Here is a 72,089-nt window from a genome sequence, read left to right on the forward strand (position 1 = left end):
GCAAGAGAACATAGTCTAAAGACTACAAAAGGCGAGAGAAAACCGCTCTCAACCGATGCCCACTGGCTGGCTGTGATCGTGTGCATTCGGCTGTCCTGCTCCCGTGTAAGTCCATACACCACCAGACGTACCGCACACGTACTGCAAGTATGTACACAATACCTGCATATCTCCCTCGTGCACTATGCCATCATCAGTCAACAAACGACTGACAACCCCAACTGCAAATGCTCCCACTGCAGCTGCGATATCCGGTCTCAAGATCAACATCTCATACATGAGACCACCGAATGCCGATGCAATGCTAGCGGGCCCTGCTAGCTCTACGGAGCATGCATCAACATATATATCCCTGGCAATAGGCATCTCTGACTGACAAGGCGTGTCAGCCACATGCATCTCCTGACTGTCCGCAAAAGACGCATCAACCTGTCGTGCAACCTCAGAGCAAACCAGCTGCTCTAGGTGTCTGCTGGAAGACATATCCTGCACAACTATATCCCCATGCTCACTGTTGAGCATAGAAAGGAATGATTGCATAATCACTGACGTCTCAGCCTCCTCTGCAATCATCCACTGCAAACATGACCACTCAATCTGCTGTGACTCACTAGAGCTCTCATGCTCTAACTCCGTATGCATAGACTCTTGCACAACGTCCTCCTGTCGTGACTCACTAGAGCAAGACCGCTCTACCTGTCTATCCTGCATAGAAGTATCTCGCACAACTGACTCTCTGCTTTGCTCAGTCACTAGCAAAGCATGCATGTCTGACTCTGTCACCTCTCTATGTGACTGCTCAAGTTGTGCCCCAACTGTGTGCACAACGAGCTCACTACTCTGCACTCCATGCAAAGTACCCTGCAACCCACAAGCAAAAGAGACTTGCCTGCTCTCTCGCTGTCTACCTGGCTGTATGATCACAGAGACAACACCGTCTCTCGCGTGATCCACATGCAATGGGTAACCTGTACCACTCCTGGCCCCTCTCGCAATCACTAGCGAACCCAAATGCATCACAAAATCTCGCTCTCGTAGCGAAATCTGACATCCACAATCTCTAAGCTGACCAATCGAGATCAAACTCACTGTCAAATCTGGTACATAGCGCACATGTCGTAACAAGTAAGATGCACCACTCGGTAATGACAGTCTCACATCTCCTGCACCTGCTATCGCATGCACCGATCCATCGGTCAAACGTACACTGCCAAGCATCCCGCTAGAATAGCTACAAAACCATGCACGATGCGGCGTGACATGAAACATAGCATCTGCGTCTAGCAACCACTGCGAAGGGAGTGCACTATCCACATGTATAGCATCTCGTGCATAGCTCGAGGTAAAAGTGACATCTCCGTCACTAGTATACTCCGACACTACATGTGCCTCAACTGTCAAAGCAATTGAGTCCATGGCATCACTACATACATCTCTGAGACTGCCATGTCTCCTACGATGTCGCATACGACGAAAACAGCGCCGTCTAACGTGTCCAGAATGACCACAATACCAACATGTCATCTGTCGGCGTGCTCGTGAATGTACATGTCTCACACGAGTCCGTGATGACTCAGATCTATCATACATATCATGTAATCTGCGCCAAAGTGCTCTCGAAGTAGTCTCATACATAACAAGAGCATATACAGATTCCGCAAGGTGCAAAGAGAGCGTAGATAGTGCCATCTCCTCTAGCTCCTGCCACTGATCGTCAGACATGTTTGAAGGTCTACCTACATCACCACTCAATGGTCGATGCAACCCTCGCTGTGTCAATGCATCAAGCATACACTCTCTCCATGCCGCAAAGTCTGACCCATCAAACACGCGCATCTGTGAGAGGTCACAATCTGATCGATCACCTGTCTTTGCCATGAGCACAATGTAGCAAACTAGAAAGCAAAACCACCTCACCAACAACACCTGGAAACTGTCTACCAATATGGCCAGAAACACAATGTAAAACCTGTGAGACACACTCCAAAATAGAGGTCCCGCAATGTCAATACAAGCCTCGCCTGCTCTAGTATCACACTGCAATCTGTGAGCTAATCACCAAGCCCACATTGTGCGGTATCGATGCATACACACGCACAAATCTCCCACCTGCAGAGAACACCGCACGCAAATGTTGAGTGCAACCCGCAATCTCTACCTAGATCGCATAAATGATGCGCATAAAACTCCTGGGAAAATTTCGCCAGAGTTTCGTCAGTAAAACGGCCGAAACCAGTAACCAAACTGACTGCACGCTCAAAACCATGAGCAACCAAAGCGCATCAAACCGCACTCCAAATGCATGCACCAATCTCCACACTTTGCATACATCATTGCAAACACCTGCAAATCTAGTACACAAATATCTGCTCTACCTGTGACTGCCAAAAAACATGCTCGAGGCATACATTGCCGAGCTCAAAATGCAATCACTAGTCTCCCTGAGCATCAAACCACATAAGGCATACATCGTATCCTCCCACCTGTGAGGAAACTTGCAGCAAATATCACTCTCACATCTGAGAGCAAACCATGTGTGGAATCCTCGACACACAATAAACAACTACTGCTGCAGAAAATTCAGCGTTCAGGCTTTTAAAATTCTGATATGACGAGCGCGTCCGGAGAGTGCCAAAACCCCAAGGTAGACTCCTGGATCATATGTATCCGAGTCCGGGTGTGAAAGCTATGTCAAAAACAGTGTTTTTGGGACCCGAAAGTGCACAAATAAACTTGCTGCTGTACCTGCTGTAATTCAAAGCATAATTTCAGCAAATAGACATCACCATCGTGTCCGGAGCGTGCCAAAACCCTGACCTAGACTCTTGGATCATGTAGATCTGACTCTGTATGACGGAGCTATGCAAAAAACTGCGTTTTAGAGCCCGAAAATGGCAAAAACGAGCTGCACACAGTCTTGAACCTACTCCTGCTCCACTCTGCGTGATGCAATGTCCTCTCAATGCAAGCTCCAACACAAGAGCTCTGCCACAACAGCATCCAAACACTCGAATGTCAAGCTCTCCTCCGCCGAGCACTTCTCTAACGAGCTCCACTGAGCTCAAAAGCTCCTCTCACCAAGGAAGCCGCAACCGCCTCCTCGACCAAGCTTGACCACACCAAGCTCCTAAGCTCCAAAGACAATGCTCCTCAAGCTAAAATCTCTCTCCGTGAAACTCCGCGATCGAACTCCACCGTCGAGAGCGAGCGAGCTATCGCCTCGAAGCTCTCAAAGCCGTCGTGCTCTCCGCGGTCACCATAGCTCTGATACCAATTGAAGGGGATCGGGGAGCACCACAGACGGAGAGTGAGAGAGAGAGAGAAGGAGACAGACACGATGTGGGTGGGGAGACTCCAAGAGTGAGCAGCCCCCTATACACTTATGCTATGTATAAGGTATACAAGTCAGTGGGCGCCCAGACTCTGGGCGGCCGGGCAAGGCACAGACGCCTATACCCCAACAAGGCAAAGATGGCAAACAACGCAAAAGTAAAGTGTGTGGGTGTGGTAAGTGCCGTGAAAATCAAAGCTTTCAACACTGAGGTAGAGGTAGATGTTTTTGTAATGCCTACTAAGGGGGAGGGCTATCCACTAATTTTGGGAAGGCCATGGTTGATGGCCATGAAGGCAAAACAGGACTGGGGTACTGGCCTTCTACGCATGACCGGTAAGAAGGGGGAGACAATCTACTACGACATGAGGATTGGCAAGCAGAAGCAAATGAATCTGGAAACATCGGCAGATGAAACCATTAGCAAATCTTCCAGTTCTGAGGAGGAGACCACATCCACCGATGAAAGTGACAGTTCCATTGATGTGATGGGTATCATTATGAAGGATCCACAAAGGGTAAGCACAACTGGTGATCCATCACCAAAAGGGCAACCCAATGAAGAGGAGAGCAAATCACCTGGCCTAGGAGGAAGTAGGTTGAAGGGTATGTTGTCTACGGAATTAACACTTGAGGAGAAAGATAGTTTTTTGCAAATGTTGATGGGATTTCCTAACTTGTTCATTGACAACTATGAAAGAATCACAGGCATTGCAGTGGTGGAACATCATATTAAGCTGAAGGAAGGGGTAAAACCAGTTGTGCAAAAGCTACGACGACTGGGGGTCATACAAGAAAAGGCACTCTTGGCCGAGGTAAGGAAACTGCTGGAGGGGGGATTCATCTATCCTGTAGAAAACTCAGAATGGGTGTCACCCGTAGGGGTGACGCCTAAAAAGAATGGTAAGTGGAGGGTCTATGTTGAATACAAACCACTAAATGCAACTACAAAGAGAGACCACTTTCCTCTCCCTTTCTTGGATGAAATTCTGAATGAAGTAGCGGGTTTTGAATGCTATACCGTCTGTGATGGTTATTCTGGATACTTTCAAATACGCATAGCCTTGGAAGATCAGCTAAAAACCACTTTTATCACGCCATGGGGTTGTTTTGCATACAGGGTTATGCCATTTGGTCTCACAAATGCACCTGCCACATTCCAAAGATATGTCACATATGTTTTTCAACCGTTCTTTGGAACATCCATAAGAGTGTTCATTGATGATTTTTGTATATATAGCTCCCGTATTTCACATTTAGAAAAGGTAACTGAAGGTTTGGCCAGGTTGCAGAGCCTAGGTGGGCAATTAAATGTGGACAAATGCCACATTGGGGAGAGTAAAGTCATTCTACTAGGCCATGAAATTTCAGCAAAAGGTATCAACGCCGACCCAAGTAAGGTGTCCGCACTCATAGCCCTACCTTCACCAACGACCGCACGTCAACTGGTCTCTTTTCTATAGAAGGTGAGGTACTTAAGTAGATTCATACATCTACTATCACAACTTGTTCTACCACTGCAACAACTCACTCAAAGATCAACTTTCACTTGGGACGAGGAAAGCGAACATCACTACAACAAGGTAAAGGAGGTCTTAGCCACTCTGCCAACTATCTCACCACCTAAGTGGGATGAAAATTTCTATGTCACCTCAAGTGTTGGTGATGACTCATTGGGGGCTGTGCTACTCCAAAAGGATACGACGACATCTTTCATGAGGCCAATCTACTTCTCTAGTCGAATGATGACAGCAGGAGAGAAAGGTTTCACCCATGTGGAACACTTAGTCCTAGCTCTTAGATTTTCAACTACAAAGTTTAGATCATATTTGCTGCCTAAGCAATTTGTGATTCTAACCAGGGATGAAATATTTCCCTATGTTGTACAACACATGGATGTGTCTGCTAGAATTACTAAATGGCTAGTTCGTCTGCAAGAGTTTGACTACACGGTACAGGTAGAAAGCACGACAAGGGCAAGTTTGGGGGGACTCATGACCTACCAAGTCTTTGAAAGGAAGGAGAAGCAATCTAAGGAAGGAGAAGTCCGATTACCTCCAGTACCACCGATGGTAGAAGGAGCATACTCTCTCTACTTTGATGGAGCCTACAAGCGAGCGTCCGACAAAGCAGCTGCAGGCATAGTGGTCTTTGATGACAAAGGGACAAAGGTATTTTCGTTGGGCCAATTGTTAGATTCACATTCAAACAATGAAGCTGAGTATGCAGCACTAACCAAGGGTCTACAATGGTGCGTCTCGCAAGGTGTACAACGCCTTAATGTATTTGGGGATGCTCTACTTCTGTGGTAAGGCAAGTAAATGGAGCATGGACATGCAAGAATCCTAGTTTAAGGACTCACTTAAGTGGTGTAAAACCCTTGTTGGGTAAGTTTGAAGAAGTTCAAATACACCATATCCCAAGGGCTCAAAACCAAGAAGCAGATGCCCTAGCAAGTGAAAGACTACAGGAAGTGGTGGTTGGAGCAATAAAACTAAAGCTCCCTCTATTTCAAGGAAGTGATGCCTTGCCTGACATCATGCATTTTTTGGAAACAGGGGAATGCCCATCAGATTTAACAAAGGGACAGAAGCAATGGCTGACGCGGAAGGCCACAAGGTATCGACTCATCAATGACGGTTTGTACTGTAAGGGTAAGGACCAAATACTCAGGAAGGTCCCTCTCTCTCAGGAAATCACGGGAGTAATTGCTAGCTGCCACGACGGGGTTTGTGGTGGTCACTTTGCCCTAGACATAACAAGTAGGAAAATCTTGCAGGCAGGCTTCATATGGCCTAGCCTCAACCGTGATGTACACCACTGGTGCAAAACATGTAAGTTGTGTCAAAAGGCCGGCACTAGGTCACTTATGCCTGAACCACAGACACCTATTCTCTCATATGGCCCATTTGAAAAATGGGGTATCGATGCCATTGGGCCATTACCTAGGGCCAACTCAGGAAAATTCTACATTATCATGGGGGTCGACTACATGTCTAGATGGGCAGAGGCTACAGCCACCACTAGAATCACAGCGGTAGAGGTAGCTAAATTTATCTACGAGCACATATGCTGTAGGTTTGGCACACCTTTAGAGATCATCTCTGATAGAGGGCCAGGTTTCATAGCAGACTTGGTAGGAGAATTAATGCAGAAACTTGGCATTACAAGGAGGCACTCTTCACCATATTACCCTCAATGTAATGGCCTAGTTGAAAAGGTAAATGGAATGGTTTCTAAAATTATTACCAAGCAGGTAAACAATCATCCTGGAGACTGGGATAAGTATCTACTACCAGCTTTATGGGCCTACAGAACTTCATTTCGTACATCCTTGGGATTCACACTGTATCATCTAGTATTTGGTAAGGAAGCAATCTTGCCCATTGAAGTGCAACTACAAAGTCTCAAAGTAATGGCAAGCCAGCTTCAACAGCCCAACATGCATTTGAGAGATCACATCATCAACTTGGAAAGACTGCAGTTGGACAGAGAAGAAGCAATAAATTATTATGCAGCACAAGCAGAGCATAGACGGCTTAGCTTTAACGAGCATCTCCGGAAAAAAGAATTGAAGAAAGGAATGTTGGTGCTCCGCTACCACAATCGCTTCGACACGCGCAAGGATAAGAAACTCCTACTCCGATGGGAAGGTCCTTTCATCGTCAGGAAAAAGTATGCCAATGGAAGCTACCAGCTTATGGAGGCTGATGGAAAACATCATAAAACCAGGGTAAATGGTTGGCGGCTTAAACCTTATTTTCTTCGATTTGACCAGGCTCCACCAATTGACATTCCAGATGAGGACACACCATCAGCCGCCACCTCCGACGATAATGATCAAACAGATGAGCTAAAGACATGAATGCCTCTAGCCAAAAGGGGAGGGCTAATGATGGGGGCTTTTCACAAGCCAAGCTCCCATACCCCTCTTCTCTCGTCACCCCATGAAAACCCCCTCTTATGGAGGGAGTGATAAAAGGCATTGGAAAAAAGTAAGAAAAAAATAAAGTATGATTATGTAAATATATAAGAAAGGTAAAATAGGCCACCTCATGCCTGCGGGGTAGCCCATCCCCACCTTGCCTCCTTTTTCTTCACTGTTGCCCCGTCGGGGTCCCTTTTTCTCTCCTCCACTCAAAAGGTCAACCCCCTCTCTCTTCCCTTTGTCCTTTCTCCTTTCTCTCTCCCCTCAAGCTACCCCACCTCTCACCAATAATGCATTATAACTCACCAATAATGCACCAACTCACATGCAACTTACCCTATCTTCCAAAATAGTATACCCCACCCCCTCTTTCTCTCTCCTATCATATCCCATGACCCAAATACCCCCCTCTCTCTCTAAAAGGCACCATGTCTCTTGTCTTGTAGTTAAATAACCTCCCCCACACTCACACACAATCAGTTTCACTGAAAAAGGTGCCCACAGACCCATCCCCACCCGGTGGTTACCTGATTTTTCTTGTGTTCACACACATCTGCACACAGATTCACCTCTGAACACACTCCCCTCTCTCCCCTCTTGTAATTACTTTATTCTCCATGTCACCTCTCACTTTTTTTCATCAACCCATCTCTCTCTCTTAGTCTCTCTCTCATGAGACTGCTATTCTGGCACATATACACACAGCCAGACAAGTGGGGCCCACAGTCACATGGCCTATGTAGATAATGATTTCTTCATTTCTAAATTCTAGAGTTTCTCCCCCCTCCTCCCCTATATAAAGAGGAGTCACCATCACACAAAAACACACAACATCACCAAAGAACACACTATGCACTGTGTGTGCCTAGCGCACACACACACACCCACACCATCACCATCACCGCAATCACCATGCTTGTCTTGAGCATGACCTCTACACCCTTGGCTATGGAAGATGAAGGGAAACTAAATGAAGGATGATGGCCATAATCCTCGTGCGAGTCTTCGCCATCAACTCCCACCTATCCGCCATGTGCTCTACCACTCTCTCCCTTCTCATTACCCTACCCTATGCTCCCCATTTCATCGCCTAATTCTCTAAATAAATCTTGAGGTTTTGTGAGTATGTTTTCTTGCAATGTTTTTCCCATGTGAGGTGTGCGGAATCGCCACCTAGTCTTGTGTTTTGGAGTGAGCTTGTGTATATGTGAAGGGTGTGCGGATTCGCCATCCTTTTGTGATGCCTAAGTACTAAGCCGCTATACCCCCTCCCTCACACTCTCTCTCTCTCTCTCTCACTTGATCTCATTCCCTTTCCTTTTCATCATTACTCCCAAGCATCCATCTCTCTTGGATGAAAACTTTGTTATGGTGGTGTGTTGTTTGCGTCCTAGCAGATGAAGCTAGGTGGTGCCCCCTGTTTGCTTTACCATGACAGGCTCGAGGCGCGCCATTCGGTCCCCGGTGTTTTAGAGGCCGTTGGGGTTCGGGGTTCGCTTTGCTCCCATCAGCATAAGTGATAGTCTTGTGACATGTGTCCCCCTTTACTCTTTTGTGAGAGCTTTAGGTAATTAAATAATGCAACTAAACTCTCATTGCACCCCTTTGTCTTCTGGCCAATAGGAATCAGGCAAGCCATTGGGCTATTGAATGCTCATTGGACCCCTTGAAAGACTATCCAATAGTCTTCTAGAGAGCTTAATTCTTATTGGTTCTTTTATTAAGTGTTTTAAAACGAATTTACCTAGATTTAATCTAGCCTAATTCTCATTGGTCCACCTCCATGGCCATCCTATAGGATTTGAGTGTACCTTGTAGGCATCTGGGCTGCTAGGGAGCTGACATGTGTCCCTCATTCCCTTTGTGTAAAGGAAGCTTGTGAGTGTGTGTGTGTGTGTGTGTGTGTGTGTGTGTGTGTGTGTGTGTGTGTGTTTCTCTCTCATTCCCTACTTGCAAGGCTCGCCCCGTCCTTTGTAGGAGTTTTGAAGACTTTTTGGTACACACCCAAAGCATCCAATTTTCCTAGTGTTTGATCTTTGGACACAACCTTTGAATTTTGGAATCTTAGCATTTTGGAAGTCTTTATGGGTTGAACCTTAGGGTCTTTAAAGACCATTGTTGCACATTGCTCTTTTGCAGATGGCCCCCCCTTTGGATCCCTATTTTCCCTCCTTTGGATCCCTACTGTGAATGGTCTACCAGCCTAACCAATATTCTAGCTTTTTCTCCCCTGGTACTTCCCCATATTAAATGATCAGTTTAACATGAGAAAATCATTTCGGAGAATTAGATATTAGTTATTATGACATTACCTCTCTCTTGAAATCATAGTCGTCCTCGACTATGGGGTAGAGAAGATAAAGCCTATTCATTAGTCCTTTTTCTAGCGGGTAGAGGATCCCTATCTTACCCTACGACATCATTCTAGAATAGATGACTACTCTATTTGGCGCTTGAGAGTCTAAGCTGTCGCAAGCATGTCTGCACATTAGTCCTATCAATCTTCCATAGTAGAGTGACAAGCTCTACTTGGTGTTTGGGAGACGTCGTCTCCGCAAACTTGACCTAGGCATGCATACTACTTAACATTTGTGCACAATATAGAAAAAGAGAGTCTTATAAGAAAAAAACTTTGTTCATTTTAAACATTTGTACATTTACTTACTCAGGGAAGCATTGTAAGCATTGACAAGGTTTAGTTTATCCTTTAACTGTATACCTTGCATCCATCTAGCATCTTCAAAAGGATAATTCTTAAACTTAATAAGATATCGTTGGATAGTCTTACCACCTCTTAATATCTTGTCTTCATATCGGAGAATGGACTCGGGATGTAGCACCTCTTCTTGGTCCTCGATCTCCAGTGGGTCTTCAATAGTTGGTTCTTGAGGTGGCTCTCCTTTGTAAGGCTTTAGTAGGCTCACATGGAAAGCATTGTGTATGAGCCAATGGCTGGGAAACTTGAGTTGATAGGTCATCTCATTGATTGGTCTAAGAATCTGGAAGGGACCGTAGCACCTTTTTGCTAACTTAGCATAGTACTTTTGGTGTCCCGTAGGATTCTTGCCCGTGGTGTGCCTTAATCAAGCCTTGAGAAATTTTAGTAAGACCCAATCATTTTCTTTAAAGGCTTGGGCTCTTCTGTGCTTATCAGCAGCAGCCTTTTGCCTTTGCTGTGAGATAGAGATATCATCCTTAATCTTTTGGAAAGATTCTTGTAGCTCTTAAAGTTTTTCCATATTTGTGGAGCTTCATCGTTGGCCTGTAGGCTAGACCACCATTGCCTGGCGGACGTTTGAAAGTGCATGGCTACATGGCATAGCTTAGAGGACTCCGTGAAGCCCTCATCTCAAAACGCCGCATCAAATTGTTGGATAAAGGCCAAGACTTTGTCCGTAGCACCAAAGGTGCCATTGTAGGTAAGGAAAGATATGCTCTTTCCTCCCTCTTTGAAATTCTTGAGCTTGGACGACCTCTTCCACGCGGCATAGGATTTCCTATGGCCTCTTCTTTTTTATGGTTCAAAAGTTGCACCATCGCTTTCATCAGAAGATGAAGAATTTGAGGAAGATGGAGAAGAGGGTGACCTCTTTCTCGCCTTTTTCTTGCCTTGGTTCTCTTTGTCCGCGCCATCACTTTCTTCATAAGAGGAAGAGGATGAAGAAGATCGAGAAGAGGGTGACCTATTTCTCGCCTTTTTCTTGCCTTGGTTCTCTTTGTCCGCACCATCACTTTCTTCATAAGAGGAAGAGGATGAAGAAGATGGAGAAGAGGGTGACCTATTTCTCGCCTTTTTGTTCTCTTCTTTTTTGTCATCCCTCTTTGAATTATGGTGTGGAGAAGTGTGTGATGGTCTTCTCCATTTAGGAGGAGATGGAGAGCGTTTTTCCCGCCATCTTTGTGGAGCCATCTCTGTTGAGGTGGCAGGAGACTCACTTCTTTCTCGTTCCTTCGGTGCGGGCTCTTGAGTTCTCCTTTGAGAAGGAGATGCATCATGAAGAACAAATTTTTGAGCCCTTTGTATGGATCCTCTTCTTCTTCTTGAATCGGAGAGAGGCTCTTTTGGAAGTCTCGCAAGGAGGTCCTAGGTACTCTCTCGTCATGGTGGGGAGCTTGGAGAATCCCATGAGCACGAAGTTGCCTTTGCACTTCACTTTGGAGGGATGGACTACCCATGGCTTGTTGAAGCCTAGAAACAAGGTAGTTAACAAGCATAGGGGCATCATTAGTAGCCTGCTCATTAGCAAAATCAAAGCTATCAACATTAAATTCACTATCTTTACTATTGTCAGCCATTCTAATAACTTTTAGGTGTACTTTGGCACTTCAAGCCCTCGTTGATACTCCTCTTTACCCCTTTAGAAAAGCACTCAAGCTAATGTACCCATGGCTCGAATACCATTAATTGCAAGGAATAGAAGAGAGGGTCTTTCAACACCAAAACAACACCGGCTCCTATCAAGCTTCTAATAGCTCAATAGTGGTTAAGCCGTAGGCAAGCCCTGTAGGACTCCACTATTAAGACCATAGCTCTCGATGGTGATTCCCCGTTATCTGCACGAAGGCAGGCGCACTGCAAGGCTAAAAAATCCCTATTCTACTTACTCAATTGCAATTAATAATACCAACCATTTATAGCTAGCTTGAGGACCTCCTTTCTTGAGCAAGAAAAGAGAAACCTTGTGCTCTGATACCAATGTAACATTTAATGGCCTAATAACTTGTGTGTAGCGGAAAATAGCATGAACATAGTGAGCATTTCATTAGAATATATTCCTAGTGAGCATAACAAGAGTGCTTGGGTGGAGAGAGCAACAAAAAGCATAACACCTAGTTAGATAGGCATGAACAATACTTCAAAAGAGAGAGAAATTAAGCTATTGACAACAGTTGAGGACCGGATTTACATGGAGCCGGTCCCCCCTCCAAAAGGCTTTGTATTATAGGTATCCCCCATCAAGGGAGACATTTTACAATACAATTCTTTGTGTTCCTTCAATAACTAGCTAGTGCAATGAAGATGGAAGCTTCTTATTAAGTGTTTTTAAATGAATTAAACTAGATTTACTCTAGCCTAATTCTCATTGGTCCACCTCCATGGCCATCCAATAGGATTTGAGTGCACCTTGTGGGCATCTGGGCTAGGGAGCTGACATGTGTCCCTCATTCCCTTTGTGTAAAGGAAGCTTGTGAGTGTGTGTGTGTGTGTGTGTGTGTGTGTGTGTGTGTGTGTGTGTGTGTGTGTGTGTGTGTGTGTGTGTGTGTGTGTGTGTGTGTGTGTGTGTGTGTTTGTGTGTGTCTCATTCCCTACTTGCAAGGCTCGCCCCCTCCTTTGTAGGAGTTTTGAAGACTTTTTGGTACACGCACAAAGCATCCAATTTCCCTAGTGTTTGACCTTTGGACACAACCTTTGAATTTTGGAACCTTAGCATTTTGGAAAATGGGCTGAACCTTAGGGTTTTTAAATCCCATTTTTGCACATTTCTCTTTTGCAGATGGCCCCCCCTTTGGATCCCTACTGTGGCCGGTTTGCCAGCTTAACCAATATTCTAGCTTTTTCTCCCCTGATACTTCCCCATATTAAATGATCAGTTTAACATGAGAAAATCATTTAGGAGAATTAGATATTATTTATGATGTCATTTCCTCTCCTTTGAAGCCTCTAATTTCCTCATAAGAATTGATGAATAAATTAGAAAATTGTTGTATCATTTACAGGTACTCATCCTTCTCATGACTAGTCAAGTCGGGAGACAACATACCTTGTATCAACTCCTGATTGACATTAGGTTGAACTTTGGGTTGCATCAGCTCTTCAATTTGCTCATAAGGACCATAGATATCCTCATTCTCCATAAGACAAAGAAGACTTTGTTTTTCATCATGCTCTTCTTCAAGAAACAAGGAGGAAACATCTAGATCTCCATCACTGCTGTCTTCCACCTCACTGCCATCATCCCCATTGTCTTCTTCTTCACTTGAGTACTCTTCTTCATCACTTTTCTCATCAAAATAAACATACAAAGATTTATTGCTAGCCATGCAAACCTCTTCTATTGGAGAGAGTGATGGTAACATGTCCCCAATTCTGTAAAGCTTTGGTTGCAGGTAACCATAGTCTTCCAAGGATGAGAGGGAAAGCACCAATATTCGCGAGCATAACATGACAATTGACCAAAACTTTAACATCAAATACATCACTTTAACATCAAATACATCCACCTACAAGTCCTTTATAATTGGCAAGATTTATACAAAAACCTGAATTCTTCACCATGTTGAGTCCCAATTTTGCTACACAAGCTTGAATAATAACGCATACCTATGCACCTCCATCAATATACGCCTCTTCAATGAACTTCCTCTTATGCCATGTATCCATAGTAGGGTATATATCAGGTAGCTCATTCAAAGATATGACTCTCATAGACCCCCTTTGGAGGCTCCTTCTTCATGGGGTTGAGTACATACTTCCATTGCCTCTTTAACTTAGGACACATTTCCATGAGTTGGCCAAAGGTAACATCAGCCTTTCTACTCACCAAATCAACCCTTAAACTATAATCTGGTTGCCCTTACCCCAAAGGAGAGTCGGATGCATTGTAATGTTGCTTGGGTTTTCTCTTCTTCTTTTCTTTACCTGCACTTGTTTCAACCTCTGTTTCCCTCTTTTATGGTTGGGACTTGCATCACTCATGGCATGATCTCTTGTAACCCTCTTACCTACATGCATGACCATAGCTCCCAAATCATCCTTTCTCTTCTCCAAATGGATTACACTTACAATCTTTGTTTTTCCCTTCTCTTCAACTATCAAACCACTTGGTCTTGTTCTCCTTTCATGTCAATACCATTATCTTGAGCTCAAGAGGAATTTGTGAAGGAAGAGGAAACATATCATTACCCATTCTCTTTGGGTTGTCACATTGAGGGATTTTATGACCCCATTCACCACGATTGTAGCATTGAAACATATCCCCTCTTCCAGCCATGGCTCTTCCTCTACCACCTATGAACCCCTCGTTGCTTTCATATCCACATCCATATCCATAGATTTGACCTCTTCCACCTCCCATCATATGCACACTAAGATTCTTCATAAGACCTACAACCTCTTGCATCTCCTTGCAACAAGCATTCACATCATGAGAAGCTTGTTGATCATAACATAGCTCCCTGATGAGGACCCTTGGTTTCCCTACAGCTTTCACTTCAACCTTTGACATCGACATTGATTCCAAGTTGATGAAGACGCTCCGCTTTCCACTCTTTATTCTTTGCAATTTCAACTACCTCCTCAAAGGTCCTTGGTTGCTTAAGCTCCAACTTCAAGTGCAAACTACTCCTCAAACTTGCAAGAAACCTATCCTTCTTCTACATGCCGTCATGTGCAAAATTGACATGAACGGAGAGTTGTCTTGGTACGACTACACGTAGAGAAGGCAAGGCGAGGGCAAAAAACTGCATCCCAAAGCATCAAAGAGGCACAATGAGCTAAAACCTGCAAATTTCTAAACTTTGGTTGAACGTTTTTAAGTTTTTACATAATTTTTTAGTTATATACAAGTCTCACTTAAAAACTCACTAACGAGCACATACAATAACCTGACAGTTGGTGCTACCCTAGTGACCTTCCCTGCATGTACATGTGCTTGCTAAAGCAAGCTAAAAACCCCACAAAAAGAAATCCCACACACACTTTTGACATCGGGTGTCATGTCCATATGTACAAATTTACAAAAAACGGGGTGTCAAAAATGCGTCCAACATTTTATGGCTGAATCTGCAAATATAGAAGCACGAGCTAAATTGCACTTAAACATTGACTATGTGATTGATTCCTACAATGGTATGGCCAATTATATGTTCTAAAACAACAAGTATTTTTAAGTATTTTTTATGTGGGGGAAAAATATGAAATAATTGCATAATGCTCTAAAGAATATCCTTGACCTTACGGGCCACATCCTTCAATTAGCAAAGAACAATTGCTACAAGTAGTGCCTCATAAACAAGTAACACAGAAAATTTAGAGATATGAGTGTGTGATTTTCTCTCAATATATCATAATATGTGTGTGTGTGTGTGTGTGTGTGTGTGTGTGTATGTATATATATATATATATATATATATATATATATATATATATATATATATATATATATATATATATATATATATATATATATATATATATATATATATAGAGAGAGAGAGAGAGAGAGAGAGAGAGAGAGAGAGAGAGCACAAAGGTCATGTATGTATAGTCCAAGAGAACACACCTAGAGTCCACAACCATTGCTCTGCAAACTCATTATGAGTATATTTGCCCATGTCAACTACTCATAGAATGCCACATGCCTTCAAGATGCAAGGAAAGATTATTTCATTTTTGGTCATAAAAAATCCTCTCTGCTTTAGTGAAAGAGGATGCTATCTTCCCAAATGCGGTCTCTTGGAGTGCCCAATAGGACACATGTCCACTAGGGAAAAGAGAGTAGTCTCTCCTTGTTTTTAGCAAATGTAGAATGAGGACTTCTCTACAAATGCTATCCTTTGGAATGTACTTCCAGGAGGAAATTCCTAGGAAGCTTTTGACTATTTTGAATAGATGTAAGAGGATAAAAATCTCCAAATGTGGCCTCTTAAAATGCATTTATTGGACTATTTTTGCATCAAGGATTGGCCAATGAAGCTTTGAATTTCAAATGGATGAAAGAGTAGGGCATCTCTTAGAATGGGGGATCTTAAAATTTTGCTAACACAATTGAATAGGAATTTTTTAGAGGGACTGATAGATGCCAGCTTAAAAAAGGCATGAGCAAGCCTATTACTTAATCAATTTGTCGTTCCCTCTTGAAATAGTTGCACCTTTTACTATGATGGATGTATCCTATAAGATCATTGCTAAGATTATTGCATTGAGTTTAGCTCCAATCTTGGACAAAGTCGTCACCTCTTGAGTCAGCATGGATTCATCAAAGAACAATATATTTATAAAAACATTCTAGGAGTGATCGTCAACATTGAGTATCCTAACTTTACCAAGCAAGACTATAGTCTTACTACATAATATTGTGATCATACATTGTTGATGTCATGAGGAAGTTGGGGTAAGGACCCATAATATGCACGATGGTTCACACACTTGGGATAGAAGCTACTCTAAGCTCCTCTTTGACAGCAAGACTGTAGGAATGTTTAAAGTCAAGCAATCCATAAAGCAAGGTTTTCCCCTTGCCACATTGCTCTTGCAATTGGCTCACACCCCTTGGTTACTTGCATGTGGAAAAAGAAAAAATTCAAGGTTTGTCTCTACCAGGGGGAAAACAATTGCTTCCAACACAATTTGCAAATTGTCACCATATACATGTGGTAGTGATGTGTGTGAACACATTTAGGACCGTTGGGGCATTTTTTCCCTCACTAGGAGGTTTTTGTGCTATATAGCATGTGTTTTTCCCGCTTTTGTTCTCCTCTTTTTGGGAAATTTTCACATCAAGTGCAGCATATACCATGGCTGACAACAACACAGACGTGTTCAAGATGTTTGCTCCTAAGGACAGATTGGATGGGGACAATGACCCTATGTGGGCTTATATGATACAACATGTTCTTGTGTCAAAGGGCATTTGGAACATTGTGCAGGGTATTGATGTGCGTCCTGGTTCTCAGGGTACAGGCGATGTTGAGGATGTTGCAGGTCTTGCTGCAAGGATTGCTGTTGTTTTGCCTACAGCAGAACAAGCTCACTGGGATGTAAAAGATGCACAGACTCATGCATTGATTGTGTTGTCTTTGAAGCACGCTATTACTCCTTACATTTTTTCAGTGAAATCTACAAAACAACAAGCTTGGGATATTCTGGTTGGTCTTTATGCAAGTCGCAATTAGGCAAAAATTGCATTGTTGCGTAAAGAGGTAGAATTGAAATAATGCATGAGGAAGATGACATGGACACTTTCCTTGATGGTGTCAAGGATATCAATGAGAAACTTATTTTTTTAGGAGAAGTCATTTCAGACAGCTCCCTTGTGCAGATTGTTCTTGATACCTTGTCAGATTCTTACCAAACTTTTGCTAGTACTTGGAGACTTATGACCCAAGGAAATCTTGAAGTTGTCAAGTTTGATGCATTATGCACATTGTTGTTGCAAAAGTCGCTTTCAAGAAAAAACAGGACTAGATAGCATGTAGTTGAGTAGGCCTTTATTGCTACTCAAAGAAAAGGTGGTACCACCAATGCCGCCACTTCATATGGTTCTTCTGCGAGTGGAAAATCACAAGCTCCTAATGCTTCTGCTGACAGCAATTCATCTGTAAATTCTAGTGATAAGACAAAAAAGAAGATGCGTTGCCATTATTGTAAATCTAATGATCACTTGATCAAGCAGTGTCCTAAGTTGAAGGCCAAAGAGGCTAATAAGAAAGAGGTTGGTTCCACTACTAATGTTGGTTCCACTACAAATGCAGCTATTGTTGAGTCTTCTATGAAAGGAGACTGTGATGTTGATGTTAATGCAGAATGGGATTTTAGTGCAGAGTGTACCTATAATCCTGCTATCCATTATGCATGCATGTCATTTGCTGCAGATTCACATGTGTGGTATTTTGATAGTGGTTCTACAAAGCACATTACCTCACATTGTGTTTTGTTCACCTCTCTTAAATCTGTCCCTCATGGGAATTTAGTTACTTGTGCCAACAATGCCTCTTATCTAGTTTAGGGAGTTGGAAAGATTGTGCTTATTGTTGCAAATGGCAATTCTTTCACACTTGTTGATGCACTTCATGTAACTGGGATCAAGAAGATTCTTTTGTATGTATATGCACTTGCTAGACTTGGACTTGTAGTCAAATTTGTGGGATGACAGATGTACAGTACATGATCTCAGTTTCGGTGATGAAATTATTGCATCTGGCATTGTATAAGCTCACTTTGTATGACAAGTGTAGGCAAAATTTTGCAAATGCAGTTGTGGATCCTAAGTCTATTTTAGATGCAAAACTTTGGCATGCATGTTTTGGGCATCTGAATCTTACCAGTTTGCTACGTTTGCAAAAATATGAAATGGTTGCTTCTTTGCCACCTCTTGAATCACCTGTCAAACATGTTTGTGAAGGCTGTATTTTGGGTAAGATGCAGCATTCTAAGCTTTCAAAGGATGGTTCAGTTAGGGCCACATGCAAGTTGCATCTTGTGCATAGTGATGTTTGTGGGCCCATGCAAACTCCGTCCTTGGAAAATTACCTGTACTTCGTGACTTTCATTGATGATTACTCTAGGAATGCGTGGATATATATGCTTAATGCAAAGTACAAAGTTTCTATGTGATGCAAACAATTTCTGACTATGGATGAAAATGTCTTGAAATGTACTATGGGCACCCTCCGTTCCGATCGAGGAGGGGAGTATATGTCTCACGAATTTAATCCATTTCTAGCTAGTCGTGGGATAAAACACCAATGTACAGTGCCTTATATGACTCAAAAAAATGGTGTTGCTGAGAGGGAAAACTGGTCACCTACAGAAATGGCATGATGTATGGTCAAAAGTCAAGCTTTGCCGTATTTGTTTTGGCTTGAGTCTTTCATGTGTGCCACTTATGTATTAAATAGGTGTCCTACAAAAGCTTTGCATTCTACTGCTCCATATGAAGCATGGCATGATAGAAAGCCTTATATATTGAACACATGCGTGTTTTTTGGTTGTTTGGCGTATGCTTTGGTGCCACAAACACAGTGTAGGAAATTGGATGAAAAGATTTTCAAATGTATTTTTGTTGGTTATAGTGATGAAAGCAAAGGTTACAGGTTGTATCATCCGTAAACAAAGCATAACTTGGTCGCACGGGATGTTGTATTTGTGGAATATTTTGTTCAGCCCTTGCTGTCATGTACTAGAGACAGTAATGTAAGCTCACATGATATTTATGACACTTTGTTGCCTCTTTTTAGTGGTGGAAGTTCAAGTGTAAATTCCAATGAGGAAAATGTACAGCCTATGGGGGTTCTGAAAATGTTATAGGTCAGCCTATTATTGACGCAGATCTACATGATGTACTTGATGAGGAGAGGGTTGATAATGAGCAAGCTAGAGCCTAATGCCTAAAAATGGTTGGTGCATACTTTGCATGACAGTAAATTGGATGCACCTTTGTCTAGTCGTACTCATTCAGGTTTTCGCCATGCATCTTATGCATCAGATTGTTATGCCTTGGCTATGTCTAGCTTACGTGATGTTGAGGAACCTCTATCTTTTGATGAAGCATAGAATTCAAAAAATTGGATGGCTGCCATGAAATCAGAATATGATGCACTTATAGAAAATGACACATGACTTTATGTGATTTGCCTCCTGGCAAAAAAGGCCATTGGTACAAAGTGGGTTTACAAGTTGAAAAGCAAGTCTGATGGTGAGATTGATCACTATAAGGCTCAACTTATTACAAAGGGTTATGCACAACCAAAAGGCATAGATTATGAAGAGACTTTTTCTCCCACTTGTTGTATAAATACTGTGCATTTTCTATGTGCATTGGCAGCTCATTTTGGTTGGGATGTACATCACTCAAACATTGTTACTGCTTTCTTGAATATTGACATATTTGAGGAAGTTTATGTAATGCAGCCTCACGGTTTTGCCAAGAAAGGACAAGAGGATAAAGTATGCAGATGTAAGAAAGCTTTGTATGGGTTCGCACATTGTATGTAAAGCATGAGGGTGATCTACTTCTCATTGTGGTTCTTTATGTGGATGATTTTTTGATCACTCGACCAAATGAGAGACATATTGATGAATTTAAGGATGAATTGAATGCTACTTTTAAGATGAAATATTTGGGTTTGTTGCATCATTACTTGGGTATACAGTTTAAGCAGTGTGATGGTGGTATTGCCTTGTGTCAGAAAAGTTACATGGAGACATTGCTATGTAAGTTTGGACTTGAGGATTGCAAACCTATTGCCACTCTCATGGAAACAGGTTTGAAATTGAGTCTTCATGATGCTGATGATCCTCCAGATGTCACTCTTTACCAAATGGTTGTTGGATGCCTCATTTATGTATACAACACAAGGCCGGATATTCAGTTTGCAGTCTCACAAGTCAACAAATTTATACATAGCCCAAGGTCTAAGCATTAGCAAGCTGTCAAGAGGATTTTTCGCTACTGGAGTGGCACTTTACATCTTGGCTTGTTTTATCCCAAGGAGGGATCATTTCTGCCAGATTTACATGCTTTTTTGGACTCAAATTGGGCTGGTTGATTTGACACACGAGTGTCCACAAGTGGTTTTGTTCATGCTTTGCAGATCATGCATATCATGGTTGAGCAAGAAGAAACCTACTGTGGCTACTTCCAGTTGTGAGGCTAAGTACAGGGTAGTCTTCACAACTACAGTTGAGTGTGTATGGCTCAGACGCCTTATGGCTGATTTGGCTGTTGGACAGGACACTGCCAACACCATATACACTGAAAGTCAGAGTGCATTGGCAAATGCGAGAAACCTATTTTTTCATGCTCGCACAAAGCACATTGAGTTGCATTACCACTATGTCAGGGAGAGGCTCTTAGCAGGAGAGATCAACTTGGCTTATGTGCCAACATAGGAGAACCTTGCAAATCTTTTCACAAAGGCATTGTCTTGTGAGGAATGCGCTCCAATGGTGGACCGCATTGTTGAACCAGGGTCAGGCCCCAACAACGTGGGTCCATTTGAAACATCTTTTTGCGCTTGCATGGCTGACAAACACTTTTGAAGTGGATGTGATGACAAAATGGCACGAGTTGAATGCTAAATAGTGTGCGAATCTGGAAGAGTACAATAAACAGTTTTGGGCCGCACTGTTGCTAGTCACCTCTTACAGGTTTGTGCCATTGTCAGAACAGATTGAGAAGTACTGTTGCGGATTGCCCAAGAAAATCAGGGACTACTGCACGAAGACTACTGTCATGAGTATGGTTCAGTTGATTGAGAATGCAAGAGTGGCCAACAATATGTCGAAAGGAGATTCCAATGGATTTAATAGCCACAAGAAAGGATCCCAGGGCAAACAGTTTTCAGCCAAGGTCAATGTTGCAGCAAAGTCTTATGAGCCTCCCACAAAGAAGCCCTCCACTGAAGAAGGTGATACCTCCAAGAAGCAGTCTAAATCTTCTTCGGGACGAGGACAAGGGCAAAAAAGGCATTTTTCTGGCAAAACTTTTGAAGAAAGGAAAGCTCTTAGGGAGGCCAAGAAATGCTACATTTGTGAACAGGAAGGACATTTTGCAAATGAATGCCCACAGAAGAAGTCACATGATAAGGATGACAAGTCAGACCATAAAGGGAAGAAGCCAAACCCAAGTGCAGGACTTGTTCCAGATTTGGTTGGAGACCAGCCAAACACAGATGCCACGGAGCTATGTAGAGCTTGGGGCAAAGTTAGAGACCAGGCAGTGCTAGTTTTCTTTGATCCAGGAGCCCGTGAAAATTTCATATCACCAGAATTGGCATCAAAGTTGGGCATTCGTGCAGAGGAGATGGGTATGACAGGGGAAGCAGGTTTGGCATGCCCAGGTCATTCAGAGCTTGTTACTCCCATTTTGGGAAAGCTTCGTCTGCACATTCAGAGCTATGTGGATGCGAAAGAATTTCATATTATGCCACTTGAGGGCTGTGATGTGTTACTGGGTATCCCATGGTGTTACAGGTTGCATGCTATGGTGGATACTTACAACAAAAATTATTACCCTTGTACATAGAGGAAAGACTCATGTCCTTGATGTAAAGCTTAAAGGCGAGTATGTTCCAGTTGTTTCTGCTTCTGCTATTTCATCTGTAATAAAGAATCATCTACTTGATCTTTGCAAAAGAAGTACCTCAAGTTGTATCTAATTTGTCTACCTTAGATAAAGACAGGTCAACTTTTTTGAGTGGTTTCAGTGATTGTTTTTTGGACTCTTTGCCAGGGGAGTTACCTCCTAAGAGACCTGAGGATCATACTATAGATCTTGTGTTAGGTTCTAGTCCACCGAATAGACCACCATACAGGGTTAGTGCAGCCCAGTAGAAAGAGATTATGAGTCAGGTCAACGAGCTTTTAGAGAAGGGGTTGATTCAGCCCAGTTCGTCCCCTTTTTGTTCGCATGTACTCTTAGTGCAGAAGAAGGATGGTTCATGGCGCATGTGCATTGACTATCGCGCCTTGAATAAGAATACCATCAAGAACAGGTTCCCCATACCGAGGATAGATGACATTCTTGATCGGCTTGAGGGAGCGTCATTGTTTACAAGAATAGACCTAAAGAGTGGGTACCATCAGATACGCATTAGGCCAGAAGATGTCCATAAGACTGCATTCAGGACAACATTTGGTCTCTATGAGTTTCTTGTTATGCCATTTGGTCTCACAAATGCTCCTGCCACATTTAATAGAATGATGGACAGAATTTTTAGACCACATAGAAACTTCGTGGGTACCTTCTTTGATGACATGATTGTCTACTCGAAGTCTGAAGAGGAGCATAGGGATCACTTGACTGCAGTTTTTCAATGAGTTACGTAACAACAGGCTACTCATTAATGCGAAGAAGAGTGAATTCTTTTTGCAAGAGATTCACTTCCTTGGACACATCGTTTCAAAGGATGGGGTACGCATGGATCCCGCTAAAGTGGAAGCAATTAGGTCATGGCCAGACTTGAAGTCCGTACATGACATTCGAAGCTTTCTAGGCTTATGTTCCTACTATAGGAGGTTCATCCAAAATTTTGTTGAGATTGCTTCTCCACTCCATGCACTGCAAGGAAAAGGAGTTACTTTCAAGTAGACAGCCAAGGAAATTCTAGCGTTCAAACACTTGAAAGAGAAGCTGACTTCAGATCCGGTAATCATTTTGTCAGATCTTTCGAAACCTTTTCTAGTTCAATGTGATGCGTGTGGCCATAGTCTTGGTGCAGTTCTAATGTAGAATGACCAAGTAGTCGCATATGAGAGCAGTATTCTTTTGAAGACTGAAAGAAACTTGCAAGTCTATAAGAAAGAATTGCTGGCAGTAATTCATGCTCTCAGTAGTTGGAAACACTATCTGCTAGGGGCTGATTTTGTTGTCCAAACGGATCATCAAACCTTGCGATATTTTCTTACACAGATGAAGTTGTCTGAGAAGCACATGCGATGGGCAAACATCTTGTCAATGTTCCATTTTCAGATTGTGCATGTGCAAGGGAAAAAGAATGTGGTGACTGATGCATTGCCACGAAAGCCCAAAACTGCAGCAGTGTTAATTCCGTACCATTGTGAACTAGACAAAATGAAGACACAATATGCTGAAGATTCAGATTTTGCAAGGATTTATGACCAGCTTGTTGATGGGAAACATCATGAGCACTATATGTTTAAGAATGACTTTCTCATGATGCATGGAAATTTATGCGTTACAAAACAGTTACGGCCAAAGATTTTGATATAAAGTCACGCTTCACCTTATGCTGGGCATCGTGGAATTGATGCAACAGTAAAAGGGGTTGAGGCATTCTTCTATTGGCCAGCTTTGCGTCAAGATGTTGACACATTTGTAAGATCATGCTTAGTATGCCAAAAAGTCAAATTTGACAGACAAAAGCAACCGAGATTGTTGCAGCCATTGCCGATCCCTGATAGGCCATGGAAAAGCATAGCAATGGACTTTATCTTGGATCTTCCAAGGAAGCAAACAGGCAATGATGGGATTTGGACTATCATTTGTAGGTTCAGTAAGCAGGCCCATTTCATTCCTGTGAGGAAGAAGATAAAGCCAGAACACATGGTCAAGATATTCATGAGCAATATCTTTAAATATCATGGGATGCCTCAGTCAATTGTCAGTGACAGGGATCCACGTATGACGAGTCTTTTCTAGAAGGCACTGTTTGAGAACATAGGCACTACGCTAAAGTTCTCTTCTTCGTTTCATCCGCAAACTGATGGACAGTCAGAAGAGGAAAATTCTACTGTCTTGGACCTGCTCAAATGTTATGTGTCAGAGCACAAGGCAACTTGGGAACACTATCTCCCATTGATTGAATATGCTTACAATAACACTATGCATACGTCAACAAGTAAGGCACCATTTGAGATAGTGGAAGGAGGAAAGAAAGTCCCGCCCATTTTGCAGACTAAGGACAAGATATTCTAGGCAGACAAGTGTGTGCAAGATCTGGATGAAACATACATGAAGATAAAGATTGCTCTTGAGAAGACTCAGGCTAAGCAAAAGAAAGCTGTTGATCGTCACCGTCGTGAACTTGTATTTTCACTTGGTGATTGAGTGCTTTTGCGCTTTGAAAAGGCCAGGTTAAGAAAAAGGAAAGGCAAGGAACGCTTGTTTCCTAAGCTCAGTATGCGATATTATGGTCCTTTTCAGATTTCAAAAAAGATCAGCGATGTAGCTTACAGGTTAAAGCTACCAGAAGGCTGGAAAATACATAATGCTTTTCATGTCAGCCTTATAAGACCCTTTGTTGGTAATGTGCCAGAGAATATGCTTGATGAGAAACAACCCGAAGTGGAAGAATTGGATGAAATCCTTGTTCCTAAACAGATATTGGCACATAAGGAAAGAAAGGTTAGAGGAAAAGTTGCAAGACGCTATTTGGTGAAGTTCAAGAACTATCCATCGTTGGATGCCAAATGGATGGAAGAGTCTAAATTGGTTGATTCACCTTAGCTATTGCAATTGTATCTTGAAGCCTTTCAGATGGAACTCACAGTGACTTGATGTAGCCTTTTTGGAGCAAGGCAAGAGCATGGTTCATGATGCTCAAGAGAGTAGTTAAGCAATTGTATCTACTCTTTCCATACAGGATTTAGCTAGAGAAGTTTGTGCTTGAGAGTACACTAGAAGACTTATATGCTTGATATATGTGTCGTAGCCAGGTTGGTGGGATTGTTTAATCGTCCAACGCTACATTTCCGGAAGCATGTATATCTTGGATTCCCATCATAGAATATATGTGATATCAGGAGATACCGCATGTATTATTGTCATACAAGCGAGGTCGCTTGCAGTATTTCAAGGGTGGGGTGTGTCACCAAGAGGTGTATTTTTCCTGTTGCCTTCCGTAAATAAGTACTAGATATTTTTATTTATTTTTATTTTTACTTGTTTTCCTCGGAACCATTGAAAAGATGCAAGTCGACATTGCATGACCAGTGTGAAACGGCTGCGGCCGAATAGGTTTCTCACAGCGGAAGTCTGGGTCGGTCAGTCGGGCCAGTTAGCACTGAATTCTGATGAGTATGGAAGCCTGTGTGCACCAAATGAAGTCTAGGCCACTCGAAAAGTCACTTATAACTTTATAAGTCAGTGGGAACTACAGAATTAACTCAAAAGGGGCAAACTGGACACATGGCGGCTCCTTGTGAATTTTTCCACTTCCATCAGCAAGAGGGGGTGCCCAATTTGAGAGAGGAGGCTGATTTGACTCATAAGAGAGCTATAGTGTGTGTGTAAGTAGTGGGTGCAATTCTACAGCTTTAATGGAAAGCTTGCCTTCTCTATCTCATGTAGCGCGATGATTTGCTCTCGTGCATCTCTCTCTCCCCTTTGGCACATATGGTAATGCCCCATTAGTTGGGCTACTCAGATGAACATGTACAGTTCTGGGGGTTTATGCGCGCTTGCCAAGGCAAGAGCCTTCTGAACAGGAACTGGATTAGCTAATTGCTAATCCCCCACAGATACGCACAGTTCCATCGCGAAAGATTGCGAGTTTGGAGAGTTTTCTCGCATGAAAACTCGTCCAATTCACACAGAAACTGTCCCATTGTGTGCGGGAGCCCTTGGGGCACTCGTAGGCGTGTTCGCTCCGCTAAAATAATCCAAAACAGTGAATTACAGTCTGCTGTGTTTTTCTGCAAGGTTAGGGTTTCACACCTAAACTGCAAGGGAACCCCGGTGGAGCCTCGTGAGAGCCTTGGGATGCGTGTACAGGCTTTTGGGCACCCGACAGTGCAAAACAAAGAATTACAGCCCGCTGAATTTCTGTGACAGCTCACCAGAAAGCTTCCAGATAACGAGGGCATCCGTCCTAGACATGTGCTTTTGACCTACAAAGATTTTTACGCTTTGTGAAAGCTTTGTGAAAGCTTGTGCTAAGTGGTCGCATCGTTTACCTTAATTTGAATAAAGAAATACCAAAAGGGGCGCCAATCTTTGGGACCTACAAAGTGTCAGTCTCGTGCGCGCAGTGACATTCTAGTCGCTGGATGCAACTGTGTTCTCTTCCCTTCTTAGTGCTTTGTGTAAAGTTAATAGGTAATTCAAATAGTACCGCCCTAAGTCTGATCATGTGAAGAGCCATCAGATGGCCATGCCTAATTGTGTAAGGGAGCTTCTACTTACCAGAGCAAACTCATCAAGACGAGGACGCAAACATCGGCCACATGTTGGTGCTGCTTGTGCTTCTTCTTCTCTCTCTCTCTCTCTCTCTCTCTCTCTCTCTCACAGCTTCGCACGGAATATTCAAGCTTTATAGTGCCATTCAGAAGTTGTATTTGTAAAGACATACAAATGCCTATTTACAACATCTGTACAAATGCTGGACAGACAGAGAGAAGAGATGCAAGCCTGTATGGCCATAGAATTGTCTTTCACGTAGTTAATATGCTGGTAAACCCATGTGGTCGGCAGTTTTGCTAGGCAGGAAAGTCATGCATAAAGGAGCCGCCTTCTTGGCAAGGGCGAGAATAGCCGAAATCAACGTCCAAATACCGTCCCCACAGATCAAGCCCGAGGCTACTGCTGGAACCAACAACTTTGCCTTCTTCAAGTTGAGCTTTTGCCAAACATAGACAATAACTGTCCCCACAAACATGTCGATGGTGAAGTAAGGTCCAATGTAAAAGGGAATAGCCATTGCCATTGGGATGGGTATGTAGCCTGCCCACTTCTTCAGTGGCTTATCCCTTATGAAGTTCACTAACATGGCTCCAATGAAGAACCCATAACACATGTCCAGACAATGTTTCGGCAAAGCACCAAAGCCTTGAACTCCGATTGTCGCCATCTCCCTGTAAATGATGGCATAAGGTGCCTTGTACTCTCCTTGAGGATTCCCCACATCAAACGCATTCCAGAACAGCCAAAATGTGAGAGGTGCAATGATGCACCCCATAACCGTCCCAATTACCTGGCTTACAAACATGGACCTTGGAGACGAAAGTGTCAAATAGCCTGTCTTGAAGTCTTGCATAAGATCCGCCGAGCACGACACTATAACCATCATGACACCACATGATACAAGACCCACCAACACTCCACCATTTGCCCCTGCCCATGCAGAGAAAACAAAGAGGCCCAGCTTGCCGTATGTCGATGCCAAGCTCCAATCAGTGAGCCCACACCCATACGCATTGCAAAATCCGAGGACCGGCGCCATGATGTAGCTTATGAAGACATAATACCACTTAACTTGAGGAAAAATAAGCGGTACAGAAATGGTGGAGACTATAGCAAGCACAACATAGCACACAACTGCTACTTTGAGAGGGATTCTGTCTTTCATGAACATTGCTGTCCTCCTCTGCTCGTCATGAAGCTGCACATAAGCACATCGGAGTGTCACGTGCAAATACAGAGTCATCTATCACTAAATAGATAGCAATAAAGAGACCAATTGTGTTACCGGCATCATCAGCTTTCAATGGAAGCTTTTTGCTATGGGTTTTATACAAAACCCACAATGTGATAGCGCTTATCTTCACTAAATTGTAAAGACCGTCCCCCAAAATGATAGCAATGGCAACAAGCACCTGATAGGACAAAATGTCATAATAGTCAAACTTATGATAATCCCAAGCAAGCACCGCATAATCAACAAAATAGTGTCAATTACCTTGTAGCCATAAAGACCTTCCAACTTTGATCCTTCAACTGCATCAGCAGGATACCAGTTGCCTGCTTTCTTTTCAAGCAAGGGCCACATTAGGCCCCATGAAAGAATGCCTCCGAGTAGCAAAGAAACATTGATTAAATGAGGACAAATCATGCCAGCCCCGACGTAAGTCATCCTAAAATCAAAGTAGAATCTGACCAGAGTGCAAAGTAAAACAAAGGAATTAGAGACCACATATATAAAGAGAGCCTTGATGCCCCAAAAACTGACTGATAAAAAAGAAACAGAACGTACTTGTATTGGTACGCCTGGAGCCCAAGCGTAGGAAAGCTATCGAACCCACAAGCATTGTTTAGTCCACTAAAGAACCACTTGAACATGCTGAAGAAAAAGCTGAAAAAGAAATACTTTCCCATGTACAGAACCTGCTTCCTGCACACAATTGAACACCCAGAATTGTAATGAATAACTGGGATAATGGTTACTTCTGCTTCAGAAATGAGTCCCTTCACACATTTCTTGATTCTTTTTGCAACAATAAACTTTATTCTCCTGCACTCACTCAAGCAACAGAAAACTACCAAAATCACATCACACACAAATTCTGCCATTAAAGAGTACTATATGGAGACGCCTCCCTGCAATTCTAAACACCGTCACAAAAAGCCACTCTAAAGATTGACGCTACAAAGCGCTATCAAAATCATGATATGATCGCATTCTTGCGACATGTCCGATGTACAAATATGGCTGGAAACAAGCGGGTATGATGACAACAAACTACCCTCTACAATTCTCAACAATCTGTACTCTATAGATTGAAAATAAGTATCCACAAACTTATTGCATGAATAACAGCTTACATGGCTTCTTCATATCCATGGGGTGTATGGAAGCTATTGATCAGCACTGCTGTTGCCGTACCACTTGGATAAGTCAGCTTGTAATCAATAATCATTATCTATGCATAACAAAAAAAGGCTTCAGTCTACACTGGAAAAATATGTTGTACTTGTGTCAATAAATTACTGTGTTAGAAAGACTTACTTTGCGAAGAGGAACAACCGCCAACAGCCCAAGGAAACTGACAGAAAACATGAAACCAATTATCCAACTCAAGTGGGGATCTTTGATGTCTTCTGTACTGTCGTGTGTGTTGTTGTTGCGGTTATTGATAATGTTGTAGGTCTTTGAATCTAGACCAATCAAATAGGTACCAAAACCTCCTGTGATTGCACAAGGCAGAAGTGTTGAGCAGAGTTACAGAATGCTTAAACCCTTTCACAATATATGCAATTGCACTCACCACTAAAAGCCAGGCCATAGCAGGCCACAACACATGTCTGGATAACAGTATTCTCCTGTCGCGTGAAGGGCGTATGGGCAATGCCTAGCTTCGACAAAATCTGGGTGAAAGATTTTATAAAGAAGAACCCAAGCAAGCCAGCAGAGACGTTGAGGGAGGGGATAACTCCTGTTGTTAAGGAGAGCTTGAGCGTTATGATGGAGAAGACGAACCCAAGCACTGCACCCACAATAAGCCCACGTAGAGTTATTTGCTTCCACCATGGGGGCACCTCCATAGCTGCAAACAGCTCCTCAACAGAAAACTCTTTCTCTGGAACGTTGTCATTGGCACGCTGTTCTTGAATGTCTTCTGCGGGTTTGGGAAGATCAGGAAATGCATTCACATTCTTTGTGTGTTTTCCTTCTTCGACCTCTATGACAGTACCCATCGCCTCTCCTTTATGAAGAAACTAGCCTACACAGAGAAGAGCTATGAAATCAAGACTTTGAACTTCATTTTGAAGGTCCTGTAAGAGCAAATGGATCATTCAAAAGCAAACACAGATAACTCACAACAGCTTGTGACAATGTGAGTGTCAGTATGTGAGCATGTTTGAGTGCGAAAATGAAGAAAACAAAGTAAACCCTTGAGAAGAGCTCACGGGAACCATTGCGCCAAAAAGTGGAATAAAATAAATATTTGGACTCTTTGAAATTGTTCCAAAATTTTGGAACCTTGAGGCCCTTCACCATTGAATATCCCTTTTAAATAATTACTCTTACCTCTTTTTCCTCTCTCCACCCACAACCCACTTGTGCTCTCTTCTCTCTCTTCTTTAACTCTTTGTGTCCCTCAATTCTTCCTTTCCTTTCCTTCTTTTGACTTTCTCTCTTTCACACAATTTCTCCTCGTGGGATAGATCTTTAAGCTTTAAGGTATGTCTCTCCCTCACCACTATATGGCAGGGGCATATTCAATGGGCATCAAGGGTGGAGGTGAAAATGGTGAGATTTACTTGAATTTATTCGATCGCTTGGTCCAAATTTATAAAATTGTCTTGAATCTACAAATGCGTTCACATTTACATATAGCATTGAAATGCCACACTTCAGTGAACGCATGCGAGTGTGGTGGTTAGGGGGTTTGAATTTACAAATTGGCTCACATTTACATATAGCATTGACACTAAATACACTAAAGGCCGATTTTCCTTTCAAAATACACTAAAGGCCGGTTTTACGTGAACACTGTTCTCCCCTCTTTGCTTTGGATATCAACTTCCATGTATGATTTTTCTCAACGGAGTCCAACTCAACGAGCATAGCATGTTTCCAAATTCAGGTACGTCTCACCATTTTAACCTCCACCCTTGACATATAGCATTGACAGTAAATACACTAAACCTTTTCTGTCCAACAAAGGTTTTCCTCTTGTTTCCAAATAGTGGCTAAAAATTAGGTGCCAACAACAAGGTATGCACGGTCATCCACACCTTGGCTACAGAAAAGACAAGACAGAAGTACATTGATTTTTCACTAAAACATAAAAGTTTGGGGCACCTATTAGAAAGGTACTAGTTTTCACATTGATTGAAGCAATCAAAAGTATTCTTGCACAACATTCACCTACATTTTTGTAGCCCTTGAGAAACCCAAATTGCTTCGGCTCCTCCTTCATTGCAGCTTGCACGAGCTTCGTCTACCTCTCACACTCCTCAATGACTGCATCTACTAAACTCTGAGCCTTAAGTACCTCCTTTTACTCTTTATCGAGATGACCTTGCCCTACAACTTGCTCTCCTCGATTTGCAAAATCTTATTTAGCTAGATGTGAGCATACTACATGGAATGAGTTGAACACTTATGGCAGTTATTCAAGGTTGGTCAATTAGAGTTAGTCCAGATTAGGATAAGACTTCATATATTAGATCATACAAGAATGGAATGAAATGCAAAGACCGGAATTGAAATATAGACTAAAATGGAAACGAGGACTGAACACTGAAACTGGACATCGAAACTGTAATATATTTAGATTAATATAGGCAAAGTACAACCATGTGAGCAAAGTCTGCTATGAGCTTGATTAGAGTTACAAAGATATAAGAGAATGAAGAGCTCCAAAATACAAAGCAGTGATAAGTCTAGTGAGTGAGACATCCGTAAAACTGAGTAATGAGCCCTATTCATAGTCCCCCGATGACTCTGAATGAATGTGTAGTATATCAGCTACTACAATAAGTGGCCTTGGTAATTACTAGTCCAATCGGTGCGTAGCCGCCCTTCTGAATCTTTGTTTGGAGATTGTTCCCACCATTCACAATTCGTTCCCCCCTTTCTTTGAATTTTGGAATGTGTCAAAAATTTCAACAGACCCCTATGATCAATCAAGCAGTAATAGTCCACCGGGTCCACCGAGCTTTCATTCATTTGTCAGGAGCCTTCTTCCTAGGAGGCCTATAAAGCACTCACAGTGGCACATTGGAACCTGCTTGATGCTCTCTTTGAATCAAACGACACTGAACCTCTTGCTTGAGTTGGTCTTTGTGAACTATCTTCATTTCTACCTCTTAAGGTATTAATGCATTGCACGTCTTGGTATCAGGATCATAGAAAGTTCTTTTGCCCCGAGTGAGTATGGCCCTGGCGCGCTTGTGGCAGTAGGAGGCCGTATGAATCTAGCCTTCAGGAAGTGGCTGCTTGCACTTGATTCTGGCTTCAAAGAGAATCTCAACCATCTCCCTTAACTATGGTTTAGAGATTGCCCTACAAGCCAATTCCTTCTCTAGGATCTTTGAAGCCCCAAGTGTGAGTTGGAAAAGTTGATTAGTGATCTTTATGAGCTCGCGGATCTAAATATGCCACTGTCCCATTTTTAGCTTGAATGTCGGCATAGCATACATCAGATCATCCTCTTGATCTTTCTTTAGAGATTTATACAAGACTTGGTTCCATGTTGTCCATTCAGTTGTAGCTCTTTCATATCAGTCCATTAGTTCATCCACTATCTTGATATACTCCTGCTGATCAGTCGGCTTAGTATAAGTTGGGTATAAATCTAGAAAGAACCGAGGGAGCTCAACCTCTTTAGCGGGCAAGGCATACATGAGTACTTGAGAATTTGGAATAAATTCAATGAAGTTCATCACTATGTGATTCTCATGTTGCATCATCTTTTTGAAGATTCGAACTAAATGATAGAGGATTTTAAGGTTCATCTTCTGCTCTCTAAGGGTCATTTTGGTTCGTGGCCCTCTGTTATTGGTGGCATTGCACTCCAAAAGTAGTTTGACTTTGTCATCCAAAACTCCCCTTGGAAATTTACAGCTCGATGAGCATTTCCTTAATCTGAGTTCTGTCATCCTTCCTCCACCTATAGGTTGGCTTATCGCCCAATCGCCGTCTTTAGATGTAGCCCAAGACTCAAACGGACCTAACTAACATTCGTCGCCAAATTATTTATGAATGTCTTGATAGTCCAAGTGCAGGGCACCCAGGAATCAAGAAGACTTATGCTCTCGTAAGACAATAATTTTATAGGCCAGGGCTATGTCCAAGACAATGTCTTGCATTGCTAGGAATGCCAAATTAATAAAGTAGAGCGCATGAAGGCAAGAGGTCTCTTGCTTCCGCTAGAGATTCCTCATGGTAAATGGAAAAGTATCTCTATGGATTTCATTTTGGGTTTACTAACCACTGTCTGAGGTCATGACTCGGTATGGGTGGTCGTAGACCAGTTGAGTAAACTATGCAAGTTTATTCCAACCAAGCTCACAATTAAGACTTCAGAATTAGCTAAGTTATTTGTGGACAATCTGTGTAGGTTGTATGGATTGCCAAGTAACATTGTGAGTGAAAGTGATCCCAAGTTCAACAGTCATTTTTGGAGGGATGTGTTTAAACAATTGGGTACACAACTCAACCTAAGTACAAAAGATCATCCTGAAATGGATGGTCAAACTTAAAGAGTCAATCAAGAGCTAGAGGACATGCTACAAGTATACGTTAGCAAGAAATAATTAGATTGGGAAGATTATCTACCCATTCTTGAGTTTTCTTACAACGGTGCTAAGCATGTAACTAGGAGATTTAGTTCTTTCATACTAATGTACAGTTTTTAACCTAGGTCACTAGTAGTTACGGTGGGGTGGGCAACTGAAAAGATCCAACGGGTCAAAGATTTTATCCAAGACCATATGGAAATGCTAAAACTGGCTCATAAAAATGTTCGACAAGCACAGGATTGATATAAGAAGTACGCTGATGAGAAACATTGGCAAGCTACCTTCACGTAAGGGAAATAGGTATTTTTGCGTGTGCTAGAGCATTCAAAAAGTATGAAGAGTACGCCAACACCTAAATTATCTCCATGATAACTCATAATTCTTTCACACAATTTCTCTCTCTCTCTCTCTCTCTCTCTCTCTCTCTCTCTCTCTCTCTCTCTCCCCCCCCCCAGCTCCATGATTCCACAAGACCAGCCGCCATAGTCTCTGGCTGCCTTTGGAATGTCTTGGGGTAGATTCGCATGAGCGGGGGTTCTCCCCCTATCGTGCATGTGGGGGTAGAAGAGGCCATTTCTCAACTATGTCAATTTTGGCAAAGTTGAGTATCCAGGGCAACGTCCACTGACGTCTACATGTCGGGGTACAACCCTCGCCGTGTGAATGCACCCTTGTGCTCTCACCTATCATTTCATGATCCACCGTCAATGCCCTTCACTAGGCTACCCCTTCCGACAAACTGCTTGAATCCAGGCCAACTGTCCACAACTCACCGAGCTCCACAGCCCCACCTCTCTACGTATGTAGCTCATCTTTGGTGGCCTTGCGCATGTCTTGTCCCATAGCTCATGTGAATAGAGATCCCTCTCCGTCCTTGTCCCACTATACTTAGCTTGGATTTGCCCCTAGCTCTAGTTCCATAACTTGCGTCGTCCCTACCTGTCCCATCTAGACCTGAACACCGCCATTGTTGTCCACCTATGTTGTGAAATCTTTCACCACACTGCCAAGCCCCTCGGCTGTTGCATCTACGCCAATCGCCAGCCTCGCTATCCAACCCTCTTCGTGCCATACCACAACCCTGTATCCGGTGCCGCCTCCTGCAAGTACCTTGCATCGCCTATGACCTATTGAAATTTCCCTCCCTGTTGCAATTCAGCCATGCCTCGCGTTTGGCCTACCAACCCCTTGCGCGTGTAGCCACATGCACTAACCAGTGCCATGTCATGTGTAGAACCTTTAGGATACCACCCTACCATGACCTCTTGTAGTGCATGTTTCCCTATCCTTGTTGTAGTCTTTGCCCACATCCTACCTACGCTCTCCATTCTATCGACCCTTCTGCTCCATCCGAACACTTGCTTTGCATGTTGATTGCAGCTCCACAACTGCACCCAAACCTTTGGCTCAACTCTGCCTTACACCCTAGGTTGCTATTATTGACTAGGCCAAACTCACACTTGCCTTACCTTCTCAAAATTTTCCTCCACCTAAACCAACTCCACCTCTATGGCAACCTGCAGAGGGTAGCTCACCCGCACCGCGCAAGCCACCACCATCTATGTCATAGCCACAAAACCAATGTTCCTTCACACCATTGCTTCAGCAACAAGCGACCTTGCCTACAACTTTTTCTCTCCTATCAATCTCAAGCCCACGATCGCCATAGCTATAGTCTCGAAGCAGCACATTAAAGCTCCCACACTCCTACAGAGCAACGGCCATAGTCCTCTATCTATCTCCCATTAGTAGAGAGGTGGAGTGCTTGGTTTGAGAAGCAACATTAAAGAGAAAATATGTTATCACCATTCCTCCATGAAGATGGTTCCATAACCCTCCTTGCACTTTGATGTTGATGCCCTTAGGCCAGAGGCTTGACCTCCAACAGTCCATACCCCAAACTTTTGTTCCAAAAACTCACATCCCTTAGCTAGAAAATGATAAATTCTCCACTAAGAAAATCCAATGATTGACCATGCAATTCATTTGGATCGCCAAATCTTTTACCCACTTTTTTTAATAAATGGCCACTAACATAAGAGTATAATCATCTTTGTCCATGGACAAAAAAGAAGATTTTTATTTTTAGTTAGTGACCAAAAGGGTACCCAACAATACATCCCATGCCCTTTGGGCAAGCCAGAAAGTCAAATCCTTATTTTTAGCCAAGAGTAACAAGTGATGAAATCACAAGGCCTCCCAGTTACGACTTCTTCAATGACATAGGAACCTCAATTTAACATTTGGAAGCAGGCTATGCTTGTTGAGTCGGACTCCATCAAGTGGAATGATACATGGAAATTCTGAAATTTGGAAACAGGCTATGCTTGGTGAGTTGGACTCGTTTGAGAAAAATCATACATGGAAGTTGATATCCAAACCAAATAAGTGCATAACCATTAGTATCAACTAGTTTTATAGATGTGGAAGAGTCGAACAAAGATATTTCTCTTGTTTCCAATGAGTGGCTAAAAATTAGGTGCAAACAGCAATGTATGCCCGATCATCTACACCTTGGCTGCAGAAAAGATAGAAGTATGTTGCGTTTTCACTAAAACATGAAAAATTGGGGAACCTAGTAGAAATGGACTAGTTTTCACATTGATTGCAGCCCTTAATAGAATTCTTGCACAACATTCACCTACATTTTTGTGGCCCTTGAGAAACCCAAATTGCTTTGGCTCCTCTTGTACTGCAACTTGCAGGGGCTTCCTCTACCTCTCATACTCCTCAATGATGGGAACTACAAAACTTTGTGCCTTAAGTATCTTCTTTTTCTCCTTATTGATGACATTGCCCTACAACTTGCACTCCTCAATTTGGAAAATCTTTTTTAGCTAGATGTGAGCATACTACATGGAAAGAGCTAAACACTTATGACAGTTATTCAAGGTTGGCCAATTAGAGTTAGTTCAGATTAGGCTACTACATGGAAAGAGCTAAACACTTATGACAGTTATTCACTGTTGGTCAATTAGAGTTAGTTCACATTAGGCTAAGTCTTTAAATAATAGTTCAAACAAGAATGGAATGAAATTCAAAGACTGGAACTGAAATATAGACTTAACTGGAAACTAGGACTAAACACTGAAACTAGATAGTATGGAATATGTTCAGATGTATATAAGCAAAGGACAACCATGTGAACTAAGTCTGCTCTGAGCTTGATTAGAGTTACATATATACATATTAGCATGAAGAGCTCCAAGATACAAAGCAGTGATAGGTCTAGTGAGTGAGATATCTGTAAAACTAAGTAGTGAGCCCTATTTATAGCCCCCAAACTGGGCCTTTGAATGAATGTGCACTATATCAATTACTACAATAATTGGCCTTGGTAATTACCAGTCCAATCGTCTAGTTGCCCTTTTGAATCTTTGTTTGGAGGATTTTCCTACCATTTACATTTCCTTCCCCTCTTTCTTTGAATTTTGGAATGTTTCAAAAAAATTGCATTGAAGCAAGTGCAACTAGTTTTGCTTGGTGGGCATCGCTATAGAACAACAGGACATAGACAAGTTGACATCAAGCATCCAACATTGAAGTAGTGCAAAGCGTATTGATGAATTTTAAAAAAAGAATTGCATGTATGACCATTGATTACTTCCATAACTGTCTGTAAAATGGTCTAATTTCACAGCATTGAGGAACTTTAAAAAATGAAATGCATGTGTATTTATTACTCCAAGTTAGGCATAGTCAATTTTCTCTTATTTCTCATAGAGCTTGAGAGAGAGAGAGAGAGAGAGAGAGAGAGAGAGAGAGAGAGAGAGAGAGAGAGTTATGTGTTATCGGAATTGGAGGGAGCAAGGAATCACACAACTCAGTGAGAAACATATTTGAGGAGATAAAGGGTTGTCCCCGTGCTACAGAATGGTTATGCAAAGGAGAACATTGGGCTGCAATATGTAAGATGAATTTCCAAACAAGGACACACATAGATTTGCATCAACACCCTAAGAATAAAGTAAACAATATGTGCAGAGTGCATCGAGTATTGCAATTCATAACTTGAATTGCTGAGCTCTGAGAAAAGAAGTGCATGTCTATTTGATATATAGATTCAATAATCGAGATTGAATGCACTAGTGAGGAAAACATGTGGCTAAGCTAAACTGAAGAAAGCATTGAAAACTCAAAATATACAGCAAGCATCAACATACTAAAAATTGAAATGCACTACCAATCTAGTAATCGTGTATGGGTGTCATCCAATTGTGCAAGCCGGAGGATAATTTTTTAATCAAGCTACATAAAAGCAATGTGAATAAAATATTTCATTTTGCAGCAGTTAGGCACAAAGTGAAAATGCTAAATACACAGTGCATGTCATGCAAAAGTGCCATACAAATTTATGGTGGAGAGTTGGCATTGTGGTCTCTCCAAAAATTAACAGAAATGGAAGTTGTGCCTTGCCCTATAACATTTATGTGTTGCACCAAAAAAACGTATAGGCATAGGGAACTGGATACAGATAACGGACCTTGCAATGCCAAAATGTCCACTGTTGTGAATATGAGTCCTCTCTGTCAAACACAAAACAAGATTCAAGACAAATAGAAAAGATACATGATGTTGATTAAGATTAAAGAGAAGAAGAGGTAACTTTATATTGTATGTCATTGTTGGAATTAGGGTTGCAGAGAAACGCACACAACTTCTTGGAGAAGACGAAGGAAGCTCAAGGCACATAAAAGAGAGTGTATTACTTAGTGTGCAATGGAAATATAGATAGCCCTAGAGTGATGGGCATATATAAAATGCACGGGGGAAAAAACCTCCTAAAGAGGGAAAAAAAATGCCCCAACGGTCCTAGTGTGTTCACACATATCACTACCACATGTATATGGTAACAAATCCCCCCTAAAGTGATGCGATGAACAAGAGCTGGCACATGAGTAAAGGGAAGTGCCATGTCCTAAGGACATGATCAGTCCACAAAGGGAAGTAAGCCCAAAGCTTTGCGGAAAGCTTCGAGCTTCTCATGAGACAATGCCTTTGTGAAAAGATCTGCAAAGTTGTCCTGTGTTGGTACATAAGCCAAGCTGATCTCTCCTGTTGAGAGTCTCTCCCTGACATAGTGGTAATGCACCTCAATGTGCTTTGTGCAAGCATGAAAAACTGGGTTCCTCGCAACTACCAATGCGCTCTGACTTTCAGTGTAGATAGTGTTGGCAGTGTCCTGTCCAACACCCAAATCAGCCATAAGGCGTCTGAGCCATACACACTCAACCGTAGCTGTGAAAACTGCCCTGTACTCAGCCTCACAACTCGAAGTGGCCACAGTAGGTTGCTTCTTTCTCAACCATGATATACATGAACTGCCAAGCATGAAACAAAAACCACTTGTGGAGCAACAACCAGCCCAACTTGAGTCCGAAAAAGCATGTAAGTCTGGCGGCAATGATCCCCCCTTGGGATAAAACAAGCCAAGATGTAAAGTGTCACTAAGGTAGTGGAAAATCCTCTTGACAGCCTGCCAATGCTTAGACCCTAGGCTATGCATAAATCTGTTGGCCTGTGAGACTGCAAACTGAATATCTGGCCTCATGTTGCATACATAAATGAGGCATCCAACAACAGTTTGGTAAAGAGTGACATCTGCAGGATCACCAGCATCATGTAGACTCAATTTCAAACCTGTTTCCATGGGAGTGGAAATAGGTTTGCAATCCTTGAGTCCAAACTTACGTAGAAATGTCTCTATGTAACTTTTTTGACACAAGGCAATACCACCATCACAGTGCTTAAACTGTATGCCCAAGTAGTGATGCAACGGCCCCAAATCTTTCATCTTGAAAGTAGCATTCGAATCAGCCTTAAATTCAGCAATATGTCTCTCATTTGGTCCAGTGATCAGCAAATCATCTACATAAAGAACCACAATGAGAAGTACATCACCCTCCCGCTGTAAGACCTAGGGTAACTGAACCTGGGATCCTCCTCCCTACCGCCCCTTATCTAGGCTAGCTCCTAGCACTTGCCCTAAGCAGATCCCTAGTCCGCAATGGTCCAGCCGGCCCTTGACCTAGGTTCTTGACCCCCTAGGTTGGGCCTTGCCCCGTAGGTCCCTTGCCCTGACATTAATCCCCCCTTAAGGAAGAGTTTTCGTCCTTGAAAACACTAGTAGTAATATCTTCTTAAGAATACTGATGTTCTCGTTATTGACGTCCATAAGTGAGCTAGTTGTCTGTATGACCGATAATTGGTGCAGTGAGGAGGTTCAATGAAACCAAGAGCAATATCTTGATTTTCAACATTGTTGTCCGTTTGCAACCACTTGGGTCTAAACGGTAACTCCATTTATAACTCACTTGAGTACTTTAAAGGAGTAACCACAACTAAGAGTTGTCCAAAGGCATAACCAGTTTTCAGATCTTCTGAAGGTACTGAATAATGCAAGGAAACTTGAGCGTAACTTTCCATGCAGTTGTGAGCCAGGTTTCCTACTCGCCTGAGTATCTTGAAAAGTCCATAGCTAGGGAATGTCCTCGTGTTGCATTTCTGAATAGTTTGGAACACAAAGAACTACGTGCTCATCCCTAATGCAGGTTAGTTGCGAACATACTTTGTCAGCACACCTGGTAAGTCCTCGTATGAAAGTATTGATACAATCTCCAACCCCACCACAAGAGGTGTTCAAGGTCAAAAATCGTACTTAAGAAAATTCTAGCATAGGGAGAAAATCATCTATTCAGAATGCGTTGTGCTAACGTATGCTCTTAGCAGATCCTTTAGCACAAGATTACTCTTTGTAATCTGCCTATCCCCTTGGATAACTGACAGTACGGAGGTGTGTTTTCCTCACAGTTTACAGACAGTCGTCCCAGATGATTGGTAAACGGGGAATCACAGTAGTGTATAACCATCGTGGTTAACTTGAAAAAATCTACAAACACCCAAACCGAGCCATGACCTCTGTTGGTGATTAGTAGACCCAAAAATTATCTCATAGATGCACATAGAGTGCAAAATGCTTCATAAGCAACAACCTGAGGAATATGCATGCCGTTCCAAATCAGTCTTTGCCAAACACTAGGGCCCATAACACCTAGTGTGCATGCATTTAGCAAAAACTAACCCAAATCTGTATATCCCTAATGATTCTTGCCAATACTTATGGAAAATGCTATGCGCCTAGGACGTTGATGGGGGCTTTTCACAAGCCAGGCTCCCATACCCCTCTTCTCTCTTCCCCACCCCATGGAAACCCCCTCTTAGGGAGGGAGTGATAAAAGGCATTGGAAAAGTAAGAAAAAATAAAGTATGAGTATGTAAATAAGTGAGAAAGATAAAATAGGCCACCTCGTGCCTGCGGGGCAGCCCATCCCCACCCTGCCTCCTTTTTCTTCAGTGTTGCCCCACCGTGTGTCCCTTTTCTTCTCCTCCACTCAAAAGGTCAACCCCCTCTCTGTTCCCCTTGTCCTTTCTCTTTTCTCTCTCCCCTCAAGCTACCCCACCCCTTATCCTTACCAATAATGCACCCTAACTCACATGCCACCTCTCCTATCTTCCAAAATAGCATACCCATCCCCTTTTTTCTCTCTCCTACACTCTCCCATGATCCAAATACCCCCCCTCTCTCTAAAATTCGAAATCTCTCTTGTCTTGTAGCCAGATGGCCTCCCCCACACTCACACACATTCAGTTTCACTGAAAAAGGTACCCACAGACCCATCCCCACCCAGTGGTTACCTGATTTTTCTTGTGTTCACACACATCTGCACACAGATTCACCTCTGAACACACTCCCCTCTCTCCCCTCTTGTAATTACTTTATTCTCCATGTCACCTCTCCTTTTTCCATTCACCCATCTCTCTCTCTTAGTCTCTCTCTCATGACACTGCTGTTTTGGCGCATATACACACAGCCAGACAAGTGGGGCCCACAGTCACATGGCCTGTGTAGATAATGATTTCTTCATTTCTAAATTCTAGAATTTCTTTCCCCTCCTCCCCTATATAAGGAGGGTCACCATCACACTAAACACACACAACATCACCAGAGAGTACACTATGCATTGTGTGTGCCTAGCGCACACACACACACACCCACACCATCACGATCACCGCAATCACCATGCTCGACTTGAGCATGATCTCTACACCCTTGGGCTATGGAAGATGAAGGGCAGCTAAATGAAGGATGATGACCATAACCCTTGTGCAAGTCTTCGCCATCAACTCCCACCTATCCGCCATGTGCTCTACCACTCTCTCCCTTCTCTTTCCCCTACCCTATGCTCCCCATTTCATCGCCTTATTCTCTAAATAAAGCTTGAGGTTTTGTGAGTATGTTTCTTGCAATGTGTTGCCCATGTGAGGTGTGCGGAATTGCCACCTAGTCCTGTGTTTGGAGTGAGCTTGTGTATGTGTGAAGGGTGTGCAGATTCGCCATCCTTCTGTGGTGCCTAAGTACTAAGCCGCTATACTCTCTCTCTCTCTCTCTCTCTCTCTCTCTCTCTCTCTCTCTCTCTCTCTCTCTCTAACTTGATCTCATTCCCCTTCCTCTTCACCATTACTCCCAAGTATCCATGTCTCTTGGATGAGAACTTTGTTATGGTGGTGTGTTGTTTGCGTCCTAGCCGCTCAAAGCTAGGTGGTGCCCCCCTGTTCGCTTTACCGTGATAGGCTCGAGGCGTGCCATTCGATCCTCGGTGTTTTAGAGGCCCTCGGGATTCGGGGTTCGCTTTGCTCCCATCAACGCATTAAAGGAATGTAAATAGTTCCAAAAAGAAACTAAATACTTTTAGTTGCAATCTTTTGCAAGCCTTGCTAAAACGTCTGAATCACAATAGAAAGTGAAACATCGATCACTTCTAGGTATAGTCAATGAAACTTTTTCACTAACAACTTATAGCCTTGCTAGATGTATAAACAACCATCTGTAATGTTTTTTAGCAGTACTTGTACCTTAACAAGTCATTCTAAGTATCTGACAATTTCTGGCCACGAACTTGCTCCTGATACGTCGTGCTAGAAATGGTCCAGAAAACAGATGTGACCAGCACCTAAGGACTTTGTCGTGACACAAAATTGAAATAATGGTGCCAGTGTCAGTCCAGAGACTCATATTCTCCACATGTGGAATATGTCTCATGTAAGGATGTGTAAAAAAGAACATCCTTCAAGTACAAGATGTACTTGTGTGTGGAGGTAACTTCAAACACTCTACGACAAGAGTGAGAGGGACCCTCATTATCTTGCTCCACACTGGCTAAACCTAACTCCTTGAGTTCCTAGACCATGTTGAACGTCCATTTAACGTAAAACATGTGCCAAAAGAACAATCTCTACCTTCGTAGTCATGTGATCGTCTTAAACATGTTCACCCAAAAGACAGGTTATGTCTGTGGTACAACATCTAGTCCATCGTATGGAAAAATATGTTATGTGGAAAGGAAAGGTTGGTACTATGTACATAAACCTTTTATCCTGACCAAAAACATGACCGTTTCTCGTACATGATGGAATATTACCCTGGTTAAAAGTGAAGAATAAACCGTATACTAACCATCATAGGTTAATACCTACGAAGATTATGGCTCCAAAAGTTGCTTAACTAATGAGCACAATGATCTTCTATTAGTGCATGGCTGCGCATTATGAGAACCACCATGTGAACTATTTCAGAATATTAGCTTATTGCAAACCCAAATTTGTGCCACCATGACAGAAAACTAGGAAAGCAAGCTAATCCTTCTAAGAACCTTGGTGGTACCATGACCACAAAGCATCATAACCACCTCACGCGATAGAATGCTATAGACAAGATGCCGTGACCTTGATCTGCATGTACGGACTACCCGCAAGAGAGTGGTAAATCGTATAGATTGTTTGCACATAAAAACGATCTTAGTAAAGAGTCGTACTCACCTTGAACTATCGTATAGAAAAAGGACGCTATCTTAGAGGCAATGAGGAGAGAGATACCTCACAAGAAAACAGGAATGACTCATAGTCATGAGACTCTAGTCAAGTGACGTACAATAATGTGACTCGTAGTCAAAACTGTGGTGAAAGAACCACCAAGACAAAGTGTCAACCATGTGCTGGAACCGATCCTCATGCCTTGCATGTAAGGACAAAATACCTCAAGTGTATACTACACTTGCAACCTTGTGCATAATGAGTGTAGCTTTAAATCCCAACTCTGTAGTGAAACAACTAGATGTTCACAGAGAAGTTCATGGCTCTTAGCCTAGTGTATTGCTTAGCAAATCTGAAGTGTGCCTTGCACAAGTCGAGAAATAACAACAACTGAAGCAGCTCTAGTGTTGCAGCTTACAACTCCCCACATGCCTTGTATGTGGTGCATACATAGCATGCAAACGCTGCTTGATGAGAGGTTATGTTATAGACAAAAGAGTTGACACAGCTCTTTTTTCCCACACAAAAGAGAGACCGTGTCTCATCAAAGTATAAAAAAGGCTCAACTGGACAACCACTGGGATTATGCCTTGCATATTCCCTGTTGAAATCTCTAACTCATGCTCATATCATTGTGTCATGGAGCTCGGGAGCAAGTAAACTATAGTACGTGCAATCATAAGGGAGCGAGCATCTCCATGAATCAAAAAGGTGTACCCTCACTCAACATACGAGGTCATGCTCAACTCACAGAGTATGCCTCGTCATGCGAGTAGGGTGGATACCAATTCGAGCAAGCAAGAGAGTCCCAAGCAACCTGTAATGAGTCTCAACCATATCATGCGAGTGACATGATGGTTAACTTCGAACCCTCATGCATGCTTTGCATGCCATGCATGCTAAGCTTTACCAAGCCTTCATGCTTTGACAGGCGACTTTACCTGCATGTGATTACGGCATGCTATCACGACCGGCCTTGCCGTTATGGTAGTAGGATTTGTGTTACCTTGGGATATCACTCAAATCTTCATGGATTCAGAAACCGGCCTTGCTTTACCCTGACAACCTTGCAAGGGAATACCATCAAGAGCTTGTATATGCCTTGCATATATGGCTCATTGGCACACATGAAAAATTCATAAAGAGCATGAGCGATTAGACCATGGCTCATGCAATAACTAGGGACATGCCCGTATCATGAATCCAAATGCATACTTGCCTCAAGGATACAAGATTATGCCCAATCCGTGAGGGCATGTCCTCGCCATGCATGCAGAGTAGGTCAAAGTAACCTTCCACATACAATAGTTTACTCTGACTCGAACAAATAGTGCACCTGGTGCCACAAGCAGAGCATACGGACACGCACAACCATGCCGTAGACACTTATTGATGAGGTCCAAATCCCTTGGAAGCATAAAAACATGCCTTGTATGCATGGATCACAACTTGTGAAAGCTTGCTTAATGAACTCAATCAACAGACGAACATGCCGTGCATGCCATAAGTTGCCTATAATCCTCTCATAGGAATGGACTTCTTCATTATAGGCGGGTTGCCATAGAAAAAATGGTAGGTACACATGTACACCAAGGCGTGTCGTACATGGTGTCTAGACATATCTTACATGCCTGACACACGGAGTCCTACTGTAAGGTATGCATAATAGAACTCGTAAAGAAAACGATTCCTGCATGAAGTTAAGAGCATACCAAGATAGATAACTTGGTGGAGATGTTGGTGTCACATGCCAAGAACCCCAAAACCCAGGTCGAGTTTGCATGTCGACCAGTGTGTATTGTCTTGCCGATGGCACAGAGGAAGCGTAGGCGGTGCATGCATGTCCTTACATGCCCATGGCGGTCAACCCGGCCCACTTACTTGAGGCGGCCCCCATGGGTGAGACAGCCCCCTTGTGCAAAAAAGCCTAAAAAATAAAACTAAAAATAAAAACTTACCTTGGCTATGGAGGCGGCGCAGCGTCTGTTGCGCAGGCATGCATATTCCTCAGCCCTTGCGCTACACTGGGTATCGCGACCCGCTCCAGAGACGAGAAACCCTATTGGGTGCATGGCAAATCCATCAAGCCTAAGATGGAGCAGTTTTGTGCAGGTCAAATCGGGCCTTGTCTGTGTGCAAGAGCTGCTTCCCGCGGGCCACCACTCAACCAAAACCCGCCAGTCAAGAGGCCGATTCCACTGCTTGCTTATCGGGCCTTGCCGACAAGGAGTCAGGCCATGCCTTCCTCACCTGTGAAGCCGTCCTTCCCACGGCCTGAGCGCCCTTGAGAGGCCATGCTGAAGTCGATTGAGTTTATGAGAGGTTGCCTCCTTCTGATGAGAGGTTTCCTCCTTCTTCAATCGAGAGAGAGAGAGAGAGAGAGAGAGAGAGAGAGAGAGAGAGAGAGAGAGAGAGAGAGAGATCAGATCAGATCATGCAATCCTCCGAGCAAAGCTTCCTCCTCCTCCATAGCCCCTCCCTCACCCTAAGCTCTGATACCAATGTAAGACCTAGGGTAACTCAGATCCTCCTCCCTACCGCCCCTTATCTAGGCCAGCTCCTAGCACTTGCCCTAAGCGGATCCCCAGTCCGCACTGGTCCAGCCGGCTCTTGGCCTATGTCCCTGACCCCCTAGGTTGGGCCTTTCCCCGTAGGTCCCTTGCCCTAACACACGCTTTACATACAATCTGCTTTCTGTTGGACTATTACGAAAGCCTTGTTTGACCAACTGAGTGTCAGCTTTCTCATACCAAGCACGAGGAGATTGCTTTAACCCATACAAAGCCTTGTTACATTTGCACACTTTGTCCTCTTGTCCTTTCATGACAAAATCGCGAGGTTGCATTACATAAACTTCCTCAAATATGTCACCATTCAAGAAAGCAGTAACAATGTCTGATTGATGTACATCCCAACCAAAATGAGCTGCCAATGCACATAGAAAATGCACAGTAGTCATACGACAGGTGGGAGCAAAATTTTCTTCATAGTCTATGCCTTTTTGCTGTGCATAACCCTTTACAACAAGTTGAGCCTTATGGCAATCAACCTCACCATCCCGCTTACGTTTCAACTTGTAAACTCACTTTGTACCAATGGCCTTTTTGCCAGAGGCAAATCACATAAAGTCCATGTGTCATTTTCTATAACTGCATCATATTCTGATTGCATGGCAGCCATCCAATTTTCTGAATTATGTGCTTCATCAAAAGACAGAGGCTCCTCAACATCATGTAAGTTAGACACAGCCAAAGTATAACAATCTGATGCATAAGATGCATGGTGAGAGCCTGAACGAGTACGACTAGACAAAGGTGCATCCAATTTATTGTGACGCAAAGTGTGCACCAGCCATTTTGGCATACCTCTAGCCTGCTCATTTTCAGCCCTTTCCTTATCAAGTACATCATGTACGTCTGCATGAGTAATAGGCTGATCTGTAACATTTTTGGAAACCCCCATAAGTTGTACATTTGCCTCATTGGAACTTACATTCGTATTTCCACGACCTAAAAGAGGCAACAAGGTGTCATAAATGTCCTCTGAGCTTACATTACTGTCTCTAGTACATGACAACAAGGGCTGAACAGAATCTTCCACAAACACTACATCCCGTGAAACCAAAATATTTTTGTTTGCGGATGATACAACATGTAACCTTTGCTTTCAACACTATAATCAACAAAAATACATTTGACAGCCTTATCATCCAATTTTCTGTGTTATGTTTGTGGCACCAAAGCATATGCCAAACAACCAAAAACACGCATGTGCTCAATAGAAGGCTTTCTATCATGCCATGCTTCATATGGAGTAATAGACTGCAAAGCTTTCGTAGGACACCTGTTTAGTACATAAGTGGCACACATGATGGCCTCAAGCCAAAAAGAATGCGGCAAAGCTTGACTTTTGACCATACATCGTGCCATTTCCGTAAGTGACCTGTTTTTCCTCTCAGCAACACCATTTTGCTGAGGGATATAAAGCACTGTACATTGGTGTTTTATCCCACGACTAGCCAGAAATTCATTGAATTCATGAGACATATACTCCCCCCCTCGATCGGAACGGAGGGTGCCCATAGTACATTTTGAGACATTTTCATCCATAGCCAGAAAATGTTTGAAGCACATAAAAACTTCGGACTTCGCTTTAAGCAGAAATACCCATGCATGCCTGGAGTAATCATCAATGAAAGTCACAAAGTAAAGGTAATTGTCCAAGGACGGAGTTTGCATGGGTCCACAAACATCACTATGCACAAGCTACAACCTGCATGTGGCCCGAACTGAACCATCCTTTGGAAACTTAGAACGCTGCATCTTACCCAAAATACAGCCTTCACAAACATTTCTGACAGGTGCTTTAAGTGGGGGCAAAGAAGCAACCATATCAGATTTCTGCAAATGCAGCAAACTGGCAAAATTCAGATGACCAAAACGTGCATGCCAAAGTTTTGCATCTGAAACAACCCTTGAATCTGCAACAACATTTGTAAAAAATTTTCCACAATTGTCATACAAAGTGTGCTTATACAACCCACGGCACAAAAGGCCAGATGCAACAATTTCATCACCAAAACTGAGATCATGAACTGTACATCTGTCATCCACAAATTTGACTACAAGTCCAAGTCTAGCAAGTGCGGATACAGACAAGAGATTCTTCTTGATCCCAGGTACATAAAGTGCATCAACAAGTATGAAGTGTTGGGGTAAGGGCGCTCCACCTTTTGCCCGCTCAGACGTCCAGTGTCCAACCGCCTGCCCACTATGTATACACACATCCTTATTCTTTCTATACAAAAAGAATAAGGAGCACCTCACTCACAAATTTGATAGAGGAGGCTTGTGAGGTTGCTCCACCCACACACAACTTGTGCTCTTCTCCCTTCCCTGCACGCACTGCACCGCGCACACACGCATGCACACGCTTCCGCATACACAAGCACCCTTCAACTGGTATCAGAGCAAGGTTTTGTGCTTGCCGTTTTCGCATCTGTGCACACACTTTCAAGAGTGCAAAGAGGGTTTTGACTTCAGCATCGGCAAATTCAATTTTTTGAGAGCGTTGTTAACGGTCACGGCTCACGGACACCCTATCACCTACGACATACGCTATATTATTTATTTGGTAGAGTCAGGTACCGAGCTTGTCGGTCCAACAGGAAAAGGGTAGAGTGATCGCCGATGAGAGGCGCACTCTAACTGGAACATTCAAGGATTAGTTGGCTAAGCATGGGCGCCCAAGTGTGAATGGGGAGAGCTCATATAAAAGTCAACTAAACCTAAAATTCATTCATTCTTTCATTCGTGCAATAGAAGAGTGCTCTTGCTCCATCTCCATCTCCATCTCCATCTTCTTCTTCTTCACCTCCTGTGTGTGTGTGTGTGTGTGTGTGTGTGAGAGAGAGAGAGAGAGAGAGAGAGAGAGAGAGAGAGAGATTGAGCATTGCGACGACGGCATGGCAGCGGCAAAGTGGTTGAGTGCGGCACGGCGGCGGCTCCTTCTTCTTCGCGGCGAGGAATCCTCCACGAAGGTGAGCGTAGAGCGGTGAGGGACACACCCTTGCTCTCTTGAGCTTGCTAGATTAGTCTAGTTGCATGCTTGGATCCATTTGTGGCTTGCACACAGTGTATCGGCAAGTTCCTTGCATTGACACGTGAGACAGACACGCACATTTTTGGTGCCGTTGCCGGGGAAATTCCGTGCAGTAAGCTCGAGTAGCACTCTGTGCTTCTCCGTGGTGAAATTTCAATTGTAGGAAAGGTAGGGAAGGAAGGTGTGTGTGTTGAGAAGAAGGATTTGTGTTGTTACCGTGTATTTCTTTGTTAATGAAGTTTTGAAAGGTTACTGTGTTTTCTCTGTGCTAAGGTGTTAGTATTAACGTTGTTAGTTCTGTGTAATGTAAAGTACAGTAAGTAGGAAGTAGATCTGTGAGAGCTAATGAAGTGTGTTAGTGTGTAACAATAGGTGTATTAGTTGTAAGTAGGTAGGTAGAGTGTGTGTGTGTGCTCGCGCATAGGCCGCGGCGACCTTATCCCAAAAAAAAAAATGTTTTAAAAAATTTTAAAGGTAGGACCGGGATCGGGAATATCTCCCAAACCCAAGCCCAGACCCAAGCTCAAGCTCACGCTCACGCTCACGCCTCAGTCGCCCTTTAAAATTACGTATTTTAGCTTCACACGTAGCTAAAAATTGATTTTTTGAGGACCAGCGGAGTTTCAGGTGACCGAACGTTGTGCTGTAAAGCACATCGTGACCCTCTGAGTGATACGCTCGTTTTGAGCTATCACACACTTTAATCAAAAAACCAATCATTAAAAAACATAAAAAATAAAATAAAAAACGAGTGAAAACGGACGCCTAAAAAAGTAAGCGTTAACCTTTCAGGTTATTCGCCGATGTTTGTAGGGTGCCGAAGACACATGCATCTGCGCTCTGGTCGTGTGCTAGAGATGGAGCAACTAGAGAGAATTTTGACTAATGCGAGTTCTCAATATCCACCTACCTTAGGTTCCGGGCCCTCGGCGGGGACCCAAGGTAGTACAAACCAAGACCCGAACATAGCGGCTAGTGACTCTTCCTCTGACTACGACGTCATGGAGGGTTACCCAACGCCTAATCTAGATAGCTCAAGCCAAGACATGAATGCCATGGGCCCACGGTCCGGGTCGAGCGTGCTTAGCCGCTTGAAGGAAACCTTTAGTAGAGCCACTCGCTCCAAACATGGAGCTAATGATGTAAATGAGGGGGGTGGGGAAGTAAATTCTCCATTCATGACCAGCGTAGGTCCTATTCCTTTAGAGAGTGTGCATGTGAATACTCCATTCACTGCACCTCCGGACTCTTCAGAGCTATTCCCCTCTGAGGTTATATTATCTGATGGTAGAAGCCTTGCCGAAGTGCAAGAGGTTGAGCGGTATATCATCGCGGCTAGGGAAAAGGAAATTGAGAGCTTACACAAGGCAGAGAAACAATGAGAGCTAAAAGAGAAAGCTCCTATGTCAATATCATTGCTAGGAGAGAAATCAAGTGCTCCTGAATTAGCGACCACTAAGGATCAACCCATAGAGAGTCACATTGCATCTAGTTCAAAGGACACCCCTAGCACCTCTATCCTAGATGGAGCGATCTTAAATGAGAATTGGGAGTACAAACTACAAACGGAAACTCTAACCGACCTATACAGAGGTCACACCTATCATGTGGGTTGGTTAGATGTCCTACAATCCACAACGGGTGCTACTAGCGTGGAGGATCAACAACAAAGAGTTTGTGAGGTCATCCATAGGGTCATTGAGCTAGAGAGACAAAACAAGGGGATCCACATGCCTTCAACGGGTCTCATGAGATTCTTGGATACAGGGAAGGTGAAACAACCAACCTTATCGCAAATGGAGACTCCCTCGGTAAGTCCAATGGATCCCCCATATGTTGTTTTGCCAGGGGTCTCAGTGCAATCTCAGCCCACAAGTGATAGCTTTACTTTTCCAAGTCTAGCTCATCTTTCCCTTGATGACACCACGGCTACAATGCCTACCCCAATGATGAGCATGCCAAGAAACACGCCATGGACCTCATTTGTTAGTAAAGCACCGCTACATGGTAGCACAATGTCTGCAACAGTACCTACAAGTGTGTACCAATCGTATGCACCTATGGGTCCATGTACTCATGTAGTCCCTACCCCTCCCATTGTTTCAACAACCTATGCTCCACAACCACAACACCCAAGTTCTTATTTCCAAGGGACCATACCGGCTAGCATTAGCATGTCACGTCCGACTTTTGCTATGCCTAGAGCCACACATATGAACTTTGGACCACCACATGGCACAACACCGTACCAACCGTGGAACCCAAGGGCTTCCTATGCGCCAAGCCTAATGCCAATACCTACTCCACATGTAGTCTCTGGAGTACCTTCACCCACGGCGCCTGCTCACTTAGGTGACTTGGCAACATTTGCTCAAGCTATCGGTCGATCTATTGCTGAGAATATGTGTAACATGCCTGATAGAGAACCTAGAAGTAAGGCAGTACAAATAGCCAAGCTCACACAAAAATTTAGTGGAGACGGGGATGTGCGAAAGCATATTGAAGTGTTTGAACAAATATATGATTTTCTAGGAGAACACAATGACCTGCATAAGAGTAATACTTTAAGCCTAACCTTAAGTGGGAAGGTAGGGGATTGGTATAGAACCCTAAGGGTGGAAGAGAAAACGATTTACCCTACTCTTAGGAGACTGTTTTTGAAAGAATACATACGAGAGGGAGTGCTTTGGGGTGTAGCCTCTCAACTCCAAAAAGCCCAACGAGAGGAAGGAGAGTCGGTGAGAGACTTTATTAGTCGCTTAAAGCATTTGAATTCTCGTTGTAATCCAAATGAGCGCTTTAATAATAATCAATTTCTTGATAGATTCATTAGGGGATTACGACATGAGGATATCTACAATGGCCTAGTCATTAGAGGTATCACCACTTGGGAAGCTGTCACCACCAATGCGATGCAATTGGAGGATAATTTAATGATTCAAGGAGAAAGAGTGTCTGTTGAGCCTAAATCTTTTAGCTCGCAATCATCGGGGCATCAACCAATGACCCTAAAGCCTATTGCTAAGGAGCCAAAGATATCTGAGATGACTTTAGCATATCTCACCAAGGCTATTCAAGAGAGTCTTAGAGACAATCGTGCTCCGCAAAACAATCACATGTATCCAAGAAGGGAGCAACAATGGTGCTCCGTATGCTATGGTCCACATAGTACCAGTGAATGCCCTACTTTTAGAGTGAAATTCAATGAGAATTGCAATGCCTGTGAGAGGTATGGTCATCACGCTAAGGATTGCATAGTACTTAAGCGTGCAATGGCCAATAGACCAACCTTAGCATGGATAGGCACACCTCGAGTGCCTGCATTGATGCCGGTCCCACCTCTTGAACAAACATCACAACACATGGTCCCTAGGGCCCAAAATGTTGTTCAAACAACACCCTTATCACCTCCAGTGCTAGGACCACAACCACCACACCCGAGAATCACTTCTGTGAATCAAGTGGGTTGTGAGTCATCTATTGCTTGTTTGGAAGGTTGTGAGGAAGATATAGACCCTAATATTGCCTATGGGATGGATGTGCTTGAAGAAAGTCCACAATACTACATGGAGGACTATTGGGAACAAGTCAAACCTGTCTATCAAGTAGTTGCTCTTGTTGCAAGAGGCCAAAATATCAACTACACTGCCAAGAGACCACCTCTTCAATGCTATGAGTGTGGAGGTCCACATCGTGTGACTGAGTTTCCTATTAGGCTACAAAAGAACGCCACACTAATGCAAACCAATCAAGCGAGCACGTCTACAATGCCAATACTTATGTGTAATCGATGTGGCATAGATCATTTGATTGCCCAATGTCTGAATAATCCAAATGTGTCGAAGATCACGCCATTAAACTTGATTGAGGTTACCGAGGAGCCATCACAAAGTACACATGTGGTACCAGTGAACGTACTCACATGATCGATGCTCCAAAACAAAATTATATTCTTGAAGAAAGAGACACAGCATCAATTGCCCAATCTCAGAAGAAGAAGAAAACACGAAGGAAGAGATCCCAAAAAGCAGCGAAGTCAGACCCTAGTTCAAAGACCAACATAGGAACTGGTGACGACCTCGTATATATGAACGACGCTGAAGAGGATTCTGATTCAGGTGAAACCATGGAGACCAAAACGACCACTAAGAAAGAAACTAACAAGGAAGATCGTCATGAGCCACAATGGCCAGGATCCAAGAAAAAGATAGGAACTTATCCAAACCCTACAAAGGAGATCCAGCGAGGCAAGCAATTAAGGAGTTTGGTAGAAGATACCCAAAGGGATCTAGAGCCAGCACCTAGGCAGATCTAGATTACAGACACAATGTTCCCTACGCAACAACAACCTCAAAAAGTCCATAGACCCTTAGCCATACCTAGTGTCATCCAAGAAGAAAGTGACTTAAAGTCATGGGAAAGTGGGCATACTCACTTCTTGTTGGAAAGAATGTTTACAGAGGGACTACCTGACCCTATCGAAGAAATGGAGATCCCATCTTCCCCACGTCAAGGGACTGAAGCCCAAAAGATGCCATTAAATATTGCCAAATTGATGGATTTCATGGCTTCTGAAGTTAGAACCACCATCATGTCCAAACTATATGGAGACCCTGAGCTATTCTTAGCTCTTTGAGCTTTCCTCAATGGAGAACTGAAGGTCAGGCTACCACAATTTGCACAGATGGATGGAGCTAGGGAGATGCCAATAGAGGAGGAACACTTAGATCCACAACCCAACCTAGATGAGAACTCTGTTGTAGAAATACCTCTTAACAAGTTGGGACAATATTTTGAGGGAGATGAATCCAATGCAACCATACCAATCACTACCAAGGGATTAAATGTGAAGGGAATCCTTGATGGTGACGTTGGGGTTAGCATTGTGACTAAAAATTGATGGGAAACTATGGGAAGACCTCACCTTGCGACCACAACCGTAGTAGTAAAGATGGCCAATGGGTCTATTGTTAAACCTATTGGGATGCTAGAAGATCTCAAGATCAAGGTCTTCAGACATAAAATACGAATTACCTTCATTGTTATGGATTTCTCCAAGCACACTATGGCATCTGAGATGATCTTAGGACGTCCTTTCATGAGGGAAGCAAAAATGGTGCATGACTGGTCTAAAAACCATGTCTACTTGCAGTTCCAAGATTCTATTATTCGAGTAGATCTTGCAACTAGTCGAGCACATCCTCTAGGAAACAGGTTTATAATTGATCATAGATCTGACACCACAGTTCACTTGGCCCCATTGAAATATTGCTACATGTGTAAAGCGGACACTGATGTTGGGGAAGATTCTCCTTATATGGATGTACTACCTGGGATGACTGAGTCGGACAATGTGGATTGGGTCCACCTAGTAGCAACCATAGAAACTTGGGGAAACAGGGGGACGACCTGGGTATCACCTGAGGGGGGTGAAATGCCACCACTCGTACCCTTAAATATGCTAGAAGAAATGCATATAGCTTTTGATGACCTACAAGATGAAAGTTTGACTGGCATTGGTACCAGTAGCGTCTCACAAGACTATAGCCCACACAATTTGGGGTTAGAATCATCAATTCAAATTGACTCTGAGGACGAAGAATCTGGGTTAAATCTTAGTGCAAATGTGGGGACAAACCATTCAGGATCCAGTGGTACCCTAGATGACAATCTATCCAAGGGAGCAGAAGACACAAGTAGTGATTCATCTAGTGACTCTTCACTAGAGATCGTCCATAATAAAAAATTAGACAAGAAGAGTAAGAAATATAAGAGGTGACGATATCAAGCAAATGTGCGTGCTAGAATAAATGAAAAGAAATCTACCGCAGAATGGCTTAATTATATAGGAGCATGTGATGCTCATCGGAAGTTGGTAGATAACTGGGGTGAATACCTTCAAAGTGTTATGTGGTGTAGTCCACAACCCATTGACATTGCACAACTAGAGGCTACAGAGAAGCCAAAGTTGAGCCGTACCGTAAGGAGACGACAAAATCGAGAATTATCTCAATAACAAAAGGAATTGGAAGTGAAATCACAGTCCACTGAACAACAGGACCCCACAGACTTACACCCTGCACCTGAACATTTTAAATCATATACCACAGAGGACTATGACGATCTAGCAATAGTTAAGGAAATAGAGTTAGCAGACCCAGGAGAAGAGTCCAAACCTGTCTTTATTCTCCAAGATCTGACAAAGACTGAGGAGTGTGTACTTAAAGAACTTCTCAAGGAATTCATGGATATATTTTCTTGGACATATCATGATATGAAAGGTGTTCCACCTTCCGTGGTGTAGCACACAATCCCCATGAATAGCATGGCTAAACCAGTTCAACAAAGAACCTACCCAATGAATCCTAAATATGCAAAGATCGTTCAAAAAGAGATTGAAAAACTTGTGGAGTGCGGATTCATATACCCTATTGAGCACTCAGAATGGGTGTCTCCAATAGTGATTGTGCCAAAAAAAAAAGGGAAACTCAGAGTGTGTGTGGATCTCAAGAAGGTCAATGCCGCCACTAGGAGGGACCATTACCCCTTGCCATATTCAAAACATGTGCTTGAAAGAGTTGTAGGGAAGGAAGCTTATAGCTTTTTAGATGGGTACTCTAGCTACAATCAAATCACAATTGCGCTAGAGGAACAAGCTAAAACAGCCTTTATAACCGAATTTGGAGTGTTTGCATTTCATGTTATGGATTTTGTCTTAACCAATGCCCCGGCTACCTTTCAAAGATTAATAAACATTGCTTTTAGGGAATATTTGAGGGAGTTTTGTGAAGCTTTCTTAGATGATCTTTGTGTTTATTCCTCTTGGAAAGAACACTTATCATGTTTACGAAAAGTGTTTGAGAAGTGCAGATTGTATCACATCTCCTTAAATCCTTTCAAATGTCAATTTTGGGTTAAACATGGAGTCATTTTAGGGCATATAGTGTCCAAAAATGGGATTTCCACAGATGAGAGCAAAATTAAAGCCATTGCTGAATTGCCACCACCTACAAACTATAAGGGAGTTCAAAGGTTCATGGGCCATGTTGGTTATTACCAACGGTTTATTTTAAACTTTGCTGAGATAGCTCATCCTTTGTATAAGCTTCTTATTGAGTTCCACTGGACCGCGGAGTGTGACCATGCTTATGAGTCATTGAAAAAGACCTTGACTAGCGCTCCTATTCTATGAGTGCCCGATTGGAATGTAATTTTCCATTTGAATATTGATGCATCAAACTTTGCTATTGGGTGTGTTCTAGCTCAACCAAGAGAACATAAATTGGACTACCCCATCAGTTTTGCAAGTCGTCAATTGAATGATGTCGAGAGAAACTACACCACTACAGAGAAAGAAGGTTTAGGTATGATTTATGCAGTGAAGAAATTTCGCTACTACCTTCTGGCCAACAAGTTTGTTTTCTATGTTGATCATCAAGCCTTGTTGTATCTTGTAAATAAACCTTGTTCCACGGGAAGAATTACATGATGGTTGCTAATTCTCCTTGAGTTTGATTTTACCATTGTGGTGAGACCTGGTAAAAGACATGTCATGGCAGATCATTTGTCTCGCATACCCAATGGTGAAGCCCCTATTGGAGTCGATGATGAATTACCCTATACTTCTCTATTCCTAGTCAAAACCATACCTGAATGGAGTGAGAAGATTGTGAACTTTCTAATTAATGGTTTTCCACCCAAAGAGATTCGTAAGGACATAGCTCGAAAACTGTTAAAAGAATGTGAACCTTACTCTCTCATTGCAGGAACTCTCTAAAGGCTAGGGAAGGATGATATTCTTAGATGTTGTGCCCGTGAGGATGAGTATTTGTACATACTACAAGAATCCCACATGGGTATAGCCGGAGGACATTTCTCGGGGGAACTAACAGCTAGAAAGGTGTTGCAATCAGGCTATTGGTGGCCTACCTTATTCAAGGATGCATCACTTTTTGCAAAAGCATGTGATGAAGGCCAACGTTACAAGATCACGCAATGAAAGGATAGGATGCCCTTACATCCTGTTAAAGTGACTCAACCATTTGAGAAATGGGGTTTGGACTTTGTAGGCCCAATTAATCCGGTAGCTCGTAGCACTCAATCTTGATATATTATCGTTGCCATTGACTATGTAACAAAGTGGGCGGAAGCCAGAGCGACACGTAAGGCTGATGCGAGGTCAACTGCCAAGTTTCTCTTTGAGAACATTATTACAAGATTTGGTTGTCTTTTTGAGATTGTGAGTGACAATTGGTACTCATTTTATAAATGGAGTAATCAAAGAACTCACTACCAACTTCATGATAGCTTACCATAAGTCCACACATTATTATCCACAAGCAAATGGCCAAGCTGAGAGCACCAATAAAACCTTAATCTCTATCTTGACCAAAACGATGGAAGCTCATCGCACAGATTGGGATTTAAAGAGAACTTCAACTTTATGGGCTTCTCGTACTGCGTACAAAGTTGCCATTAATTGCACACCGTTTAAGATGGTGTATGGACAAGAAGCAGTTATGCCATGGGAGTTTGTCATTCCTAGTCTTCGAGTAGCTTCTCAAGAAGGTTGGGATGGTAACCCCTTAGTTGAGCGACTATATATCCTTAAAAGGCTAGATGAAGAGAGGCAATTAGCTGTGCAAAATGCACTTGTGGAGAAAGATAGGAGGAAGAAATGGTTTGACCGTCATCTAAAGAACAAAGATATCAATGTTGGTGATAAAGTCCTTATGTATGGAGTGCATAACAAAAAGAAAAAGTTGAAATGTGCGGGAAAAGGACTATATAGAGTATGTGAGATCACCCCATAAGGAACCATTCGTGTGGAGACTCTTGATGGAGTTGAAACCATTGGATTCCTCAATGAAAGAAAATTTAAAAGGTACTATGATCCTCTAAGCCAAGAAGAGCTACGTGCCATTCATCAAAAAAAGGCAGCCAAGGCTCAAACAAAATTGAAAAAGATACAAGCTCAAGCTGAGGTGAAAGAGCGCCAACAACGCACAAGATGCCAATGAGAGGCTAACCTTGGAGTTACACATGCATTCCACGTTGAAACAGAGGATGATTGGTTGGACTCTGACACGCCTCTATGATACCCTATTGAGTTAAATAGTGCCTATGGAAAAGTGCTATATAACGCCTTATTGGACATGGGTGCTAAGTATAATTTGTTGTCATATGAAGTTTGGTGTCAGTTAAGGAAGCCACCTCTATCTGAGAGTATTATCCAAGTCAAGGGTTTCAACAAGAAAAAAACGCGGTTTTTGGAATCTGGCACACTTCTGTCAGTTATGACAATGGGTTTGTAGCTCGAGACTTTTTGGTCATGCCTACTGGAACTATGGAGGGTAATATAAACCTAGGACGCACGTGCATGATAGCCACCAAATGCACTATTGATTGGGGGACTGGGGGTGTCACAATGCAAAAATAAACTCTTAGCCCTACCACTCAAGCCATAGTCCCTGAGATATTGCCTCTTAAGGAAATAAAACCCAAGACATTGCATGTCCAGGAGGTTGAACCATACGTCCCCATATCCCAAGTCTCTAGAGCTTCAACTGATGTAGTTGAAAGAAAGCTTGAGACACACAAGACCCATCCTAATATAACAAAGAAAACATACAAGTGGGTCCCTAAAGCTTCTTTAGTGACCATGGCTGATGCTAAAAAATAGAAGCCTCGTAAGAAACTTCCCATTCGCTCCAAGAAAAGTAAGAAAATGTTGCGATGGATTCCTAAAAAACTATTGGAAGCCCAAGGATACTATGAAGGAAATGATCAAATCTGGGTGCCCAAACGTAAATTGTACTCTTACTTGTCACCTGGACCATGTAAGCCCAATCCTGTGGCTCCAAAACAAATTGAAAATCGTGGAAAGGAAAAAATCATGGAATTCTATACACACGCTCCAGAGCTAGTTTGGGTACCAAAGAAAGAACGATTTGTTCCACCTAGCTCAGGAACATGGAAGTCAAATGAAGCTTCTTGCTCTTCATGTAGTTCCTATATGGAAATAGAAGCTTCAACACAACCTCCACCTACCATTGTACATATCCATACAAACAAGGAAGAGTTTGCACCTCTAGTTGTAAGTTCACCACCTACAACAACGTTGCAAATAAAATCATGGGAGAGTACCTTACCACCCTTGCAACTAGATGAAACGCATAGGGTGGTCAAAAACTATTGGTTAAAGCCTTCACCCATAACAACTTGGAACAATTGGTTTCAAAAGGTAACGACATCATTCCAAAAGGTATGACCTACCCAAGGAAGGGGGGAGAGTTTGCTGACATCCATCATTCACTTTCTTCCCTCTCAACCTTCCTCCCTGACCTCTCAATCTCCAATGCTAGGGAATGCAGTATATATAAAGCCTTATACTAGTTCTAGCAAACAAACAAAAAAAGATAACAAATAGTAAAAGAGCAAGAGCGACTAACAATGAGAAAGCACCCTATCAGATCCTACACATAAGTCCAAATTCACCATGTCACATCAAGCAGCACACAAAAAAAAATCATGTTTTAAAGACCTAACCAAATCTATTTGTATTCTCAGAGATGGCTAGTTCACCAGAGGCATGCGCTTCTATTTTTTATGAAAGGTACCCTTTTTATTTTTCTCAAGTGTTTCACATTTGCTACCCTGTACTTTCTTGCGAATGGGATTTGATAGAGAGACTTTCATGTGAGAGAAATTTTGAGGAGTTAGAATGGCTGATACGTCTATGGATAACTAGTGATCTCTAGCTAGTAGCGAATGTTTCTCCAGTGGCACATGCTTATTCTTTTGCACAAGATGAGTATCCACGCATCACGAGGTTCTTGATTAACACGCTTGCGCAAGAGGATGATGAAGAAGAAATAATAGAGACCGAGGAAGACTATGGCCTCATGGAAAATGATTTCGTTTATCTAGATGATGAGGATGGAGGCCTAGCCTTAGGGTGGCCACCTAGCTTATATAATATCCTCTTTCCTTGATTCTAAAAGGGATGACAGATAGGTAGGTTAGGGGTCTGGATTGTGTTTTGAGTTTGTTTTCTAGGAGTTTTAATTTTTTCACACTGACATGCCTCCTAGAGGTATAGTGCTTGTTGTTTGGAATTGTTAGGTAGGACTTATATGGATTTCCATCCACATGGCTGAGGACATTTGCTTCGATGAAATGAGCAACTCCATACCTCCAGGTGTACTACTTTCCATGATTTTATTTGTGTACTAGATTTGCAGGTACTTGCAATGATGTATGCAAAGTGTGGAGATTCATGCATGCATTTGGAGTGCGGTTTGATGCGCTTTGGTTGCTCATGGATTTGAGCATGCAGTCAATTTGGTTACTGGTTTTGTAGCCGTTTTGCTGACGGAACTCTGGCGAAATTTTCCCAGGAGTTTTATGCGCATCGTTGGTCTGATCGAGATTGCGATTGCTTGTAGCACTCAAGATTTGCATGCAGTGTTTTCCTTTTTGGGTGGTACATCGCGAGCCTGTTTCTCTCTGCATTTTTGGTCTTGAGCTGTGAGTGCTTGGCCATTTGGAGCTTCCAGTTTTGACTCCCAGCTCTACAGGTTGAGTCTAGTACTCCCACAGGTGTTGCCATTTGCAGTTGAGGACATCTTCTGCAGTGTTTTGGATTGCATACTGATTTCGACACAGCAGGTATCTTGAGCTTTTGCTTTGTGTATGCTTTTGTGGGATAGTGGCTAGAGTTTACTCACCATAGTTTGTGATCGAGCTTGGCTCTCACATTGACATGTTTTGTCAGTTTGGACACAATTTGGTGTTCTTGTACCCACTCTCGCAGGAGTGAGGATTTGCATATGCTTGTGTGGCTACAGATAGACAGTCACATGTTTCACACATTTTTGCATATTTTTGCAGGCAGTTTCTCTCGTGGGATGCGTTTTGAGCTAGTTTGCTCTCTACTTGCATATATGGTTATGCGCTTTATGCTCAGTTGAGCAGTTTGTCCCAGTTTATGCTTGCAAAGTTTGCAGATTGTGGAGTTGCCTTTGGGCATATGTGAGGGTCAGTTTTGATGCGATTGATCATGCTATTGAGCATTGTGTAGTGGTTGAGTTACCTCCCACTTTGTTGCCAGTTTGGCATGGTTTGTGGTTGAGATTGTACTTGAGGGTTTTCTCAGTTTATAGGGGAGATTCTGTCAGATTTCTCCCAGATTTCTCGCCATACTTTGGCTCTTAGCCATACATTTATGGTATGCTCATAGTGGTTACAGGTTTCCTTTGATTTTGCCTCATGTTCTCACATCGACGCATATTCCGAGCGTGAGACTACAACATGCAAGTTACAGGTTTTCACTATTGAGCTACTTGTTGGTTTATGCTTGATTAGCGTGGTGGTCGAGTGATCTCCCACTTGTTACGCTTATGCATTGACATGATGTGTGACACAGTTGAGTCTACAGTGACGGCTCATGAGAGACGGAGGTCTCATTCTTGCCGATACATATGTTGTTGGCATTGCGGTCACACAAGGCACATTAGACGCCATTGTTTTAGACGTATGAGACAACAATGGAGATGTATGCGTAGTGCAGATACGACTTTGACAGATGTTAGAGAGGCAGTTCCAATGGCAGTCTATGCCAGTGACAGTGATGTCACGCTTGTCTCTAGTGTACCTCTTGTAGATTTGTCTATGGTTAGCACACTTTCTCCATAGTGGTTACTAGATAGCGATGCAGTTTTCCACGTCACACCATGTCGTGAGTGGTTTAGCACATTTTCTAGTGGGAGGCTTGGTTGTGTGCACTTGGCCAATGGTTCAGTGTTTGACATAGAGGGTGCATGAGATGTTTGTTTGTCATTGCCCAGTGGTGCATCATACACACTACGACATGTGCGTTATATTCCTCAGCTAAGACAGAGCTTGATCTCAGTGAGACAGTTGGCAGCTTTTGGTTGTCAGATACTGCTTAGAGAGCAGTCTTTCCAGATGCATTGTGGTTCACTAGTGATTGCCAGAGGAGTCCGTAGCGGCCTGGTATATCCTATGCATGTGTCTGAGGTTCGTGACAGTGTAGTCTTGATTTGGTTGCTAGCATGCTTTGAGCGAGAGACGAGACATGTCTTTTTCGCAAGTGATCTCCATCATGCTCAGGAGATAGAGAATTTAGCTGTGCAGGACATGCTAGTAGACTCTGTAGAGACAGAGATAGAGCGGCAATGCTCTAGTGAGACACAACAGGTGTTGTCAGACTTTGTGTAGGCAGAGGTAGAGCAGGTATGCTCTCTAGAGACACAGACAAAGCTGGCAGATATGGAGTTTTTTGACATGCTCATGTTAGAGGCTGATGAGTTGGTGTCATGATGCACAACTTTGCCTATGGGTGAGAGGGACGTAGCTTCTCTAGTGTCGGTGTTGACACATCCATATGTGATGGGTAGTCCTGAGGATGCAGTGATTGCAGATAGCGCAAGGAAGGTGAGTATAGCCAGTCTTGCGCAGATTTCATCAGCGTTTGGGCGTCTCATGTTTGACTTGCTTTTGTCGAGGCCCGACTTGGCTGTTGCAGTTGGTTCTTTTGCAACAGGGATTGCAAGTTCTGTTAGGACTGATGCTAGCATGATGCTTAGTGGAGCATTGCAGACTTTACAGGGTTGTCTACGGGATTTGCATACATGCTCTAGCGTGGATTCGCATGCTCGCTTAGAGCCGATGCTGTTGTATATAGATCAACAGAGTGAGCCAATGGGTGTAGGTTGAGAGAGTCTCTCACCTAGTTTCTTGTACATACTAGTAGTTTAGCTAGTAGGACTCACTTATCGATGCATCGCCTTTAAGTGGGAGATTGTTGGGGTAAGGGCGATCCGCCTTTTGCCCGCTCAGACGTCCAGTGTCTAGCCGCTTGCCCACTGTGTATACACACTTCCTTATTCTTTCTATACAAAAAGAATAAGGAGTAGCTCACTCACAGATTTGATAGAGGAGGCTTGTGAGGTTGCTCCACCCACACACAGCTTGTGCTCTTCTCCCTTCCCTGCACGCACTGCACCGTGCACGCACGCACGCACACACTTCCTCATACACACACACCCCTCATGAAGGAACTACCATTTGTAGCAGTAAGCACAATCTTTCCAACTCCCTGAACCGGATAAGAGGCATCGTTGGCACAAGTGACTGAATTCCCATGAGAGATAGACTTGAGAGAGGTGAAAAATGCACAATGTAAGGTAATGTGCTTTGTAGCACCACTGTTGAAATACCACACATGTGAATCTGCAGCAACAAGCATGCATCATGGTCAACAGGATTGTAAGTGTACTCTGTGCTAAAAGCCCATTCTACATCAACATCAGCATTACAATCTCCTTTGACAGAAGACTCAACAATGGCTGCATTTGTAGTAGAACCAGCATTTGCAGTAGAACCAGCATTTGCAGTGGAACCACCCTCTTTCTTCTTAGCCTCTTTGGCCTTCAACTTAGGACACTGCTTTACAATAATGGCAACGCATCTTCTTTTTTCCCTTATCTCCAGAATTGCCAGACGAAGTGCTGCCAGTAGAAGCATTGGGAACACAAGTTTTGCCACTCGCAGCAGAACCATAAGAAGTGGTTGCATTGCTGTTACCACCCTTTCTTTGAGAATCAATAAAAGCCTATTCAACTGCACGTTGTCTATTCCCGTTTTTTCTAGAAAGTGACTCTTGTAACAACAATGTGCATAATGCATCAAACTTGAAAACTTCAGGATTTCCTTGGGTCATAAGTCTCCAAGTACTAGCAAAAGTTTGGTAAGAATCTGATAAGGCATCAAGAACAGTTTGCACAAGGGAACTGTCTGAAATGACTTCACTTGTAGAGATAAGTTGCTCATTGATATCCTTGACACTAGCAAGGAAAGTGTCCATATTATCTTCCTCATGCATAATCTTCGACTCCAGCTCTTTATGCAGCAAAGCAATTTTAGTCTCATTGCGGCTTGCATAAAGACCTGCTAGAATATCCCAAGCCTGTTTTGTCGATTTTGATGAACAGATGTGAGGAACAATGGTGCGCTTCACAGACAACACAATCAATGCATGAGCTTGTGTATCCTTTACATCCCAACGAGATTTTTCTGTCGTAGGCAAAACAACTCTAATAGCAGCAATCCTTGCAGCAAGACCTGCAACATCCTCAACATCGCCTACATCCTCAGAACTAGGACGTACATCAATTCCCTGCACAATATTCAGACGCCCTTTGACACAAGAACGTGTTGCATCATATAAGCCCACATAGGGTAATTGTCCCCATCCAACCTGTCCTCAACAGCAAACATCTTGAAGACATCTGTGTTGTTGTCAGCCATGGTAAATGCTGCACTTGATGTGAAAACTGCCCGAAAATAGGAGAAACGGAGCGGGATCAACACGTGCTATATAGCACAAACCGTAGAAGACTGTAAAGCACCTGTTATGCAGAAAATAGCACTGACAAAAATTCTGCACAAAATGACGAAATTGCCTGTGCAGACCTGCCTGTAGTGGAAACGGAGACTGAAATGAGCCCGAATCAGAAATATGAGCAGACTAAGCTCTACGAGCTTAACCAAAATATTTGTCAACTTGTGAACGCTCGCCAAAACTCACTGTAATCGGAGAAAGTGAGCAGGCGTGTGCTGGAGTAGCTGGCGACTAAGCCCAAGAGGATGTAACCTGCTCTGATACCAATTGTTGGAATTAGGGTTGCAAAGAAACACACACACACACACACTTGGAGAAGACAAAGGAAGATCAAGGCACACAAAAGAGAGTGTATTACTTAGTGTGCAATGGAAATATAGATAGCCCTAGAGTGATGGACGCACGGGGGAAAAAACCTCCTAAAGAGGGAAAAAAATGCCCCGACGGTCCTAGTGTGTTCACACACATCACTACCACATGTATATGGTAACAATCAAAAGCAGTGTAGGGTGAATTGTAGCGATGAGTTCTCAGTTTGAAAGCCCCATTGGAACCTAGTGAAGCACGTTGCTACCATGAGCCATCGTATAAATTGCAGAGTCTACATATCTCGATCATTAGCAACTATCTTCTTTTGAAAACGTAGCTGTTGTCAAAGAGGTAACGGGTTTTGGACTTATCCAAATTAGGCGGGCAAGTTTAGTGGTTTTGAGCGCTTTGGAAACACTTTCACCATGCTCATGGTCTTCTTTTGACCAACTATGGACTGAGGTTTGAAACTTTCCACCTATTTTCACACGCTTCTACGTGACGAAAGCATGTGTGCCACGTACGCAATGTGGCCAATACTATATAGATCAAAAGAGCATTCTACTAATGATAGATCTAATTATATGCCACCTCTAATTATATGCCCTTGTCCGGCTTTTAATGGGTTACCAGGTCGACCTTGACCGACTTCTTTGTGATTATGTTAATTGTCATTATGTGAATATGGTAATAACACTATGATAACAAGAAATTTTATGTGGTTATGTAAATATTAATTCCTTGGCGTCAACCATCAATACGAGATACTAGATGAACATAAAGGAGAGCCAGAACAAGGGAAGCCAACCCCAACCAAGGAAGAAATTGAAAACCCATAGACAACAACATACCAAATAGCTAGCCAAAAGGGTCGGGCCCATCGTCCCCATCATCGATGATGCCTCTCAAGGTGCCACCATGCCCCGGGGAGGTCACCTAATAAAAATGTAACCTATCACGTGAGTTCAACAGAAGGGTATTTAAAGTTCTTGAAACTTACAGAAATATATATACAGAGGGCATTATTTTTTCAAATTTGAAAACAAATTACAGATTTTAAAAGAAAAGGGTACATTATATTCCTAACAAAATTCACAGATAAGGATTTTACAAACATGTCTTGAACGCACGTGATAAGAAAGTTTTACACATAGTGAACCCCCCGAGCACCATGCTGGCATTACAATAGTAATACCAGCAGAACAATAGTAAACATAGAAAGACGCAACACATATGAGCCCGGGGGAGGTCACCTAATAAAAATGTAACCTATCACGTGAGTTCAACAGAAGGGTATTTAAAGTTCTTGAAACTTACAGAAATATATATACAGAAGGTCATTATTTTTTCAAATTTGAAAAAAAATTACAGATTTTAAAAGAAAAGGGTACATTATATTCCTAACAAATTCACAGATAAGGGGTTTTACAAACATGTATTGAACGCACGTGATATGGTAGTTCTACACATAGTGAACCCCCCGAGATATGAGCAAAGTGGAGGGCACTCTCTACCCTGATTTTTGAAAAAATCAACAGTAAACTTGTGAACCGATTCTTGACGTTGGAAGCGGTTAAAATTCATCCCCAAGCATCTTTGCAACTCGAGCAACCTGATCATGAGGTGTCATAATTAGAGAATTCTTGCAAGTCCCCTCCAAAGCCTTGATCAGCTTGTTCACCATTCATGATCGGTCTATGCCATGACAACACTTGATCCACAAAGCACGAGACAATGAAGGCTAAAAATAAACGCTTTATGTCTCTTGGGCTGCCCCAAGATCTCCCCGAAATGCACCACACATAAGCATCTGCTTGCTATAGTGTAATCAAAGCACCATGTGCGGCCATCACCACGTTACAAAGTGCATGCCACAAACATTGCATGGAATGATCTCTTTTTCACATAGCGATTGCTTTGCATTACCAGTACATTACATACCTAACCAAATCCTCATCCAGCCATCCAAAGTTAGAGCTCATAAGAAGGTGCACCTTCCTCTAGGGAGTGGCCCTTAGTAAGCCCCCCCCCCCCCCCCCCCCCCCCCCCCCCCCCACACACACACACACACACACACAAGACATTGGCTATCTGTGAATAAAGGGAGGGAAAGGATTAAGTATGCACATTTGCAACACTTCTCACCAGCGGCATGGATTGAAGAGTTCAAGTGAAGAATTAAATTCCTGTAACACTCTTTCAACATGGATTGTGCTCTCGAGGGAGAAACCCACATGACAAACATCATGATCATAGGACTCTTGAGCCAGCAAAAAGGTCCAAACAGGCTATTACAAAAGCATTACCTGGCAGGGGCCACTAAGTATCGACCTGGAAAGCTCCCACACTTGCCTTGAGTAGTCCAACCTTCAATTGTGAAAATTATTCTACGGTAGTACTAGAGAGGCATGTTCCAAGCCAACGTCTCTGACCATGATTGCCTACATGCTTTTGATTACACTTGTCTCTATCTCCATAACTAGGACTGCTCAATCAAAGGAAACTCAAAGAATGTGGGCAATCAGAAGCCTTTTTCAATAGCATTGCTAAACCCTTAGCCATCATCTTTTCTCCTCGGTTGTTGCTGACACTCCATAAGGACCCATGCCCAATGCTTATGTTCTTTGTAAGTCAAAACATGGCAATAAAACAATCTGTCTCAACAAATCAAACAAAATCTCCAAGTCAATTCAAAATCTTTCCAATATTATCAGGAATCCAACTGTAGCAATAACCCCTACTATACACCTAGATTACAAAATTGCCCACTGCCTCTTCGAGTTACCTTCCCATCAAGTTGGCATAAGCTTTTGCTCATCAGACAAACCACATTCACTCTTGCATCATGGAGAACAATACGGTCTAAAGTATTGTCTTCTCGAAGCTGCCCTCAACAATAGGGCCCGTGGAACAAGCCTACCTTTATTGGATTTAGCTACATGGAAAGGATCACCAATAGATAGCAGACAAAATTCTACAACTTGTTTCACAATACTTGCACCAGGTACCTTAGAGTATCAACCCCATCTAGTCAATATACTGAAAGTTGGAAGAGCATTATGTGGCCTGCCTAATCGATAGCCCTCCTAACTGCCTATGTCTTCAATCACCAACACCTTGCCTCTGCGATGATAGGCTATCGATATCGCGTGCATTGAATTGTGGGAGGAGAGGGATTGTTGTGCAAATAAGTGGATGGTGGAGGAAACTCTCACAGTGCTAACTTCCAAAAGCAGTGGTTTCCATCAAAGGATGTCTCCGTGTGCACACTGGAGACTCCAACGAAGACCGCCGAAAGTTGCCGCCAAGTCTGGGCACAACCTTGGGGGAAATTTATCGAGCCCCATAATGCCCAGTTGCCAAAGTTGGTAGCGTTATCAAGTCCCTGTGAGAGGCTAGTCATGCCAAGATCAAGGTCATGATACTGCATAAAGTGCACATGGTTTTTCATTTTCTTGGACAATGTGCCAGATGTGGCTGGATTTGGCTGTTATTCCTATTGATGCTTATGTCAGTGATGTCTTGGCTGCCAGTAAAAGGGAGTCAGATTTCTTTAAGGCTTTCTGGTAACGAGCTTAAGTTGCCAACAATTTATGGGATGTGGGTGCTGCACTATGCTTCAAGTGAAGCTCTAGTATATTGCGGAGCCCATCAATGCTATGTGATCTCGATGGTGTTTGATCCAGGAGATTCTAAGGATATTCATAAGCAGATTCAATATGGATGGATACTGATCAGTATGCATAGTAATTGCGTGCTATTTGAACCAAGGGTAGCATATTTGCACCAGAAATGCTTGATGTTGATTGATATAGGAAATGTATGCTCATGTGGATATTATGGTGTGAAAGAGAAAGAACAAGAACAACTGATGCTACTGACACTGGCAATCACCGTGACCATCAATTAATTGATTAATACATCTGAGTACAACTTAATCATTAAGCAATGCGGACTGTTAATAGCATCGACACTTGGATCTTCTCCTAACTAGGAGTTTAAGCTCCCGTTTACAGGATTAACCGGGCCGTTAACGAAACCCGACTTAACAAAATGCTAATTCAATCTCTAACGGATGACGGTGATGGAAATTTTCCTCTGTCGCTTTATCTGCTTCAAATACCTTGTGGATTCGGCAAGCTTCAATTCAGTTCACTACCTCGATCATCAATGCTTTGGATCGGCTTAATTGCCAGTCTCTAGTTGTAACTTCCTCCTGTTCGATTCGCGTCGGGTTCACTAAAGATATCGGGGGATATGTGTTCGCTACGTGAGCTGGGCATGCACCGGGCCTTTGGCTATGGGAGGTGTGAAAGAGAGAGAACAAGAACAACTAATGCTACTGACATTGGCAATCACCGTACCCATCAATTAATTGATTTATACATTTGACTACAACTTAATCATTAACCAATGCGGGCTGTTAACAGCACCGACACTTGGATCGTCTGCTAACTAGGAGTTTAAGCTCCCGTTTTATAGGATTAACCGGGCCGTTAACGACATCGGACTTAACAAAATGCTAATTCAATCTCTAACGGATGACGATGATGGAAATTTTCCTATGACGCTTTATCTGCTTCAAATACCTTGCGGATCCTGCAAGCTTCAATTCAGTTCATTGCCTCGATCATCAATGCTTTGGATCGGCTTAATTGCCATTCTCTAGTTGTAACTTCCTCCTGCTTCTTCCCTTGCTTTGTTTACCGTGCATGCCTTCTCCTGCTTTCTTCTCTTGCTTTCGTTCAAGACCAAGCTCGCCTGTGAATCTCCTTCGTCCCCTTTGCCAAGCTTGCCCTCTTCGTTATATCCCTCATCGTTATATTTTCCTCTTCTCCCTTCCTTTGCTTGATTTGCTTATCATAAGTTTCTCGCCTTAGTTGCTTGTTTATGCCCTCTCAAGCTTCACAAGAGCCAAGAACTAGAGAGAGAGAGAGAGAGAGAGAGAGAGAGAGAGAGAGAGAGAGAGAGAGAGAGAGAGAGAGAGAGAGAGAGAGAGAAAAGCTTTGCCTTGTCCAAGCTTGCTTGGAGGATGAGAGAGAGAGAGAGGGAGTACTGCTTGCTTGCCTCGACGATGAGAGTGAGAGAGAGTGAGCTCTTCCCTCGTTTCCCTTCGACTCTTGGCTCCTCCTTATGCCTTTCCCAGGACGAGAGAGGAAGAGGAAGAGAGAGCTTTCCTTTGTCTTGCCGAGGACAAGAGAGGAAGAGAGAGCTTTGCTTCCTTTCTCTTGTCGAGCTCCCTTCCCAAAACCCTCATGCTCTCCCCTCTCCCATTATGAAAAATATGAACCCTCTAGGGGCCCTTTGGGATTAAGGTTAATTAGAGGCCAGCCAATGAGAAGAGGGTGGTGGACACACTCTATGCCCTCAAAAATGTAGGGGGACAAAGTAGTCTTACACTTCTTAAATGGGTTCTTACCTAGTAAGAAGGTGGGGTGGGGTGGGGGGGGGGGGCACATAGAACCTCCAACTTCCCTCCTTTTTGATCCGGTTCTGAAAAAATCCCAAAAATTTGAAAAATTTCAAAATTTTCAAAACTTAAATTTTATCTTCTTAAAACCCCCCTAAATCTATTTTACAGTCAAAAAAGCATTTTTTGACCTCAAAAAGTCAAAACGTACACCCAAAAACCCTAAAATTCAAATTTTTTAAAAAACTTTTGAAAAATCTTTTTTTACTATCCAGAGCTCCCCCAAAAGTAGTCCTTAGGCAAAAAGTTATTTTCTCTCTCTAGAACCCCTTTTCCAACCCCTCCTTGGTTGCAACCATCACACTCATCCTCTACTCCAACACACTCTCTCTCTACACCATCTCCATTGCTGCAGCAAGGAAGCTCCTCTCTCCTCCCCTACCACCTTCCGTTGCCACACTAAGCAAGGGTTATCCACCTTCTCCTCCCATTGCCACACCAAGAAAGGGTTATCCACCTTCTCCTCCCATTGCCACAAGGGTTAATCACCTTCTCATATCACTTAAGCAACAAGCAAGGTCTTGCTCCTCCTCCTAATTTTCTTTGCTCAACCATGGCCAACTCTACTTCGCAAAGGCGGCCAAAGGATGAGGTCACAACACTTGCATGCCACAACACTAGAGGTGTAGATGATGAGTGGGTGCCACAAGAGTTCACCAAAGGTGCTTGGGTATACATGCAACCATCTGCTATTGGCCCTCATCGTGTGCGAAATCGTGCAAACTTGGATCTTCATTGGAAAGGAAAGCTCCTTGGCTTCAAGAACCGCAAAGACAAGGGGACCGTAGCCATTGTGCAACATGTTTTCTCAATGTCAACCATGCATTTGCAACAACCACCTCGATTTCCAACACATTGTAAGTACATGTTTTGAGAATACAAAGCTAGGTGTGAAATCACAGTGTAATGTTATTATGGATTTATACTTAAGATTTGTCATGCATTTATAGTCATATTTCCATCCACGTTGGTGGAGGAGCAGCCACTACATAGTCTCTCCGGCAAATTCAATGCTATACATGCGGATATTGGAGCAACAATGTTCCCACATCTTTGCCCAACCAAACTGGTTCAAAGAAGGATTTTCTTCTATTCTCACTCCTATATTGTCCCTACTTCTACACAAGCGTTTGGAACGCTTGAACCTATCAAAGTAACTTCCTTATTAAGTATGGAGTGGCCGGTGCCATATTTGTGGTCGGTAGCATCTTTCAAGCAAAAGATGATAATAGATGTCCAAAACTCTTTGAAATACTCTAAAGCTTCTAGGTCTGTGGGCTTGAGTTGATGTTTGCCTATTCATTGTTTTGTGCACATTTTTAAAGAATTTGGATTTCTGGAGACTACCACAATGCTTGTATGTAAAGATGTGCATTACGAGGAATTAGGAAGGCTTTTAGAAGAGGACTGGGGTTTTGTGGAGGGCATGCACAACGGGGACCGATACCATTGTAAGGTTGGAGCTTCAGGTATTGGAATGAGCTATTTGAAATCCCGCACCTCCTTGTACATATGATTTCACTATGATCGTTGGATGTGCAAGCTTGGAGTGTGGACTCCCTTACAGAGTGTAGATGGCACTATTGCAAGCTTTGACATTGCAGTGAAGATGCCCAACGATGCTTTGGAGTCAGTCCAAGTGAACAAGCATTGGACTCTCAGTAATGTGCGAGAACATTTGGCTATTATGGGTTTTGAGACCCTTCAACAAGCACAATTTTGTTTACAAGGTCACAAGGTGAGAATCCTTCCACCACATTTTCAATACATCATGATTTGTCGATCATTGGATGCTTATTGTAATGAATGTCCGCAGATTGGGAAGAGAATGGAAGACAAATTGAAGGTCGAGGAGGACTGGGGGATGGATGGAACTATGCTATTGATCTTATAACTTTGTAACTCTTGCAATTTTCAAAACGATCCCCGATGTCATCAACATGATTTGCTTTGGCAAATCATGCCTTTGAATATAATTTTTCGCATAGATTTTTTTTTGTGAA

General features: G+C 42.9%; 1 protein-coding gene across 1 annotated transcript; it reads right to left on the minus strand.

Moving 5' to 3' along the window:
• Positions 1 to 26,740: 26,740 nt before the first annotated feature.
• LOC147437110 (putative metal-nicotianamine transporter YSL6) lies at positions 26,741 to 29,992 on the minus strand. Its single transcript, XM_086486671.1, has 7 exons — positions 29,425 to 29,992; positions 29,166 to 29,344; positions 28,982 to 29,079; positions 28,413 to 28,550; positions 28,119 to 28,311; positions 27,859 to 28,035; positions 26,741 to 27,821 (listed from the first exon to the last, which is right to left on the minus strand). Exons 1-7 carry the CDS (start codon positions 29,852 to 29,854, stop codon positions 26,883 to 26,885), a joined length of 2,154 nt encoding a protein of 717 aa, XP_086342797.1. The 5' UTR covers positions 29,855 to 29,992; the 3' UTR covers positions 26,741 to 26,882.
• Positions 29,993 to 72,089: the final 42,097 nt, after the last annotated feature.

The sequence above is a fragment of the Adiantum capillus-veneris genome, chromosome 17 (genome assembly GCF_014529385.1).
Source record: "Adiantum capillus-veneris isolate H3 chromosome 17, ASM1452938v2, whole genome shotgun sequence".
Classification (NCBI taxonomy): Eukaryota; Viridiplantae; Streptophyta; class Polypodiopsida; order Polypodiales; family Pteridaceae; genus Adiantum; species Adiantum capillus-veneris.

Bases quoted from the DNA above. Each gene is read 5' to 3' on its own strand.
- LOC147437110 (XM_086486671.1), bottom strand. From the start codon at position 29,854: ATGGGTACTGTCATAGAGGTCGAAGAAGGAAAACACACAAAGAATGTG. The intron at 29,080-29,165 runs GTAAGTCTTTCT...TGTTATGCATAG, and splicing joins CGGTTGTTCCTCTTCGCAAA to ATAATGATTATTGATTACAA. The intron at 27,822-27,858 runs GTATTTGCACGT...GCTTATGTGCAG, and splicing joins ATTTAGTGATAGATGACTCT to CTTCATGACGAGCAGAGGAG.